Source organism: Dipteris shenzhenensis, chromosome 22, assembly GCF_047967505.1.
Source record: "Dipteris shenzhenensis isolate YYH24624 ecotype China chromosome 22, Dip_SZ_1.0, whole genome shotgun sequence".
Taxonomy (NCBI): Eukaryota; Viridiplantae; Streptophyta; class Polypodiopsida; order Gleicheniales; family Dipteridaceae; genus Dipteris; species Dipteris shenzhenensis.
In genome coordinates, this window is record NC_141617.1 from 1,578,109 (window position 1) to 1,650,197 (window position 72,089).

The 72,089-nt window shown below is 44.2% G+C and overlaps 2 protein-coding genes across 2 annotated transcripts; one reads left to right on the forward strand and one right to left on the reverse strand.

Moving 5' to 3' along the window:
- Positions 1-987: 987 nt before the first annotated feature.
- Positions 988-43,165, forward strand: LOC147887603 (protein LIKE EARLY STARVATION, chloroplastic). Its single transcript, XM_087393748.1, has 4 exons — positions 988-1,395; positions 16,929-17,620; positions 18,193-18,389; positions 42,704-43,165. The coding sequence occupies exons 1-4, from the start codon at positions 1,035-1,037 to the stop codon at positions 43,161-43,163; spliced, it is 1,710 nt and encodes a 569-aa protein (XP_087249874.1). The 5' UTR covers positions 988-1,034; the 3' UTR covers positions 43,164-43,165.
- Positions 43,166-53,764: 10,599 nt separating this feature from the next.
- LOC147887604 (uncharacterized) lies at positions 53,765-62,873 on the reverse strand. The gene is made up of 4 exons (XM_087393059.1): positions 62,745-62,873; positions 62,536-62,667; positions 62,239-62,462; positions 53,765-53,819 (listed from the first exon to the last, which is right to left on the reverse strand). Exons 1-4 carry the CDS (start codon positions 62,871-62,873, stop codon positions 53,765-53,767), a joined length of 540 nt encoding a protein of 179 aa, XP_087249185.1.
- Between the last annotated feature and the right edge of the window lie 9,216 nt (positions 62,874-72,089).

A 72,089-nucleotide genomic window follows, 5' to 3' on the forward strand; every position in this document is an offset into this window, starting at 1 on the left:
AGGCATGTTCGCCCATATATTCTGCACCTGACTCCTCTAGTATTTTCTCCACCGCCACAAAGATGACGGACATGAAATTCGCTGCCATCCGAGGAAACGACGCACGAAATCCACACAAACACCCCAAACAAAGCTATCCATGCACAAGGCAACGAAGCCAACAATAGTGATACATTAACACTACCAACCAAATACTAACACGTGAAAGGCCATTGACATGCATGCATAATACAAGGAACCCAAACCACACGAAATGAGACAAGTGTCGAAGCAATCGAACCACCAATTTGCACGTGGAAACGCCTCCAAGAAATCGCACCGAAAATTATTTTTGACTTCTTGATGCCAACCTTTACTAAGGCCTCCAATGGCAGGCCAAAAAACATGTAAGTATTAAAGAGCCCCTATTTTCAAGGCTAACATCAAGTTTTTTGCTACAGCATTTGTAGCTCAATCAAATGCACAAGTCGTTCCCATGTCTATACGATTTATGAGCCTAAAATCTCTCGATGTAGTAAGCATTTTGGCGAATGTAGGAGCTGAGTGTCTGTAACAAATAGAAATAGCATTATTTCCCTCCATCTCCAGTAAAACCTGGCAATAAGCCTGTGGAGGAGACCTTGTGTCGGCTAACCTCCATCTCCCATAAAACATGGTGATAACGGTGAGGAGGAGACCTTCCTAGGGAGAGCCTCAAGCCACCCAAAGGCTCCAAATTCACGAACAAAAAGCGATGGCAAGTGCCAAGTGCCATGTGGAAACACGAGGAGAGCGAGCCACGTGTCAAGAAGGGAACCAACTCCGACGTATTTGTAAAGCTTATTATGTGTTGTTGTGTTGGCGATGAAGCAAGCACGAGCATGGCGAAGATGGCGCAGCACCCCAGCACCAGCCTTGGCCTTCCTCCCTGCACCACCACCTCCACCTCCACCCTTCCTTGCCACTTCTCCAACCCTTTCTTGCCCTTCCCCCCCCGTTCCTTCCCCCCTCTCCTTGCCTCAGCCTCTCCCCATGGCGACTCTTCCTACCTCAGCATGTGGAAACGGGCCAAAGAGCGACACGCGCAGGAACAGCTTACGATGTCCCCCCAAGCACCGCTTCCTCCTCCCCAAAGTAACGATGCTTCAGAACCACCGCATGACGAGCCTTGGGAGGAAAAGGAGCGACGCTTTGCCAGCATTTTGCAAGTGCCTGCCGAAGAGCGTGACAGAGTGCAAAGAATGCAGATCGTGGATAGAGCGGCAGCGGCTTTGGCTGCGGCTCAGGCTTTGGTCGCAGAGCGATCAACGTTCCAGAATTCCGCAGCCACCTTGCCGGCTTCTTATGCTCGATCCGTTTCGGAGCATCTGAAGAAGACTGGTGGCCACGGCGAAGGACCTTTGGGTTCCTATCACGGTGCGCAAAAGGCAACCATAATTTCACGTCTTTTTTCCGAAAAGATTGCCTGAAAAATATAGAAATAAACCAAACTGTACGAGCGATGAGCTTTGATTTCTCATGTTTGTCCTAGGGGAGGGATGGACGCTCCTGAGACTCGTGGAACGTGATAATTTTAGATGGAATGAAAATGAAGGGATACTTTGGGCTGTGGACATTAGAGTTGGCATCGTTCGATAAGAGCATAAGGAATACATGTGGCTTTGGACAGACAGGCAAGGGAGCGGAAATGTCTTATAAGATGCTTTTTTATAATGACTGCCTTTATGAGAGTCAACATAGGCTTTTAGACTCATTTAGGGAGTTGTGAGACTTCACGGTACTAGGGGATTGCTATTTCAAGGCTGGCAGCGTGCAATTAGTTTTTTTGGGAAGGGGGACTGTCAATTTGCTTTGTCGTAGCATGGAACATTGGATTCTTTGCTATGGCAATGCAATGCTTAGGATGGTTGAATCATCTTGAAAAGAACCTCTGTCATCAAATGGCAATATTGGAAGATAGATGAGGTTTTCAACCAGTCTCCAATGGTTTGCACTGCTTCATCCTGAGCAACAGAAGAATCTCACCAGCATGTCTTTGCTATAAAATAAAGATTCCAAGACCTATAAGTTTGAACTTTATCTTCAGCAGAGACAGATTTTCTTTGATCCTTTTTTATTTTCTCTAAGTAGTTCCTTGTCAGGATTAGATCATTAATGTATACAATGAGTAAAAGGAGAGAGAAATTTGTGTCTAAAGGATTCTTCAACAGCCCCGTCCATCAGAAATACTTTCAAAAAGCTTGAATTTCATCTTCAGGAGACGCTTTGATTTTATTGAACTAGTTCCTTGTCAGGATCAGATCTCAACAAATACACGCGTAGAAATAGAGAGATGGTGGTGTCTCGAGGACTCTTCAACAGTCTGTTCCATCTGAAGTTCATGCCAAATGCGTGTACCACACTCTCGGGCCAAGTTCCAGCCTGTATATGCCTGCATGTGCCTTTTGGAGTCTGCATACTTTGCCTACTGGAGCCTGAAAGCCTTGAGATTGTGCCATATCCAACTCTTCTAGAGCTCCATTCAAGAATTTGAAAGACAAATTGATGTAATGGGATCTAGAGTCCTAAGGTCTAAGGTTGTGAGTGTGTGAACACATGGTGTGCCTAGATAGGTGTTAGTAGGTGTGATTGAGTGAATCTAGGTGTGTGGTGAATGATTGAGAGAATCATGGAACTGATTGAGAGATTTGTGGATCTAGATGCTCTACTGAGCTCACATGTGATGTCACTACTGGATGTAATTGGAGCCTATATATTGGGCCTGTCTCTCTTGAATAAACTCTCTCTTTTGCCTCATTTGCTGAATCTTTTTTGCAACTCCAACATGTGGTATCAGAGCCTTGGTTCACTCTCCTTGAGACTTCCTTGAGTGCCATGTCATCATCTTCTTCTTCACACTCTCTTCTTCTCCATTTTTTCCTCTTTTGAGCAGAATTTCCAAGCGCTTGTTCTCCCAATGTAGGCAACCATTTTCCAAACCCTTTCAGCCATAGATTCCCCTCATATAGGCGCACTTCTACTCCAGAGGGTTCTGGAAATTGTCCTTCTACAGCCCATACTGATACTCGCTTCATCCCACACCGTTTTTGTCAATTCAGCTTGCTGGACACCATTTCAAAAATGGTTTGAGGTGCACTTAGGCGAGCCTATGGGCTACCTGCTGGTGAATTTTTAGGGCAAATGGTCAAGGGAATGAGGAGAAACTAAGGAAAAACCAGTCGGGTTTTGAAGAAGACATGTTTTTGGAAGTGGAGAAGATGCTGCTGCCCCTAGTGGTGTGAAGCTTCATTTGCTCTGAGACTTGCACCGAGTCTTCTACTTCCAAGTACCTTTTATTGCGCAGCAAATGCCCTCTTCTTGATGCTTTGTGGAGTGAGGTAGCAATCCTCCAAGGTTCCTCTGCTTTCTGCAAGCATTTCTAGACTATTTTTGAAGTTTGATGCTACACTAAATGCTAAGGTGATGCTTGAGGAGTTAAAGTACAGATCAGAGATTCAGAGATTCCTTTTTAAGTTCAGTTGAATGCATTTTTCACCTTTTATGTTGAGGATTGAGGGTATGATACTTTGAGGTGGATTTCAAGTCATACTATCTTGTTGACTAGTTGACTAGTTGACTGGTGTGGATTGACCATGACAAGAGCTTACATGAAGGAATAATATATCATGACTTGCATGATGATTTCCAATGGATATGATTGGAACAAAGGTTTCAACTACAACCAATATGATTCTTATTTTGAAGATGCCTTAGTTATGGTTTCAGTATCTTTCATGATGTATGAAATGTACTTGCATTTGGTTGACTATACCTTGCCATACAATCATGACCACCTCCTGTACAAGAGTAGACACTGCCCTTGCATGATAAGTGGTAAGACCCTCTTCAGTCCATATAATTCACAAAATGGTCTTAAAGCTTGGACACTCAAAGAAGATGAAGGACTACAAGGATCTTGTATTGCAGAATATGGAAAAGATACATTAAGGAGTGTGAAGAAGGACAAAGAGCAAAGGAGTTACAAGATTGGCTACACCAAGAACCTCTTCAATGACAATGAACCTCACACTATGGTAGCTTGGAAGAGAGGGAGGAAAAGGACAAGATATGCCATCAAAGGGGGGTATTTCCCTACATCTTCCACTTAGAATGTTTTTGTGTGTGTGGTCAATAAGGGTTCTCTGCCTTTAGATGTCCCCCTTAAATGATTGTTAGTCTTATGTGTTACCTTGTTGGATCTAAGGATATCCCCATGCATAGTCATTGTCTATCTCCCAATTGTAAACCAACAAACCAAAGTCAGAGTGAGATCATGTTGGGATGAGGATGCCCAAATGAGTCTACTGCTGATGCAACTAGAGTGAGTACCAGGTTGTGGATCATGTGTGTTGCCACTAGAGGTGGACAAGCCATGATGTTTCCCATGGACTACTGCTGGTTGAGGTTATCAATTTGTGGGGGGGAATGAAGAACAAATTGATGTAATGGGATCTAGAGTCCTGAGGTCTAAGGTTGTGAGTGTGTGAACACATGGTGTGCTTAGATAGGTGTCAGTAGGTGTAATTGAGTGAATCTAGGTGTGTGGTGAATGATTGAGAGAATCATGTAACTGATTGAGAGATTTGTGGATCTAGATGCTCTACTGAGCTCACATGTGATGTCACTACTTGATGTAACTGGAGCCTATATATTGGGCATGTCTCTCTTGAATAAACTCTCTCTTTTGCCTCATTTGCTGAATCTTTTTTGCAACTCCAACAGAATTCACATCCATGTGAAGTACCATCTCTAGATATTGTTAATTTGTAGCTGAGGCAAGGATTGTCCTGATGGTTGTTATCCTTGCCATAGAAGCAATAAATTTTTGCTAAGTCGAATCATCTGCATATGCCTACCCTTTAACCACTAGTTTGGTTTTGTTATCCAAGGGGCTACTTGACTCGTACTTGACTTTGAAGACCACTTGATGACTTTGCGCCATATTGTTGTGTGACGTCTTTGATGATCTTTATCTTCTTGGTGAAGGTTGGTTTGTAGAGTCGGTATCCTTTTGTCTCTACACTGCACTCGATGATTGCACTCTTTCCATTGAGCTTTGTTTTGCACTCACTTAAAACATGCGCAATGCCATTTCCATGGCTGATTAGTCAAATCATGACTAATCAATCACATAGTTGTGTTAGAGTTTGACATCTTTTGATGTACATTACTGAGTGAGGGCCTTTGTGGATGTGCCCGCCCTATGTGAGGCTAGACTAGGAGGGGAATGGACACGTACTAGGGCCACATCTTCTGCCAGGGTGTCATGGTGGATCCAGCCAGTTCCAAGGCTGATCTCGGATGTCAATGGCTCGCACAATTTTGGGGGCAGGTACGGCAGTGTATGGGGCAGGTATGGCTCAGATGGGGACATATTTTCTATTGCCGCATGGAGTCGCCCCTGCTGGTGCCTATTTAGGCTCACCTGGTCAGGTCACCACAGCCTAGACGCTACCCTTGGGTTGGGTCAGCCGACCCTGTAGGTCATCCTGTTGTGGGCATAGGGGTTGTTAGGATAAGTGTGATCAACGGCTTGCTCTATGGTGCATGTGTGCATCTAGGGGAGTCACATGTGTGTGTGTGTGTGTTGTAGAGGCACATCTAGTGCTAAGTGATGATGTAAGTCAAAGGCCCCCACATGGGAGGTTCCTTTGATTTAGGCCAGTCCCACTGATGTAGGGGCTGATTGCCACTGATGTAGGGAAGGTGCCTTTGATCTAGGCCACCTTCTCCCCATTTCTATAAGAGAGAGTCACCTCTCTCACAATCAACTGTGAACAACATTTTTGGTTACATCTTGTGCTCTCACTCCTCTTCCAAGATGCATCTATTCTATCCCACGTGTTTCTACATTTGGTATCAGAGCCTTAGGTTCTAGATCTTCCCTAGCCTAGTTTTAGATGCTCTCTCTAGCATGAATTCCTTGGTTCTTTCAAGATTCCATCATCTTCTCCATTTTCTCCATTTCAAGCCCAATTTTGGAAGGCTCCATTCTCCCTCTTTGAGGCCTCATTCCCCGAACCGTCTGAATTGGAGGTTCCTTGTCTTGGGGCAAAACTATGATCCAAAGGAATTAAGCATTGGTAGTCTCTGCTGCGCGTGCCGACAAGAAAGCAGTCCGTCGAGATCAGTCACGAAATACCAATGAAATTCTTGACTATACTCTAATTCCTTCTAGTCACGGGTGGGCGACACCACAAGCTACCTCGTGTCCAAATCTGAGGCCCAATGGTTGTTCTAAAGAGGAGTAATCACCAAAACTATAGTTCAAGAAGGCGCAGTTCTCTTGAGTGAAATATCGCCTCATTGCGCCTCTTCTTGCTAGTAGCCCTGGTCTGGTATACTAGTGTTATTTCTGCTTTAAAAGCCCCCCTAGTTCATGTTTTATGCGTATGAATTGCACCCTCCAATCCACCTTTTTCTCTGCTGGCAGAATTCTTCATATTTTGGTCAAAGGGTGTTGAGCAATCACCATAAGTTTGGGGTTTCTATTATTTACTGGAAATTTTCATTGTTTTGATTGTACTTGAGTAGATCATGGAGCTCATGAGTGTCCTTATACTTCGCATTTAGAATGATGACTGTGATTCTCTTTGACCATGATTGATGAGTACTTGAATTGTAAACATGACTAAGCCCGAGCAAGTAGAGAAGTTTGATGGAACTAGTTTCCATGCTTGGCAAACAAAAGCTAAGTTTGTGCTTATGAAAAAGGGGATATGGAATGTTGTGAATGGAAAGGAAAAGAAGGCTACAAAAGAAGAAGCTGATTGGTTGATCAAAGACAAGAAGGCTCTTGCTATCATTGCTTTGGGATTAAGTGACTCATACATTTACCACATTGATGGCTTTGAAACTTCACATGAAGCTTGGGATCTTCACACAGTATTTGGTGCACAAGGGAAATGCTTCAAATATATCTTGCTTACTAAGTTCCTTTGGCTACAATTGGAAAAGGGAGTGTGTTATTCCATGAAGAAGAACAACTCTAAAGAGAATGAAGCATTTCTTGTGAAGAAGGGCTACATCAACAACAAGTCAAATATGGTTGAAGAGAGAACTCCATCAGCAAAAGAAGCATCCAACTTTGTAGTAGAAGACAAGGACTTTGCCTTTTGAGCAAATTGTCTTTGAATTTTCGTTTATCATCACTTGGTCAAATTTTGAGGTTCTCTTCCTGGAGTAGTACTCCAAAAAGAATGTCATATGTTTTGTCTTTTGTAAATCACCTCTAGTCACCATATGATGTAGGCCATGTGATATGTGTTTGGTCTATCCCAGTTTTGTGAACCTTGACCCTTGGGCACCTTTGCTAGCATGAGATCCTAAACATAGGTGTGGAGCTTCACGGTTCCCGATGCCCTCACCTTCCTTTTCGTCTTGTACCTTTTTGGGCATATGGGATGCGCGTATCTTTGGATGATGGAATGAAATGAATGGAATGCATAATATTTTCAGCCTATGTATCTTCTTGCAAAATGAATATATTACTCTCTCTTCATCTTGATCATTTAGGTGCTTTGTCCACTTCTTAAGACAACCAAATCACTCACTTGGTCGGGTAACCCGACCGGCTTGTTTGGGTCACCACTACTCAAACCCAAACCTTGGGTTAGGTCACGGCAACCCTGCAGGTTGGCCCAAGGCGGCTTCATAAGCAGGCCGATTATAGGGATTAGGGGATACATATAGCCCCCCCCCCCCTCCCCCAACCCCCCCCTTTCCCCCTCCTGATTGATGATGTTGACATTGGGGTGTACCCATGGTACTACCTTTCTTTTGGTGTCATGGATGCTTTGCTGGTCAAGCCCGCCATTTCTCGGTTTCTGCCCACCTACCCTTAAAGTCCTCTTTTCATCACTTGTTTTCAAGATTTACGCCCAGCATCAGTTCACGGTGTTTTCTCTTGAGTTTTGGTGTTGCATGTCTCCATATCCATCGCATTTTCCTTCATGTGAGTATCTTGTTTCTCTCTTAGACCACAAACACATTGCACTTTCACAAGTCGGCCTCAACTCCTATGTCCCACACCATGGGAGTCGACCCTCCGGTGTTCGGCCAAGATGTGAGTACCAAGGGAACTAGTGTACCTCTTCGATGGGCATGAAGCGAAGAAAATTATTAGACAGGAATGGAAAGAGGCAATTTTTGTATGTAAGTACAGTTTTGTTACTTGGGGCATCTTCATTCAAGCAAGCATGAAGACATTGGACAGAAAATGAATCCAAAATCAAGGTGTTGAAAGTGTGATAGTAGGAGGGAAGTTAATCATATCAGTGAGATCATAGCATTGATGGCAGCTTGAAGCATACTTTGTATTTTATGAGAATAGCATTGCACAACTACACTTGTTGCCCCTTTCAATTTTCTTGTTTTGTATGTGTTAAAGAGAGTACTACTCTTTTTAGTTGTAGCAAAAGGTGAATGGTTTGTCTTGTGTATCTACTATAAAGTTGCTATGTCCGTTATGAAGAGATTCACGTAATCACTAGGAACTAGGTTGACATAGGTTATGAGTTATCTTGGTCTCTTTTGTTTGTATACCATCCCATAAAGGGGGCTATATTTGATATTAGCAAGTTTTTAGTCTTTTTTGTTCTGTTGACTACTAGTAAATGAGCCATTGGTATGGTTTCTAATGTGTGGATAACTCGATAGTAATACCCGATTGACATTCACATGATATAAAGCTCTAAGCTATGGAGGACGGAAGATATCCATTTTCATGATATGTCCATAATAGGGACGGAGGTTGAATAAAAGATGCAATAACAAATGAGAGAAAGGGAGAGAAAGAAAGAAGGAAAGTTGATTAAAAATCTTTGAAAGACTGAAGGGTCTCATAGTTTGAAAGAACCTGGTACAATGAGCTGATGGGATGAAGCCTTTGAGTGGGCATCAACACCCATGACGAATACAAGAAAGCTACATAATGATACCGATACATAGAGAGAAATCCCTAGACTCATGGAGAGGATGGGGGATGGCGACATGTTGAGGGTCATATGGAAACTGGCGGAGACACCAAGCCTTAGAGGGGGGTTAGCAATGCATGAGACTAAGGTGGCATAAAGCTTGTGATGGAGCACTACTAGCTGTCGGTATGTGTGGTTTGCTAAGGTCTCCTAGCCTGGCGCTATAGCGAACAAGTGCCACTGTCACTCTCGTTGACCTTGTCCCTAACCCGGTAAGCATGGAGGGAAGGTCCCCTAGTCTGACCTATGCCTGAACCCGCTAGCGGGTTTGTTGTGTCTCTCGCTTTGGTCTTTGGATCTGCCATCTCCCTAAGCCCTACTTTCTCCTGGAGTTCTGTGGGTTAGTCTTGTCTGGCTCGAAGAACTCGGTGATTATGCTCTGAGTGGGGTCTAGATGTATGTCTTGATCTCGCCTATGTGCATTGAGCAAATGCTCCATGTGTCGGACGGCCTCATGGATGAAAGTCGCTAGGCATCTCTGAACTAGGTAGGACAAGAAACTGGACTGGGGTCTGAAACCATCCCTGAAGAGACAGTGATAGCGACCTCTAATCTCATAGCATACATGGCATCTAAAAGCGAACTGCTCCTTTGACTCAATATTCTCACATAAATTGCAAATGCGACCCTCTCTAGGTGTGCCCTTCACCCGTCCACTCTCAACGTGGGGAGAGATTGTGCACAGCTCAAAGGATTCTTGTCTATTCAAGAACCACCCAAGTAAAGGACTTCTGTGAAGAGAGAAGTTGGAAATCTGGTATTCAATAGGAAGCTTCTCCCTGCTCCCGCTGTGCGCCCCCCTCGCCATCACCTCATCGAGCTCCCCCCCCCCCCCCCCCGTCTCTCCACGCCCTCTCGCGGTGAAGTAGGCAGAAGCCATTGTTGTCCCTAGCCCTCCCTTTCAAGGACACGAGGTGGAGCAGCCAGCCCACAGGCTGGTTCTTCTTCCAGCAAGCAGCCCCCTCCTCCATGTCTACCTTGAGGAGTGGAGGCTCTTGCCTTTGAACTTGGACCTGCCCTCTCCGTTCGAGGTTTTCGTGCTTCAATTCGTGGCCCTTTGTAGAGCTTTCAGACCCCCCCCTTTTGGACCGTTTTCTGGTGGTTTGCTCAACCATCGAAAAGCAGCCCACAGCCCACCTCTTCCTTGGGGTTGGCTGTCTTGTGTTTTTCTTTTTGGAAGAGGCTCTCGAAGGACTTCACCTTTGCTCCTTTGCTGGTTTTTTCCTTCTTCCAATTTCATAGTGCAGCGGTTGTGTCTCTCTTCTGAAGATCGAATCTTGGTGGCGACCGTTGGTCTGGCTAGAGGGGCTCACATGGCAGCACCCTCGACTCTCCAAGCTGTCAAGGTTCTTCTTTCTCCAGAGGATAAACACCAGGTGAAGAAAGCCGTACAATCAATTCCGGACAACATGACAGACTCTAGTAGAGCGCAGCCCGCTTCTTTTTGGCCTGCACCTTGTTTCCCTTATCCCATGGTACCATGGTTTTATGGTTGATGATAGGGAGTCGACCCATCATATACCTCACTTTCTAGTGACGCTCAGGTTCCTAGGGCTCCCCAAGGAGTACAGGTCCCATTCCATTGCTGGAGCCTTTGGTGGAGTGCAAGAGCCACCACCGCAGAGGCCGCGTTAGTGGTTGCAGATGATGGAGTCCCCAAACTCAGATTGATTGTGGAGAGCTCCGAGACACTGCCAAATTCAGAGACGCTAGATGGTGGACAGTTCGGACAGCATGTTGAGATTTCAGGTTTGGTAGGGCAGTAGGCGGTGCGCCAAGCAGCGGGAGCAGAGGAGGACAGAGTGAGAGGCCACTACTCAGCCTTAGAGGATATAGGCTTCCCCTCAGCCTTAGGGGAAGCAGGCAAAGGAGGCTTCAGCAAACCGCCCCCGGTTATAGGAGCGTGGGAATTCTGATGCTGCTTAGGCAGCTCCCTCGTCGTCAGTAGGGCAAGTTTCTCATGAGCTGACCCAACACTAGGATTAGAGGGTTCCAATAGTGCCAGCGCCCTCGCATTCAGAAGCTTCTCCCCCTACCCCTCAGGCAACCTCAATAGCTCCCACTCTTGTCCCCCCCCCCCCCTTCCGCTCGCTGCGAGAAGGGCTCGAAATAACTCATCGTGTGAGGATGGGAGTAGGGTGGTGGTCAATGGAGAGGGAGGAGGGTCTTGCGTAGGGCTCGGAATGGGGAAGAGGATGGAGGCTAGAAGAAGAATGAGGGGATGGAGTGGGCTTTTATAGGAACGAGTAGCATGACCCATCTATGATGGGTTAGGGACCCACATTTGTCAAGTCTCAAGGTCAAGATAGCACTGCTTTTAGTTGGAAAAAATACGTTCTATAGGATTGCATGCATATCTGCGGCATATAAACTATGTGTGTGTATATCTTTAAAGAACATAATATTTTTAAAAAATCTTTATGTTTAAGGTCTATGCGTGTTTTGTGTGTGTGTGTTAAAATAGTGATTCTCGCGCTTGTGCTCTGATTGATGACTTTGACTTTTTATTGGAGTTGTATGGCATTTGCTGCATGATGGCTAACTACAAATTTAGAGGAGATTCAAGACTGGAGGATGGCCCTGGGTTTCAGATGGATCCTGAGGGGTTAGACAACGCAGTATGTTGGGTGCCAGGTGGGCGTAGATATTTCAGAGCCCCTGTCTTGGAGAGTGCGTGGCACAAGCTTCTTTATTAGAGTTAAGCCAAACTCTCTCTAGTAGGCAGGGCTTTAGTGGGGAACCAAATACTGCTTGGTACATAGCTTCCTGCTGGTGCTTTCACAGGGGCTGCATGGGGCATTTACGGTGGCTGGTACACAATTTTGTTTGGGTAGGCTCGGATAGCACCCAGAATACCCGAGCCAGAGTGGCGCCGTAGATGGTGATTCTTCCACAATCCCAAGGGGGCCTTGGCATCATAGACCCTGAGATGCAGAGCCGAGCCCTCTTGGGCAAGCTGAAAGTGTCAGGTCTCATCCCAGGCCATGGACCCTGGAAGCTCTTCATACAACGCGGGCTTCTCAGAAACATATCCTGCACAAGTGGATAGTGGCATTCGTCGTTCAGATGGATTTTCTCACCTGCACCTCTCACAGGAAAGGGCTTCCCCCTCATGAGAAGTCTTTTTTGAGTCTGAATTGATTATCGCTTGGCCTTATTCGAGTCGACCCCACTTGTAGGGAGGAGTTTGACAAGTAGCCTTTGTTGTGGCACTCAGAGGTTTGAGATCTAGAGGGGCACATGCTTGGTCAGCGGATGCATATCAGTTGGGCGCAGTGGGATAGCGGCCCTGCATGCTCCTTTGGGACTTGGAGACAACTTCCTATGGAGGAGGACAGAGCTTAGACACTCTCGCACATAAGAGGCATGGGTGCCAGAGTGGTAGAGATAGATGCAACGATCGTGGACCCGTGGTGGGAGGGGCTGAGCACCACCTGGACTCGGCATTGTTGGTTTGGGTAGTTCTTCCAGATGGGGGTGTCCCTCAGGGTGCAGTTCCTCAAGCAAATGCTTTGCCGCTTTTAGCACAGATTTGGCCTTCTGTTGGTAGAGACAGAATGTGATCAATGGGACAAGACGACTCTGGATGGGCTTACCCGATAGAGGATGAGGAGTGTGGGCCAGTTGGGCAAGAGCTGGACGAGTGACCTGGACATGGTCCTCTTGGACAAGGAGGGATCTCAGTGTAGACGCTAGCTTTGGGAGGGACGTCCCCTCAGGGAGATTTAGTGGGATTCAAGAGAGTGTTTTTGGCCTCCTGCTCGAGTAGGGTACTCAGACAGGGTAGAGGAGATGTCCTTCTTCTCTTACACGACCCGGATAGGACGCCGCTTGCAGTTGGACGCAGCATAATGGACCCCCTCGAGGGGCATTGGATCGAGCAGGAGGTCCCCAAGGAGATCAATTCCCGATTCTGGTCGCCCCTGTAGTCCAACCTGCTACCATGGAAGATCTCCTACTTGTTCTAGATGAAAGCTCATGGAGGATTGCCCGTTGGCCTCTAGATGGAGCAGACGATGGTGGACGGTAGATGCCACTATTGCACAGATGGAGTGACTAAGACGCTTCCTCAATATTTATGGGGATGCCCAGCAGCACAAAGAGTTTGGTTAGCAGCTCTGAGAATAGTAGCGAGTACCCAACGCATGGAGAGAGCCTTCACTGGGGGACGACCGCCGAAAGGTGGGAGCTCTTCTGCATGGCAGACTCCCTAGGCAGTATGCTGGGAGATTAGGAAACAGGTTGGCTCTATTCAGGCAGCGATCAGTTTTTCCCTTTTCTTTTTCCCATGATCAGCACCTTCTTGGTTTTGCTGATTTGTATGGTGGTTATTTCAAGCACTAACGGAAGTTCTGTTTTTCTGTTTAAAAAAGAGGAACCACCCAAGTCATACTTTTATAGATAGCAAACCTTATCTTTTTGTTATCACCCGCACCCTAAATGACATCATTTATGATGTTGTGTTCAACGCCTACCATGAGCTTATCCACTCTCAAAGGTCACTTAGCCTTCAAACACTTAACACCAAACAATATCTCTCATAAGACCACTCTCAAACACGCATGGTCACACCCTCTTAAATAGACACATACCATGAGACTCTGAATTCCCAACCAACCCCCCTTTTGGAGCGAAGGTGGTGAGATCCAACATGAAAAGAGATAACCGATCTCCAACTCAACCACAATACTGCAAAGGGGCGGCCTTACTGTGCACACCACAGTTATCCCCTCAATCAGCTTGTGACTGGCAGTTGAGACTCTCACTCAGTCACCCCCCCCGTGGATCCTAATAGGGATAAAAGATCACTTAAAGTCTTTTACAAAACAAGGCACAAAGGACACATAGATTATTGCATTGTTTTTGGGGGACATCCCTGGCAGAGAACCCTTAACATTCACACATGAAAACTAAAAATACAGGACATTTTTGGAAGTTTAATAACTTCTTGGGCATTTGTCGATGAAGCGTGGTCTCTTCTAAGTCTGGACGACGCTTCCGTATGTCTTGAGGCCCGTACAGAAAGGATCAAGATGATGAATAAATCAATGTAGTGGTGTATCCAAGGCCTAGAGGTGATTTTCAGTTTACACATGTTAACTGCCTCTAAGGTTAAAGGCCTTTTACACTCATCCTTGAAAGATTAAGGGTTTTGAAAGCATTTGTTTTCTCAAATAAAAATGCTACGTAACTAGCACAATCGATGTCAAACAGGCTGTGATGAGTTGATAAGCAGGCAAACTTTTGATGTTGTAGGTATAGGAGACACAGAACTGAATGGAGCGCGAAGAAGTCGTATCCAAGAGCAAACAGGCTAAACCTTGTGAAGCTTTGGTTGTTCTTGGTCTAGTGGTCTATGTGTGTGCCATAAACCAAGGAAAATCACATCCTGTCTATGAATTTCCTTAGTGGAGATGTATAAAACTATTGCCCACCCACCGCTTTCAGTGTAAGAATTGGATCAAACCAAAAAAGTACTATGGGTGTGCATTGGATGTTGGCACCCCAAATGTGGCGAGCTTAGGAAGACAGGGCGTCAACAATGTCTGCAGCACAGCTCTACCCTCAGCTTGAATCTACATATTTCAGTATAGAGGAGCACTTGGAGGTGTCACTGATGAATTTTTCTGCTGTATTTGATGATGCAGCAAGAAACAGATCCTCCAAAACAGGTCAGCCTGTCATGTAGAGATGTTGGCCAGGAGCTTTGTTGAAGGGTAGTAAATGATCCAGGACTGCTTTTCACAACACTGTGGCGTTAAAAACATGTCAGGAAAGGGCACTTGGCAGAAACGGTCGAATATCAGGAGCATCTGTATCTTCTCAGTGACAGGCAACATTCAGGACATGTAGGCCAGGAAAAAATGGAGGATAAGGAGCGGATGGTGAGGAATAAGTTGACAAAAAGGGCTTGAATGAAATGCATACCCTTGCACTAGTGGGCTAATGATGGGCCATAGTAGTAGGTTGACTAGGCAAAGAAAACAACGGGCAGTAGCTGTAAAAAGAAGGGTGAACTGCAGGTCGATGGGGGCAGCAATGAATGGAGATAACAGGCTGAGGAAGAGAAATGAGCTGTCGCATTAATGCCCCAGGAATTGACTTGCTGAAAAATGGCTGCTACACAGGAAATGACTCGCTGAAAAACAGGCTTACAGAAAGTAACAAGCTGACTCTGACGTGAAGATGAGGGTCAACAATCTCAGCTCTGATACCATATTGATGAGAGCACCAAGCTATGGAGGGTGCAAGATATCCATCGTCATGATGTGTCCATATAGGGATGGAGGTTGAAGAAAACATGCAGTAACAAATGAAAGAGAGAGATTGTGCGCAGCTCAAAGGATTCTTGTCTGTGTAAGAACCACCCAAGTACATTAGGTAGCAGACCTTATCTTTTTTACCACTTCAATGACATCACTTATGATGTCATGTCCAATACCTGCCATGATCTAACCCACTCCCAAAGGTCACTTGACCCTTCAAATACTCGCACCACACAATATCTCTCATTAGACGAAACACATGGTCACACAAGACGCATACATGGGACTCAGAATTTCCAACATACCCCACCTATTAGGTTCATGAGTATGGGGTTCAGGGTTGTCCCAAAAGGTTGTACTGACGTTTTGGATTTCTCTTCATTTTCTGTGTACAGTCCCCTGTCATTTTGCATCATTCTCTTACATGCATGCTATACTGCAGACTAAGTCAAGAAGGAAATACACATGTGAACTGCCACGTTGCACAGGGATGTGCCTATTGATGTGATGATAAAATTTTCGCTTGCCACTCACAAAGGGAGAGATGATCTAGTGCAGTAAAAAACTGCTTCCAAGGTTGAATGCTTGGAGAGTTAACTCACTCTAGGACGGACAACTAGATTATTGGAGTAGTTCAAGTAGAGAAGCACCAAATAACGAGTATTTTCCTCTTTGGTGTGATCTATGGTGGAGCCTTGATAATGTTTGGGACGTTCATTCATCACATGTATTCTTTGATTACCAGGATCAGAAATGTTTACCTCTCTGCATGGATGGCATGCTAGATTTTTTGACCTCTCGTTCATGAATAGTGCTGCAAATAAGCTTTGACATTCAAGCCCCCATGCCTTTGTCAACACCATTGTGAGAACTGTGTACTAGGATGGTAGATATAATACACGTTGTGCCAGAACCATATGCTAAGATAACCTTATCACTTCTCTGCCATCTTTTTGTGTGCTGACATGATCCATGAATTCTCTTTTTTCTTTTGTTTCATAAGCACAGTGTCTACTTGATGGATTGAAAAGTCCCTTGAGACCTAAATAGTGTTGAAGTTGACCCTTTTGACTTTTTTCTGTCAAGAGTCTTTGATTCTTATTGTTTCCTAGCAAGACAGATAAATGTGCATCCAAGGGCCAGGCGTATGTATCTGAGCGTATAAGTTTGATTCAATGTTAAAGTTCAGTGGATGCTTATAGACTTTGTAGTTGATTTCCAATAATTTGGAGGGATTATTAAAGTGTGCCACTTTTCTCTTGAGGATGAATATGAAACGAGCCTTATGCTAATGTTTTTTTCTGGAAATCCCCTAAGAGGATGAATATGAAACAAGCATTATGTCTTCAAAGGTATGTAATTTGTAGTGTGTTCTTGTCAATGGATACATAAGGCTTCTGTCATCTCATTAGCATTTTAAATCTCATGCTTGAAAGTCCTGGATGTTTCTATTTTTATTTGTAAGAGGATAACTTTATGCCAGAAACCCATAGGACTTAAGGGTTGAGTTGGAAGGGACAAAAATCATGGGGTATTTTAAGCTTTCCAAGTAGACATAGTGTATAGCTTTTATTTATAGTCACCCTCACCCCCTTGGCCCTGTTTTTTAAACGACCAGGGGCAGGGGTACTGTCTGCTCTTGTAATCTTCATCCTTTGCATTTGAACAGGGGATAGGCCAGAAGAGCAGGTTGATTCCTTGACCCAAAATACCTTAGGAGCTAATGCAACTCCCGGTCCAGATTTCTGGACATGGTCTCCCCCACAAGCTGAGCAGCAAGCAGATAAATCATCCGTGGAAAATTTGCAGAGTCTGAAAGCCGATCCTTCATCTAACAGACCATTCCCGGCTCTTTTGGAGAAAGAAGCTGCCACTGATTTTCTGGCCATTCCTTTTGAAGGCGAGGAAGCTGGAAATGTGAGTAAGAGTGGGGAACTGTCTTTAATGTTTCAAACTAGAGCAAAGCCTTCTCTTCCCCCACTCCAATCTCTCCTGGAGGTGCAGAAAAACGTTGGAGTTTCTGAAGAGATTACTGCTACAGTGAGTTCTTCCATTCCAGACATTGAGGCAGAGGTTGCATCCTTTGTTCAATCGGTTAAAAATAGTGATGCAAAGGTGACGCAAGGGGTCAATTCAGATGGGTCTCCCTGGTGGAGGGAGACAGGCAAAGAGCTACGCCAGAATGGGGTTTTGTGTACATGGACTGTGGTCAGGGGTGTTAATGCAGATGGAGTAGAATGGGAAGAGAAATTTTGGGAGGCATCTGATGACCTTGATTACAAGGAGCTTGGAGCTGAGAAGTCTGGCCGTGATGCTGCTGGGAATGTCTGGCGTGAATTCTGGAAAGAGGCCTTGTGGCAGGTCTATATCTATGTACCTCTTTGCTGTTCTTGCAATTATTCCAATCTGTCCAGTCATTTTTTGTAGGTATATCTTGTTGTTAAAATGCTTGAATTGGTTAATGGTTTGTAAGAAGATTAGTGGGTAGGGCAGGTATATTGACTCTATTAATGTTCATACAGGTTTAGTGTGTAGTAAAATAGTGTAGCATAGAAGGATTAAGGCATGATAAGTAAGCAGTGGATGCACCAGCTGTACAAGCAATTTCCAGCAGACCATTTATTTCATCTGGATCTGACCATGTGAGTAGAAATTACTGTAAGATAGAACCCACTGCTAGTGTTGTGGTCAGGTAGTCTGCAATTGTGACCAAGGTCCAAGAATAGCAGACAGGTGAATGTACAACCCTGTTTCCATCACAACTGTAGCATATGTATGACTTTGTTTCCAATGCTAACTGTAATTTATAGCTTTTGTTTTTATGATTTTTCGACCAGTCACTTGTCATAAGGGTCTTTTCTGGACTGGTGTTCTGCATCCTGGACGTTACCTAAGAATAGATTTCTGAAAAAAGAACTATTGTACCGTGCCAGGATTTAACAACAGGGCTCTTGCACATAGAGAAAACTGCTGATAAATGGGCGAAGAATGGACAAGGTGGTGCGTGGCATGAAAAATGGTGGGAGCATTATGATGCATCTGGGCATGCAGAAAAATGGGCAGATAAATGGAGCAAGATTGATTCAGCTACCCCCTTAGAACCAGGGCATGCTCACATTTGGCATGAGAGGTAAGGGGTTTACTGCAAACCCTGAACTTTTTTGTTTTGTTAACTACTTTCTCAATAAGAACATAGAATTCCCACACTTTGGTTTAAATGCATCCGTGCATTTTGATACTGAGTTTCAAACACTTCAGCTAATTTGATTTCTGTAGTTCAGTTCTTAACACTAATAAGTGACAGGTTCCAAGTAGCAAAAGTGTCTCTCTATATAATTTATAATGTTGCTGACACGTGGCTTCCATCGTGCATAGCATCTATATGGTTGGCACTTTCAATTCAATGAATCGGAGGAAGACTCCAAATGGTAGACCATTTGAAAGAAAACTTGAATCTTAACTCCCATGCCAAATGCCTACCCCAGTGGCTGATGAATGCTAATCGTGAATTGGCGAAAGCACAGGAAATACCCTTGACTCAGCATTTCTCGGAAGAAGGGTCAACATGTAAACATGATCTTGAAGGAGACCCATAGTGTCATCCTGCTTCAACATGTATCCACTTGCTTGGTACTATTTCTTTTTGTTTTTCAATAGTATGCTTATTAAGAAATGAAATGTTTTCCTTCTGTTCAGTTACGGACAATGGGGACTAGGTCTAGCATTTGAGGGTGGACCCCCTTGCTTGGGGTTATGGGCATTAGTGACCCACAAGAGTGATGGCCTCTCTTTGAGAGGGACATCTAGAAACCACACCCCACCTGAGTACCCAAACATGGGACCAATCAAATGCACAGATTGCATACCGACCTAGGAACCATTCAAGAGAATGTTCCCTGAGCTTTGGGTGTGGGCCTGGCAGCATGCCAAGAGTAATGGAGATACAAGATAAGACGACAAACAAATGAGCTCAGTATGGCTCAGTTATGACCTTAGAGTACGTCAATAGATAGTCTAAGCTGTTAGGAACCCGTGGGTGCGATCAGAATTAAATTCTGACAACTTTGAAATTTTAGGGTTTTTGGGAGTGACGTGGCAGCTGACACGTGGCAGACTGCCACTTGGAATCTGAGCTGGCAGGTCAGTCCACCTGTCCCACACATGTGGCAGCATGCATGGCAAGTGGCAGGGCATGCAGGCCAAGTGTTTGGCCCCAAATCTGGTAGATTTAGGGCAAGCGGTGGGCTGTCCTCTTTGGGACTGCAGCCCACCAAAAATCTGGGACAAGTGTCCACCTTCCACTCTAGGCCTAGGAGGGGTGCTGAGCCTATAAAAGAAGACCTCTCCCCTTCATTCCACACATGAAAATTTCGTCACTTTTCTTCTCCCTCCTTTTGGATGATGCAGCAGAACCTCTCCAGCTCCTTGGGTGCAGCCAGCTTCTCCACAGGCCATTCTCTCACCTCAGCAGCACTTTCTCTCTCTACAACAGCACATTCTCTCTCTACAGTTCCAGCCCCTCCTCTCCAGAAATCTTCCTCCTCTCAGCTCTTCTGGAACAGCAGCAGCATCCTCTCTCCTTCACCTAGCCTGGAGCAGCCACAGCCCCTTTCTCTCTCCTGCTGCAGTCTTTCTCTCTCTACTGCAGAATTTCTCTCTCTACTGTTCCAGCCCATTTCCCTTGCAGAAATCTGCCTTTCTGTGCACCTCTGGAACAGCAGCAGCTCCTCTCTTACATCTCCTCCCTTGGGATCAGCATAGGCACTCTCTCTCTACAGCTATCACTCCATAAAAGCTTTCTCTCTCTAGCCTACAGGCTGTTTTTCTAAGCTGTTCTCATTCCAGCCCCATTTCCACACTCCCCTCACCCAAGGTAGCTTCAGAGGCATCAAGGACTTCATCTACAAAAGGGTCAAGTCACGAAGGGAGCCTGTATTGTCAAGTTTATCTCATTTACAGCACTATTTCATGTTGTTTCTACTATCTTTCTAGAAACTAGTGTTTGTCTCTAATGTTGGATGTAAGTGGTGATTGTTGCAGGCTTCTTCCTTGTGGATTGGGCAAGCCAAGAGCTGAAACCTGAGCTTGGAGTCCTCTTTTTTGTTGTCTACCTTGTACATATGCTCTTGAGTCTTGTATCTAGGTCCTAGGTTTTCACTGAGTTCATCAGTTTGGAAGGTGCATTGCACCTTGGTCTTGTATCTCCATTTTCAAGAATAAAGTGAGCCTGGATAAGGGGGGGGGCCCGTCTTGGCCCCTCAATCATATTGCATTCTCCAATGATGTCACTTTGTGTTTAAACTGTATAAGTCTTAATTCCAGCTTAATTGCAAACTCTTAAGTTCAAGTATATGTGTTTGGCAACTCGCAATCATCTCATTCAAATGCCTCTGCAAAATCCGTTGTTTGAATTGATAGAAAGCACCGAGTAGTTTACATTGGTATCAGAGTTTAGGCAGTGGTCCTGTACTCTGTGCTTTCTCTTGTTGAGTCTCTCCTTCATTGAGTTATCTTGTCATCATGGCAGCCAATGGACCTGACCCTCCTCCTAACCTACATGAGTTGAGTGCTCTCTTGGCAAACATTGCTCAACAGGTTCAAGTGCTGGAAAGCAGCCAAGCAGGAACTCATGACATAGGGCCCCAATCCCAAGGAAGAGGCCGTGCGGACAACACCAACTCCAACAAGGAGGGAAGATCATCCTCTTCTTCCCCTCCTCGAGGTAGACGGCGTCATCGGAGTCCATCTCCTTCGAGACGTCCACGGAGACGAAGGTATGCAAAGCATAAGGTACCTCTTGGAGATAAGCTCTTCAAGTTTACCAAGTACAAGGGAGAGGACAAGCCCGAGGTCTTGCTGGCCTGGATCTGAGACCTCGAGTATTTCTTTGAGGGGGACGAGTACGAAGACAAGGCGAAGATCCGGTTTGCCGTCCTGCACATGCAAGACCGTGCTTCACTCTGGTGGGCAGCTATGGTCAACACTGGACAGCAAGCCCACACCTGGAAGCACTTCAAGAAGAACTTGATGAGGCACTTCCTGCCTAAGGAGTTTAAGAGAGATACAATGGTGCAGTGGGACATCCTCCGCCAACGCCAAGAAGAGAAAGTCAGTGAGTATGTTGATCGTTTTTGGGATACTTTGTTAAAAGTTCAAGCATTCAGTAGGAAGGATAAAAAAGAGCAGCAAAGGAAGTTCTTTGCTGGCCTACGGTATATCGTTCAGCATGAGGTGGACATTGCCACTCCTACTTCTCTCGAAGAGACCATCAACATCGCCTTGAAGGTGGAGAAGAAACAATCTTTCTCCAACAAGCGGAATGGCAGCAACAACAAGCGGAATGGCAGCAACAACAAGCGGAAGTCCCAGGGAACCTCTTCCAAGGAACAAAAGGGTAAGGAGACAGCAAAGGACGCACCAAAAGAGCAAAAGTCAGCCAGCCAGCCTCCTTCGAAGAAAGCAGCCCGCACTTTCAGCTCATTGTCTCCACAACAGAAGCAAAAGTATTACTCCGAAGGGCGGTGTTTCAAGTGTGGCGATCGAGGCCACAACTTCTACGAATGCCCTCAAGCTGCCAAAAACAGCAGCAACAAAGAAGCTGCCCTCAAAAAGCCAGTTTTGGTAGTTAACAAGGTGGAAGCACCTCCAGAAAAGGGAGGATTATGACTCTGCTTATGCCACAGTTTGAGCAGCCATTCAAAAGGCACAGGAGAAACAAAGAGCAGCTGTAAATAAAAAATGGAGGGCGTTTGCAGTGAAAGAAGGCCAATGGGTCTTATTGAAATTTGAGAAAGCCCGGTTAAAAACCAAAGTGGGCAAGAAGCGCATCTACTTCAAGCTATCCTTTCGATATTATGGTCCTTTTCAGGTGTTGCAGGTAATAAATGATGTCTCGGTCCGATTGAGACTTCCAGAGCATTGGAAGATCCACAATGTCTTCCACGTAAGCTTGGTGAAACCCTTCATTGGGGAACCACCTCAAGAGCCCACACTGGACGATGCACCTGAAGTAGAGGACACTGAGATCTTGTTGATCCCAGAGCAAATTATTTTGCATAACTTCACTACGGGACGTCGAGGCACGACTCGCAAAATGTACCTTTTGAAGTTCAGAGGGCTCCCATCCACCGATGCCCAATGGGTGGACAGAGCTACATTTCAGGAGTGTCCTGAAATCCTGGATGCTTATGAGGAAGCATTTCAGTTGCGGACAACCGAATGAAAGACGGAGGGAATGTCATCCTGCTTCAACATGTATCCACTTGCTTGGTACTATTTCTTTTTGTTTTTCAATAGTATGCTTATTAAGAAATGAAATGTTTTCCTTCTGTTCAGTTACGGACAATGGGGACTAGGTCTAGCATTTGAGGGTGGACCCCCTTGCTTGGGGTTATGGGCATTAGTGACCCACAAGAGTGATGGCCTCTCTTTGAGAGGGACATCTAGAAACCACACCCCACCTGAGTACCCAAACATGGGACCAATCAAATGCACAGATTGCATACCGACCTAGGAACCATTCAAGAGAATGTTCCCTGAGCTTTGGGTGTGGGCCTGGCAGCATGCCAAGAGTAATGGAGATACAAGATAAGACGACAAACAAATGAGCTCAGTATGGCTCAGTTATGACCTTAGAGTACGTCAATAGATAGTCTAAGCTGTTAGGAACCCGTGGGTGCGATCAGAATTAAATTCTGACAACTTTGAAATTTTAGGGTTTTTGGGAGTGACGTGGCAGCTGACACGTGGCAGACTGCCACTTGGAATCTGAGCTGGCAGGTCAGTCCACCTGTCCCACACATGTGGCAGCATGCATGGCAAGTGGCAGGGCATGCAGGCCAAGTGTTTGGCCCCAAATCTGGTAGATTTAGGGCAAGCGGTGGGCTGTCCTCTTTGGGACTGCAGCCCACCAAAAATCTGGGACAAGTGTCCACCTTCCACTCTAGGCCTAGGAGGGGGGCTGAGCCTATAAAAGAAGACCTCTCCCCTTCATTCCACACATGAAAATTTCGTCACTTTTCTTCTCCCTCCTTTTGGATGATGCAGCAGAACCTCTCCAGCTCCTTGGGTGCAGCCAGCTTCTCCACAGGCCATTCTCTCACCTCAGCAGCACTTTCTCTCTCTACAACAGCACATTCTCTCTCTACAGTTCCAGCCCCTCCTCTCCAGAAATCTTCCCCCTCTCAGCTCTTCTGGAACAGCAGCAGCATCCTCTCTCCTTCACCTAGCCTGGAGCAGCCACAGCCCCTTTCTCTCTCCTGCTGCAGTCTTTCTCTCTCTACTGTAGAATTTCTCTCTCTACTGTTCCAGCCCATTTCCCTTGCAGAAATCTGCCTTTCTGTGCACCTCTGGAACAGCAGCAGCTCCTCTCTTACATCTCCTCCCTTGGGATCAGCATAGGCACTCTCTCTCTACAGCTATCACTCCATAAAAGCTTTCTCTCTCTAGCCTACAGGCTGTTTTTCTAAGCTGTTCTCATTCCAGCCCCATTTCCACACTCCCCTCACCCAAGGTAGCTTCAGAGGCATCAAGGACTTCATCTACAAAAGGGTCAAGTCACGAAGGGAGCCTGTATTGTCAAGTTTATCTCATTTACAGCACTATTTCATGTTGTTTCTACTATCTTTCTAGAAACTAGTGTTTGTCTCTAATGTTGGATGTAAGTGGTGATTGTTGCAGGCTTCTTCCTTGTGGATTGGGCAAGCCAAGAGCTGAAACCTGAGCTTGGAGTCCTCTTTTTTGTTGTCTACCTTGTACATATGCTCTTGAGTCTTGTATCTAGGTCCTAGGTTTTCACTGAGTTCATCAGTTTGGAAGGTGCATTGCACCTTGGTCTTGTATCTCCATTTTCAAGAATAAAGTGAGCCTGGATAAGGGGGGGGGCCCGTCTTGGCCCCTCAATCATATTGCATTCTCCAATGATGTCACTTTGTGTTTAAACTGTATAAGTCTTAATTCCAGCTTAATTGCAAACTCTTAAGTTCAAGTATATGTGTTTGGCAACTCGCAATCATCTCATTCAAATGCCTCTGCAAAATCCGTTGTTTGAATTGATAGAAAGCACCGAGTAGTTTACACATAGATTGATAGACCCTTGTCTATTGAGATAGTACATGCATTGAAAATCTTTTTCAGACTTTCTGCATGTAAATTTGTAATTTGCGTGGCAATGTTTTGGGCTCAGATATTGTTTTTTTTTTCAGTAGAGACTTTCAAATATGACACGTTGTCCTGGTCAGAAACGAATTATTCATACAACAATTCTTGTCAGTTTGTGTGAGGCCCCTGCCATACGGTCCCTTCCACCCTTCCCCCATACCTGATGTCTGCCTCTAAATCCTTGTCCCCATAGTCCTTCTGTGTTGCCCTTCAGTTGCACTGCAGCTACAGCCTCTCCCCACATTTATTTCCTTCACTCATGTCCCATTTATCCTCTTCAGCTGTAGTTTTTCTTGCTGCAACCCAGTCTTCACTTACGGCTGCCTTATGCTTTGGTTTACAATTCCTGCACCAGCCCCGTCTCCCTCTTCTTGCCTAGCCTGTGATCATCTTCCCTCCTGCTCACCACTTCTCTTCATTGCCTGCTCCTTTTATCTCCCCTCCCACCCCTGGCCACCTTTTCTGTCATCCCTCCTGCCCTACATTCTCCCCAACTTGCCTCTTCTGCAATTCTCCTCGTCTTTCTTCCCTCTTTTGCAACCGTTTTTCCCTGCAGGTTCATAGGTCTGACCCAGCCTTTTGAACTTCAAAGTTTGTTTAAATTTCATTCAGTTGTTTAATGATCTTATCTCATTATTTTCTGTTGAAAACCAGATACTTTTCCTCCATTTTAGCATCAAGCTGAGACACCTCATTCCAGATATCCTTAATCTCAGTCTAAACACAGCAATGCCTTCAATCTCTCCCCGCCAAGTGTTAACTTGTTTTTAAAAAGCAAGGATGAATGGCATATTCGTTGCCACGTATAAGCCTTCAAGGACTTCCAAGCAGCAAGGTGAGATTGATATATATATTACAAGGGCCTTTTCCTGTCGTCTGAGAAACTTTGCAATTTCTTTGCACCTGCCTTTGCTGTACTAGCCTGCAAGATTGACACGTGAATTTTCTTTCTCATTTTGCATGCAATTTGTTTGTAAAATTCAGCAATCTCTGCGCAATCTATAGCCACATACTGATTATGCAGTTGAGACACTTGCTATTCTTAATTTTCTGTTCAACATTGTACAAATTAAGAAAACATTTAGAAAATGCCAGATTTGACCCAAAATGTGCATATTTGTTACTTGCTTCAGGCTGGTGCAACACACTTTTGTTGCTTGCAGATTCACGTATGCCAGATTATTTCTGTTTTTGGAGTGAAAAGTACAAAAAAGAGCTTGATTTTTGCTGCTTGTTTGACCTTACAGATGTCTAGATTTTGCATGTTCCAGGCTGTTATCCTCTGCTCCTTTCATGTGCAAATTACCTTATCTCTGTACATGTGCAAGAAAATCCTAAGGGATTGCAAAAATAGGAGAGAAGTTGCAATAAACTTAGTGGTTTCTGGTATTGAAAGCCTGTATGTTGGTTATAATTGTTGCAGAAGGATCCCTCCTCAGACTGCTTCCATTCCAGGGCAAGAAAAGATATTGTTTTTTAGCAGATCTCCTTAGCTACAGCTCCAAATCCATCTTGGATGCTCTCAAACCATGACATCATAGTTTTAAAGAAACATGTTGAAATGTTTCCAAACTATTTCAAATGTTTGGCTTTTCGAAACGCGCCTTTTTTTGCTGCATGCATTTCGAACAATAGGGGCAAAGTGTACCCTAGGATTATATCATGTAGGATAATATTTACATTGCTCTCCAGTTTTTCATTCATGCAAAGTTCAATGCTGTAACCGTTAGATATCAGGAGCCAGCTAGAGATGGGTCTGCACCCCTTGACCATATCCCCTGGTCCTATAGGCATCTGATGAGGCAGGCCCATGGTACTATGTCAAAAGCCTTGGGGAAATCCACAAAGCAGCAATAAACTCTTTGTCTCTATGCCATGGCCTCCTCAATGACACCTCATGGTGTGTGGTCCAAGGTCACGTGACCAGTGTGAAAGCCTGCTTGTCCAGCAGCTCTGAGTTCCTTTCCCTCTGTAAACTAGCTAACCTGTGTGTTGAGTACTGAGGTAAAAATCTTGGACATGCATGCCCAATCATTATGTCCTAAAACATTCCAAGCTCATGGGAACCCCTACCTTGTGTACTTATTCCATCTGCAATGTATTTAGTACTACATAGCCTCTCATGATCTTTAGCTCAGCCATTATTAGCTTTAGGGCTATGTGTTCGATGCCAGCAGTGGTGAACAATGCATAGGGGGTGGGGTGAAGTAGCCATGAGAGGTCAAGGGACGTAGGTGAGGAGGAATGCATATAACATACGTGCATAGGAGCGCCAGAGGGTGGTGTTGGTTAGAGGAGTCCATCACTCAAGAAACTTCTGTTAGATGTCTTTGGAGTTGCTACTAAACAGGATGTTTAGTAACTCAGATGAATGCCTGCTTCATTTGGCTGCTTCTTTTGGTGGACCTGACGGTGATACTCAGGTATGGTCTTCGTCACGCTTGAAAGATGGTGCTTGTTTTTGAATTTATTGCAGGGGACTGAGCCGTATCTCTACTACTCTGCTTCTTGTGCGTGGAGATGGTGAACTCTACGAGAATCTTCTCTAGGAGCTCTATGGGGGCTGAAGCTTGCTGTACTCTCCTTCAGCCTGATTTGAGCAGCATCCCATATAAGATCTCCTTCTTGTTCTTCTTCATTCTCTTCATCTTTTTGTACTTATCTTGAGTTTGTTGCTTCTAGTTATGTGCCAATGATTCTCTCACGTGGTAGCAACTTGCTCACTTGAGAGGGCTTGATGAGGCATCTACATGAAGCTAGATAGTTACCCGTGTCTCCACGTTCTACTCCTAGGCTGGGCCACATGTTTCAAGAAGTTCTCCTTGAAGGTTATGTCGTCAGTAGGTCGTCATCGGGCTAACCCTAGCTGTCGCCACTAGGTTGTTGTCGGCAGACCCAAGCAGTCCAGGTGATGGTCATCGTTGAGCTAACCCTAGCCATTGCCACCAGGTCGTCATCGCACAGGCCCGAGCCACTAGCTCCACGTCCTTACACAGATCAGCTCGAGGGGGGCGCAACAGCAACCCATCCTAGCCCCAAGATGAACTGAGCTCGTGGCCCAGTCTGGGGTGTCTGCATAAGGGCCCCTGATTTACTCACTGGCCCACGATTTACCCCCGATTTAATCATGTGACGAAGGATCTCTTTGGTTTTAACCAACCTATGAAAATTGATAACACCTAATTTGGAATAGTTAAACTCTATTTAAAAGTCCATTAGATTAAATGAAAAACACTTAATAATTTCATGAATCATAGATTAAAATTCATGTATCATACCTGTCAAAAGCACCAAGAAGATGTACCAAATTGTGTCTTTGTGGGTCTCAGAAGCTCCCACTTGTGGGTCTCAGAAGCTTCCACTTGCGATCCCCTCTAAATAGGGACAATGCATGTGAGTTATGGTAATATAAGTCACTAATTGCATTGCTTGCTTAGCCACTCAAGACATCTATAGTAGCTTTTCAAGATCCTCCATAATCAAATCGAGAGAATGTGAAGCACATTGGGTCCACACAATCTTCACATTATCTTCACGAACCTCTTTAATAGCTCCCTCAATATGATCTCATATCCACTTGAAGGCCATCATGTGAAACATCAACCACCTTGAACAAGATACGTTGCACACAAGTCACGAAGATATTGATCATGTACCTCCTCTTTGTGTCACTCCATTTGTCAAAGACTATGGTGCATCCATACTAACCCCAAGCCTCCTTGAGTCCTTCAAAATCTTCCTTGATTAACCTTTAGACGTGTGGTGCAGAGAGCCTAAAAACTGGCAGATGCAAGAATTGACGTACCTGCTTTAGCGGTAGCTACAAATGCATAGTAAAATTTCTATGGGTAGGAGTTCTTGCAACATGAAAGGGAATATTGCATGAAAAGAAAAATCGATCCTTTGCAAGAGTCCTCTAACTTGGGCAGGAGTACTTGCAACACGAACCGTTCCTCAGGTCCTTGTCCGCTCACTTGGACTTCATCTGGATTGAACTACCTGTAGCTCCTTATTTCTCCATTTGAGAAACTTACCAATCTCTACTGAAGTCTAAGAGAGACTCCAATCCTAGAGAACGGACAAAACTAGCATGAAAGATTTGTGGCATATGGGGTCTTACCAAGCCCCTCCCGCCATGCCTCTGGGATGGCCTCATCGATCTCGTGTATCTTGCTGTTGGGAAATGGAGCCAATTTGAGTGACTTTTAGTGTGTTCTAGAGTAGTACTATACTACTTTATATCGTAGAGTGCCACGTGTCACTATGGGACTTATCCCATATACATTTGACACTTAGAGTGTGTGTGCCTATCCTATAAAGGCATTGTACTTTCATTGTTATAATTATCAAGCCTCATGCCTTTCTTGATCATGTAAGTACTTTGCTTGGTTGTATATTTCTTTCTCGCATTATTTCATTTCCTTTACGCTTTTCTAGTCTTGCTTTTCCTTTCCATTCCATTCCACGCCTTGCATCTTCATATGGTATCAGAGCTAGACTATCTTCCAAGAGGTTGAGGTAAGAGATTGAGGACATTGAAGCCTCTCTTCCTCATTCCTCTTGGAGGAATGGCTTCTCCAATTCCATCTTGAGCTCTACTCCCTCCACCCTGAGCCTCACCAACAATGGCAATTCAACTCATGGCTCGTGGTAACTCCAATGGTGTGAGGCAGCTCAGCTCCATTCATGGCAGCCCCATGCTTCACTCCTAGGCGCCATTCTCTTGGCCTAGTGCCTAGCTCGCAGCAAGCAGCAAGTCCGTCATTCTGCCCGCTTCTTTGTCTGTACCAGCCGTACAACAGTACGGACTGATGTGCTGTACAGTCTGCCCGTACAGCTTGCCCGCTCCTCTTTTCTACCCGCTGTTGTTCTGCCCACGATTCCTTCCTCTCCTACATCTCCATTGTGCCCGCCATTTTTCCCATTTCTTCCTTTGCCCGCCATTTTTTCCCATTTCTTCCTCAGCCTGCTAGGCCCTCCATTTCTCCCTTAGCTCGCCTGTGCCCTTCATTCTATCCATCACTCTTCTCTCTCCTAGCTGCCAGCTTTATGGATTCGCTTTCCACAAACTCTCTTTTTGTGGACAAATTGAAGGGGGACGGATTCCCTACATGGCAAACAAAAGTACAATTCCTTCTCATGAAAGAGAATGTCTGGGATGCCATTGAAGATGATGAAGCATTTGAGGCATCAACGGAGCCTCAAACACGAAAGATTTGGAAGCAACACAATTCGAGGGCCATCGCAATCATCGGGATTTGCCTAGATGATTCATTGATTCATCACATCGACTTCAAATCCAAGGCAAAGGAGATTTGGGCATGCCTCGAGAATATATTTGGTAACAAGATCACCAACTCCAAGGTATTTCTGAAAATGCAATTTTATAAGCTGAAAATGGAAGAGTCTGATACTTTGAGTGCGCATATAGCAAAAATTCAATCTTTAGTTCAACAACTCTCCAATTTGAAGTGTTGCCCGGATGACGAGGACAAAATGGCTGTCCTGATGACAAGTATGGAAGGGATTTCTCGCTTTGAGAATGCTCTTGAATTACTTCGCATTGCATCGACTACATTCAAAGATATGGTGTCTCTTTTGCTTGAAAAGGATCGCCGCAACAAAGAATCTCCATCCTATTCAGCGTATATACTACACAGGCTCTTGCCTCCACCAGCAAATGGAGACCTAGGCCATCGACTCCACACCAGCACGAGGAAAGACATTCAAGCCATTCAAGTGCACTGACTGCAACAAGCTCGGTCATATGGAGGACAGGTGTTACCAGAAGCTTGCTCAACAACAATCGAAGGATCATGCCGGTTGGATGGCATCTGTCACTAGTGACGATGCAGACAAAGATGACCCGCCGACATAGAATCATGCTCTTATAGTCTGTCTCCCGCATCAAGAGGATGATGGAGATCATGATTTTGCTTTCTAAGCATAATATATTTGGGTACTCTGCCCTAGGGGGGTTTTCCAAAAATGAATGCAATAAATCATGTGTGTTGAGTCAATAAAGGTCCTCTGCCTTGGATAGTCCTCCTAAAACGATGTATTTCTTTTATATTTTTTGGTGTGTGGCTCCATGTTCCTCATTAGTCTTTGGAGCCACGTGGGGATGTACTGTGGGAGCCATGTGTTTTTGGCTTTGATAGGTCTATTTGTTGGTGCATTGGTCTCCTAGACCTCTGAGTTGATCATGCATCCATGCATGATGAGCCTCTGAGCCATGCTAGATGAGATTTCTATGTTATGCTCACTAGTCTCTGAGCCATGCTCACTTGCCTCTGAGATTGTGTGGGAGCCATGTCTAGTTCTAGACCGGCATGCACAGTTTTGATGACCATCATCGTCATGTTCTGTTCTTGGTTCCATTCCAATAGTCCCTCACCCTTCCTCCATGGGGGGGTGTTAGGAAATGGAGTCAATTTGAGTGACTTTTAGTGTGTTCTCTAGAGTAGTACTATACTACTTTATATCCTAGAGTGCCACGTGTCACTATGGGACTTATCCCATATACATTTGACACTTAGAGTGTGTGTGCCTATCCTATAAAGGCATTGTACTTTCATTGTTATAATTATCAAGCTTTATGCCTTTCTTGATCATGTAAGTACTTTGCTTGGTTGTATATTTCTTTCTCACATTATTTCATTTCCTTTATGCTTTTCTAGTGTTGCTTTTCCTTTCCATTTCATTCCATACCTTGCATCTTCACTTGCTACCAGCCCCCCTCAGGTGGGTGAGCACTCCTAGCCTCTCCTTGGGGTTGATTCTAAGCCCCAAGGATCTTGCCAAAACAATGCTCCACTCTGCCTAGCCAATATGCGTGCATTGCCACAGCATATGCCCCTCGCGTTTGGGTGCCAGTTTAGGGGCTGCTGCTTGAACTCATCTTTGCCTTGGGGCTGGTCCAATGAGGCTGCCTAAGAGATGCCACCGCACTCGCATCAAGCTCCTCATCATTGAGGACCCTTTTCTTGTGAGTTGGGCCTTTGTGAGGATCTACCGGTGAGACTATTGCAACTGTCCCCTTGTGCAAGGCGTGTTCCTTACAAGCCGCTTTCATAGCAAAAGCTTTTAAAGCTCGGAGCGAGGGGCCAGGCCTTGACTATGAGCTTGCCCAACATGATTTGCTCTGCATCTTTGAATCGATGATTCCCAAGCCCCCCTTTGGGTAGGATAGAATCACTGTCTTCTAGGCGGCCTAGCTTGAGTATTCCATGTGTTATCCAAGTCTATTCACAGAAAATTGAAAACCAACCATCTAAGCTACCCCATGCATCCCCTATGAAGAACCAACAAGATAAAGGAGCTTGCATTGCATGCCTTCTCTGCCACCCCGTCCTCACATTGCCTTCCCAAACCTGGTGTACTCCCCACTCAAGCCATGCCGGCATGTTCTTTGGTTGGTCTAGGAAGAACAAGCTTTGATGAGGGGAGTAACTGAATGAGGATATGAGGCCGTTTGGGAGGGGATAATGTCATAGTAGCTAGTCCCTACTATGCTTGATGGAGTTTATGGTTTCAACCTTGTGAGCGACTATCATTAGACTAAACTGAACTATGTGTTGTGTTTTCAGAGGACGAGTTTGGGGATTCACCTTGCTATATGTTCCTGCCATATTAGAAGACATGCAGATTTCACCTTGTGAAGTTCTCATCATGTTGTAGTTTGCTAATACTATGATAAATTCTTTCTATTTTAAATGGTGCATTGCCCTATCAGCCAGATTGAGTAACTTTTTTTGCTATATCCCAAGAGAGGAAAGCATCATGGGAAGACATGATAGATTTCGTCAAAGGCCTCTATGAGAGAGAGGGAGAAGAGAGGGTCAATAATAACTTTTCCATCAAAGCTGTAAATGCTGTCATAGGGAGAAGAGAGGGTCAATAATAACTTTTCCATCAAAGCTGTAAATGCTGTCATAACAGAGGTATGTGTTATAGCATATGTTTATACTATGCTCTACACCCACTGTTGGCACTGATGACGTCGGTGGGGATGCCATAGTAGCTAGTCCTTGCTATGCGTGATGGAGCTTATGGTTTTCAACCTTATGAATGTCGTGTTGTTTGGCCATATTTCAGTTGCAGAGTTTCAGTTGCAGAGTAGCAAAAAGTGTTGCATTGAGTTTGGCCATATTTCAGGAATGCAGAGTAGCAAAAAAAAGCATGGACAGCAACAGACACAACCGAGAAGGAGGACAAAGCCCGAGCCTACAGAAAGTTGGTAAGAAACAAAAAAAGAGAGTTTCTCAAGAGCAAACAAATTGAAAGCTTTGATGAGCTTAAGCAAAATCCCAGAAAGTTTTTCCAAAAGCTACAAGAGGGAGAAGAGAGGGTCAATAATAACTTTTCCATCAAAGCTGTAAATGCTGTCATAACAAAGGAAGATGTGGGAAAGGGTCTGAAAAAGCTTGCAAATGGAAAGGCTCCAGGCACACAAGGGCTAGTGGCTGAAATGCTGAAATGGGGGGGTGAGAAGACAAAGAAAATGCTCACTACACTCATGAATCGAGCCTTAGAAGAAGGCTTTCCCAAGGAATGGCAGCTTAGCAAGATCGTACCAATCCATAAGAGTGGGGATAGCAAGGTGGCCAAAAACTACCGCACCATCATGGTGAGTAGCCTAATGGCCAAGTTATATGGCACAATAATTGAGCAAAAACTCAGCAAATGGGCGGAAGAGCAAGGAGCCAGGGCACCATCCCAGGCAGGGTTTCGTCCTAAACATTTGACAATAGACCACTTGGTTGCCATACAGGCTGCAACGGAGGGGGTCAAGAATAAGAAAGAAGTAGTCTACTATTGCTTTGTAGACTTTAAGAAAGCATTTGACACAGTTCCACGCAAAAAGCTATGGGAAAGATTGGAAAAGCTTGAAGTCCCTCAGGAGATCAGAGAAGCCACATATAGGTTGCATGAGAGAGTACTAGCTGAATTAGCCCAACCACTTGTAGACGGCTCATACTCTGAAGGAAAAGTCATCATAAGCAGTGACATAGGAGTCAAGCAAGGCTGCCCCCTCTCACCAACTCTCTTTGGTCTATTCATCAATGAATTGGAAGAGTGGATGAGAACACACAGCGGAGAAGGTGTCCAGATTGCAGGCTATACCCTCTTATTACTTATTTACGCAAATGATGCAGTCTTCTTCGCAAAAAGCAAGAAAGAGATGCAAACACATTTGGATACACTAGGAAAATTCTGCAAACAATCAGGAATGCAAGTCAACATATCCAAGACAAAAGTGATGGTGATTGGGACTCGGAATAAACAGGTTGATTTCACTTTTGAGGGGGAGCCTCTGGAAAGTGTCACTACATACAAATATTTGGGGCTAGAATTTGCAGACACTTACAAGTGGAATGCATGTGTGGAAAGAAGAACCTTGGAGGTTTGAAAGCTTTATATAGCTTGCAAAACAAGTGCAGAAAGGCACACTTATGGAACTGGGAAATGAGAAAGTTTTTGTATACCATGCTTGTACAAATAGTGGTCCTTTACGGGTGTCCATCCTGGGCACCTGGGCTCTCTAGGGCCTAGTGGAACCGAATAGAGACTTTGCATAAACGATTTCTCATAGGGGAGTTAGGGGTGAAGGCACAAACACCGTACCCCATCTTGTTGGCTGAGACAGGTATATACCTCTTGAAGGAGAGGCATTGTGCCAATTCATGGCATACCTCAACAAAGTCGAAAATAGGATACCACATAAAGCAATGGAAGCTACACGAATTGCTGGATGGCACAAAGAGGGGCTGAAATGGATGGAATTATGGGGTATAACCGCTGCTGATATCTACGAAGATGCATGTGAAATCAGGGAGTTAGTGACGTAGAGAATGCTACAGAAGCTATGGCAAGAACCGGGGGCAAAAATGCAGTTTTATAAGCAGGAAATCAATCCGATGGACACCTATGGAATGCAGAAATACCTCGGGGAAGACATATCAATATTTAAAAGACATTTAATCTGCAAAAATCAGAACCAGCTCACATGATCTCGAGGTGGAGAGAGTGGAAGATGGGCAAGACCCAGGGTACCAAGAGAGGAAAGAGTATGTAAAATCTGCCCCAGAGGAGAAGTAGAAAATGAGCAGCATGTACTCCTAACATGTCGAGCATATGCGCAAATCAGAGAATGTTATAGGGGCAATAGAAGCAACCTGAAATCCCTACTAGAGTGGCCAGCCAAAGAGCTAGGAAACTGCATAAATGAAATTTTAGAATATCGCAACAAAGTACTTGGTCTAGCACACAAGCTAGCACAACAACTACTCACTGTATAGCACATTTATGCTATATTCTTTCAATGGATGTAAACAATCACTACTTGTTGATAGTGATCACTGTCCCATAGATCCTGAAGGGTCTCACGAGGACGTTGATACAATCATATCATATCTCTGTGTGTGTGCGTGTGTGTCCTTGCTGGCCTATGAGACAAAATACAATCACAAAAAGTAACCCATACAAGCCACTGTGGGCTGAAGCAAAGGGCTTGCTAAGGCACTTTGCAGAGTACTACACGCTAAGCTCAAACAAAAGCAATAAAAATCTAGTCTCAGACTCAAGATCGAAATAACCCGATGCTAGGGTGGCTCTCTAGAGAGAAAGAAAGAAAGAAAGAAATTTCATTAGAGTCTTTGGAAGACCAATGGGTCTATGAAATCACAGTAAGGGTGGAGCTACTAAAATGAGCATCATCACCCGTGCTGAATCCTAAGTCTGATCATGCATAATCAAATACATCTGGGTATGACAATGAAAAGAAAAAAGACTGGAGTGGGACGGAATCCTCCGTATGTCATGTTGCCTTGGCTGGTGCATAGCCGGTGATGGGACACTGGCGTCCGTCAAGGGGTCCCGTGCATCTCGGTCTCTTGGAGGAGGCTCGACGCAAGACCAGAGCCACTGTGACTCCCGTGGGACGTATCCCGGGTCTAAACATGACGGGAGGTCCCTCAGAGTGATTTGTGTCCCCTCGATGTCTCATGTGTCGTGCTGCGGTCGTCGGGTCGGGGTCTCTGTCACATTTACGGCTGGAGACTGGACGATCAATGTCACTCGATGGGAAGAACTCTGTGATTCTGCTCTGAGAGGTGTCTGATGGTGTGGCCAGGCCCGGTGCCTAAGTAAGTACTCTCTGTGTCGGACCCCCTCGTGAATGAAGGCCGCGAGGCATCTCTGATCTGGGTAGGGGAGGAATCTGAAAAGGAGCCCGGAGCCGTCTTTGAGGAGACAATGGTAGCAACCTCGGATCTCGTAGTACATTGGGCACCTGAAAATAAAATGCTCCTCTGACTCAACCTCCTGATAGTCGCACAATATGCATATGCGATGCTCCCTAGGGATCCCCTCTGTTCTGCCGCTCTCTATGCAGAGGCGGTGTGATGATACCCGAAACTGTCCGATGGAGATCCGTAGTGAGTGAGGCATATGAAGCTCAGTGTACCACGTTGGTGTGGTGAATCCCTCCTCCGAAATATGAAGATAGTAATCTCTGAAGAAACTCAGCTTCACTAGAAGCTCCCTCGGCTCCAACAAGGTCCTAAAGGTGTGTAGCTGCAGGAGATCCTCTCGAATGACCTGGTTGGTGTGTGGCCCGATCGGGATGGTGGGTGGGAGTACCAGAGGGGCATCTAAACTATACTGAAAAGGAGGTATCCTATCGATATGAAACCCTAGTCTCACAAACCATCTGTGAGTCCGTGCATACTAGCATCGCTCGTCTCCCTCTGCTGCCAACCTCATGGAGGAATCGAGAGCCAACCATGGCAACCTCTGTCTCCTTGATGGGCAATCCCCATATGATCTAACCCGGTCTAGATATGTGATGGTTTGAAAGGCTGCATCTAGTTGGAGTGGAGAAGCACCAAACTCAGCCTGAATGATGTGATGTGGTACAGATGGTTTCCCCCTGATCATCCGTGAGAGCATGAGGATCTGCAGGTGCTCCACCCGTGTCCACTATCTCTGACATGTCAGGTCCCCAACAAGGGCTGCCATACATACCGAATGGTCGGACCAAGGAGTCAAAGAGAAGAGCCTTGGTCCGAGGGTCCTGAAAGTGGGAGTGAAAGCACTGTCTCTCTAGTCGAGCCAGTGAGGCGTATCCCCTGCTCAGCCTGGCCTGCATCACTGGTCTCATCGTGAAGATCGGGCCGGAGAAGATGACCCCCAAGTAAGTGTATGAGGATACGATCTCAACTGGTGACCCACCGAAAGTAAACTGCTTCCGTTGCATGTTTGCTCGAGAGGTGTTAAAGATCATGACCTTGGTCTTGCCAAGGTTGACCTCCAAATCATGGGATAAACAAAAAGCCTGCAGTGCATCCAGGTGTCGCTGGAGCTCCTCGAGAGTGCATGACAAGAGTGCCACATCATTTGCATAAAGAAGAATCTTGATGATGGTCCCAACAAGTGAGCAACCGGTCCCTCTGGAAGCCCCCATGAAAGTCTCAAGCTCATCGATGCTGTCCGAACTTGGCCTGAGACTCTCTCATAAAGTGCCATGACTGCCCAGATGATCTCCTGATCAAATCCCAGTGTCTATAGGCGCGAGCTCGAGGTACTGTGTCAAAGGCTTTGTGGAAATCCACAAAGCAGCAATATACCCTCTCCTTCCGTGATCTAGCCTCCTCAATGACACTCCTGAGTGTGAGTATGTGATCCATAGTTCCATGGTCTCGCGTGAAACCGGCCTGACCCTGTGCTCTGAGCCCTCTCATCTCTGCGAACAGGCTGACCGACGCATCCAATACTGCTGCATAGATCTTGGACATCACATGCCCAATCATGATAGTCCTGTAGCTACTCGGGTCCATGGGATCTCCTGCCTTGTGGATGGGGGTGATGGTATTGAGTGTCCAAGTGCAGGGGAAGCCAAGGCAAACAGCGTCATTGAATATATTTGCTAGGATCCGGGCTAACGTGTCGATCCCATATGCGATAAACTCAGTGCATAGCCCCTTGTGATTCTTAGCTCGGCCATTGTGCAGTTTCAATGTCGCGTCCTTGACTCCCCCTCTGGTGAACAACGTGCAAGTGGTGGGGGCGGGGTGTGTGTATGAGATCTGGAGTAGGCTGGTGTGGGACATCATAAAGATGGCGTGCATACGTGTGCCAAACTCTCATGTCGGTGAGGGGTGATGGAGACCTACGCTCAAGGAATCTCTGCCAAAAATCCTTAGAGTTGTTGCTGTACAAGATGTTCAGCAGCTTCTCCTCATTTCGACGAAGAAATGCGTGCTTCTTTCGACGTACGAGACGTCGGTACTTTTGTACCGTGTTTGGTGTGTTCGGGAGGTGACATCTAGTTTCAAGTCAGAGTTGTCGGCGATAAGCCTTGCACTCCGCATCATACTAGTTGTTGCAGGGTACATAACCAAGAGGTGGTGGTCTAGTGGACCGTGTGGTGTGGCAAAAGATTTGAAGGGCAGCCTCGTGGAGTGTGCGACTAATCATGGCAGCACGGTCCTCTATGAGTGGTATGTGATCGATGTAGGTTAGGAGTCTGTTTAGGCGTCCAGAGTAGGCAGGGGAGAGGCTGTGATCAAAGTGTATGTTGTGGTAGGTGTCGTGCTTCTTATGTGGTGTGTGTGGTGTGGCTAAGCGTGGGGTGGTGATAGTGAAGAATAGGTATGTGTGATCAGCTCCTGGAGGGAGTGGTGCTACGGTGAAGTCAGTAATACATGAGGTGAAGGCAGGGGATCCCATGATGTTATCTACTACACTAGTGCCCCCCCCATGTGGGAAGCAAGTAAAACCACCCGAGGAGGGCCATAGGTCAAGCCCGTTGTAGATGATGAGATCATGCATCCTACCCAGATCAAGGAGTGCGTGTCCATATGGTGTAACAGGTCCTTGTCGATCCGATGAGATCCTGGTCATACTTGCTCCGTCTAGGTCCATGTCTAGTAGCATGATAGAGTCGTCTCGGAAGTCCAGGAGTGGTGCCTGGCGTGTGCTTGTCTTGGCGTTGAAGTCCCCAACAAGGAGAACTTTCCTACGGGCTGAAAGGTTTGGGATATACTGATGTAAGGATGCATATGGCGATGTCTCACCCTCCTCTCGTGCCACTCTGGCGAAGTGGGATGTGTCTGGCGGGAAGTAGCATATTGCTATGAAAAGGTCACGAGTGGCTGTACATCGGATCCGGATCCAATATTGCGACCCCGCCTGATCCTCGAACTCCTCGTGTATCCCTCGTCTCATCCCTGAAGGCTGACTCCCATGTGTAGCCACTGACTATCGGTAGTGGATGCTCTGGGCTCTGGTGTGTCTCCATGTAAAAGACAATGTCTCGTCCTGTGTAAGATTCCGAGAAGTTTCCTGGAACTGACCATAAGGTACCATTACAGTTCCAAATGGTGCAAGCTAGGGTCTCGGAAACCTGAGTCTCATAGCCCCGTCCCCCTAGGGGGTACGGGTGGGAGCCCGACGGGTGCCGGTCAACAACCTACCATCTCGTACCACGGCCCATTTTCCCTCCTTGCGGGCAACATCCCGCTGTTGGAGAAGAACTTGTCGCTCCTCAATATGTAGTGGTGTCGAATCCTCATCCATGGACAGGGTGGGATGCTCTATTAGAGCGGCTCGACGTCGGAGTGTTGCTAGTCGAGCATGTGAATCTCTGAAGTGAATGACTAGGGGCTGCCCTCGGTTGGGGTCTCTCCCAACACGCCATGCTCCTTCTATGCCATGGCCGGAGACCCCCATGGTGGTGGTCACAAAGGTGATCGCCTCCTCCATGGGTGTCGTAGTGGTGCTGGTGCTGTCTCACATGATCCCTTGTATCCGGATGTTAAGGGCCTTCGAAGCCCTCTGCTGCTGCTCTTGTATGGTGGCTTAAACAGTTGCCTTTGCGGGCTCCCGTTTCGCCATGTCCACCCACCTAGTCGTCTCTGCTATAGCCGACTGTATCGTGGCTATCTGTGCCTCCATCTCTGTGACTGGGGTCCCTCCAGGTGTTGCTCTCAGCATTGCGAGCTCCTCTCGAAGTTGTGTGATGTCGTGTCTGGGCCCCTGGATAAGGGTGCCTTGCTCATGTATAATGCGGGCCTGCTCCTGGGTGTATCGGGCCTACTCCTGAGTGTAATGTGTCAGCTCTGCCTGACGGGCCCAGATGCTGTGTATCTCAGCCAATAGGGAGTCCCAAGCATCTGGTGGGGGCCTAAGATATCCTGGTCCAGGTGGGAACTGGGTCTCGAGAGGGGTTGGAATGAAGGTGGGCTGCTGAGGTTGTACTGAGGGTGGGGACAGCGTGATCTGGGCGGGGGAGTGGTATGTAGGAGTAGCGAGGCCGGATGAGGTGATGAAGGGTGGCTGACTGAGAGGTAGAGGGGATACGAGGGAAAAGTACTATGGAGCTGTGGCCGGTTGGGTTAGTGGTGGGGCTACTAGGGAGGAGACCTGTGATGATGATGCAGGAGAGAGGGAGGAGAGAGGTAGCGTAGATGCTGAGGCGGATGATGGTGGTGAAATAGTGGTGGTAACCATAGAGGTCGAGGATGTGGTGATCGGCATGGGCTTTGGGTGGGCCCCTTTCTTCTAGGTCGCGGTGCTGTCCACTGTCAAACCGCTCCGGTTGCTGCGTTTGTTGAAGTCCTCCAAGCTGAGTTGCTTTTGTGTTTTTCCCTTGTCACCGTTCCCCTTCCCTATCTTCTCACATATGTAGATTTGGACTGAAGGGTCTCTCGTCTAGTCCCCGGTCCTCATCCCCCTTTGCCATTCATTATGGGGGAAGCAATAGCGAGCAAAGGAGGGGTTGCAAGAGGGCGGAGCTGTAGGTGGATGGGGCAAAATAGGAGCAGCTTGGGAGGGGCAGCGAGAGAGGGGAGCGGGTGCAGGGCGGAGAGGCAGAGCGAGAGGGCGGAGAGGTTAGCGAGAGGAAGTGGAGAGGCTAGCGGGCAGGGTGGAGAGGCTGGCAAAGGGGCGGAGAGGGATCGGAGGGGCTAGTGGGAGAGGGCGGAGGGGTAGGGCAGAGAGGCTGGCTAGAGGGTTGGAGAGGGGGCGGGTAGGGTGGAGAGGCCTAGTGAGAGGGGACGGAGGGGAGTGGGTGCAGGGCGGAGAGCAGGCAGGGGGGAGTTGAGCAGGCGGGGAGGAGCTGCGCGGGGTGGAGCAGTTGCGCAGGGCGAGGAGCTAGGAGGGCGGAGCAGCAGGCTGGGAACGGGAGCTGCCTACGGGGCAGCAGAGCGGGGAGCTGCAGGCGGGGCAGCAACGAGAAAGAGCGGAGGGACGGGCGGAGCAGCGAACAGGAGTGGAGGGGTGGGCGAAGGAGCAAAGGAGCGGAGGGGCGGGCAGGAGCGGAGGAGCGGGCTGCGAGCGGAACAGGAGCAGGCGGACAGGCTGGGAACAGGAGTGGGCGGACGGGCTGGGAGCAAGAGAAAGAGAGAGAGAGAGAGAGAGACCTTGTTTCAGTGAATGGGGCTTGAGGATTTCTGGCGAGCTAGTGGGAGGACAAGCACATGCAAGATGAACAACTCGTTTATTGCTGCCACCAATAACTCTCGGGTCTCACAAAAGATTTAGAGGCTAGGTTTAGAAGCTAGGAGGGGAACAAATTTTGTTTTTGCACAGAATCCTTGAAAGTATGCTAGCTGTATCTTAGACATGATAACCTTGGTCACTATTTCTCTTAGAGAAGGTTTGCAGGCGTAGCAGGATACCATGGCTAGCATTGTCCTCTTCTATGGCACTTGCAGCAGGGGGAGATTAGAGGTGTTGGTATGCATGAACAGAGAGATGGTTTGCAGGATTAGGACTCCACATGGACAGACTACCCCCTTTCCAGTACATCATGGATGCTCCTCTCTCTCCCCTCCTATCACACGAGGTCAACCAAGTTATCCATGAGGATCTACTACAGCTACACACATTCCGGACTTGGTTGGGCTCAAGTGATCTTCCAGTGAAGCTGGGCTTCTACAGAGATCACTTCTTACATATCACAGCGGAGGGTTTCATTGATCCACCAGGATACACACAGATTCACCTACCACTCGTTGAGGATCTCCCTTGGGCAGTTCCGGGTCTCTTCACACAGACTTCGTATCGAGAGCGGCCGAGCATAGCGGTCACCCAGGGAGAGGCGCATATGCACACTGTGTGACATGCAGGAGGTTGATACAGAGGGGCATTTCATCTTCAGATGTCCTGTTTACTATGAGATCCGAGGGTGTTTCTACTGCCTCTTCAGAGATAGTTCTGGGATGTTGGCTCGTATCCTCTCCTACCCAGACCAGCGATGTTTGGCTAGTTTCATTCATGAGATGCTCAGACATCGAGATAGGATACTCTGAGCACGGAGACAAGAGTAGACTTCTCCCTTGGCTGACAACTCTGAGAGCTCTATCACGGAGTTCTTTCGGCCAAATCACATAGACCCCCATGAGGCGAGACCTCGACATGACAGCTCAGACAGAGGGTTGACTCACAAATCACACTTGGGGACATCCCCTCCTTGTTTAGGGTCGGAGCCCGACCTACGGGGGTCATAGTGGCCTTGGTTAGACGCAGAGCTACGACCAAGAGACGTACAAGGACTGCACCCTTGAGGGGGTGACATCGCTCTATTGCTGACCTCATGCCTCCGCTTCCACAGCCTCATCCATCCTGATGTTCTGTTGCTGACGATGATGATGATGATGGTTATGATGGTGATGCTGACGATGATGATGTGATTGATATATATATATATAGTCGGGATATGACTATGCTGTACTTAGGACTTAGTACTGCCATTTTGCATTTTATTGCATTTTGCATTGGTGTGGGCGCTCGTTTAGTAGCTCCACTACCACAGCTCATTGTATTCAGGTTTTTTCGCAGTCTCATAGACCCATCGGTCTTCCGAAGACTTTAATAAACTTTCTTTCTTTCTTTCTTTCTCATCTTCACTGTACTAAGCCATGATCTCATTGAAATAGCTGATTCACATTGCAAACAAGGTGGTCAATACTTCTATATTTTGTACTAAACGATCTTTTTTTGGGGGATATTTGAGCAGATTTTGACTTGCAAGAAGTATTTTTTGCCATTTAAAGAAAATTAAACATCCAGCATTTGGTCAGCTTTAGACTTGCAGGAATTTTACAACATGAAAGGAATTGAGTAGTTTTCTTGAATAGAATGAGGAAACCTTGCCTCATTGGTCTATTTAGTGTTCTCACAGCTTTCAATTTTTTGTAGATACAGGAATCAATTACTTTAATAGAAAGTCAGACCAAATTTTGAAATGCATATAACCAAGGTTTTGTTTTGTCACTGCAGATGGGGAGAAAATTTTGATGGTCAAGGTGAAGCAATGAAGTATACTGACAAGTGGGCAGAGAGAGCAGAGTCTGATGGGACATGGTCGAAATGGGGTGACAAATGGGATGAAAATTTCAACAAGTATGGCCATGGGATAAAACAAGGGGAAACTTGGTGGGAAGGAGCATTTGGAGAAAGGTGGAACCGCACATGGGGAGAGAAACACAATGGAACAGGATGGATACATAAATATGGGAAAAGTAGCAGTGGTGAACATTGGGATACCCATGAAAAACAGGACACATGGTATGAAAGGCAACCGCATTTTGGGTTTCGTAATTGTTTAGAAAATTCTCAAGAATTGCAACGTGTTGGGAGAAAAAGAACTCCAAATTTTGACAATTCTAAAGTTCATTATGCACGTAAAGTTCATTATGTCCATAATGGGCCATTGACAAGAGCCTTGTACAAAATTTAACTTTCTGTTACCTTTCTTCACTTCTGTTTGTGAACACGTGTAAGATTCTTTCAAATGATAAGCTTGATGAGAGGAATATGGGCGAGTTTATCTTGTCAGTAACACATTTGAAGGAATTTGTACTCAAAAGTAGACATGGGAAAGCTTGAGCCTTGACTGTGCAGACTCGGAAGAAAATATGGAATGATTCCTCTCAAAATCCATTATTACTGTTTGTGCGTTCCACATCTCAAAAACCTGTTTCTCTTTCCCCGCTTTTCCTTGCTCATGTGCAGTTTTCATACCATTTTATTCGCCTGTTATTCCCTTTTAGTATCTGCTTCTTTAACCTTGTCCTGCTAACACAAGTGCCATTTTTATCTCACTGCTGACCGCTACTTCTTCAGGGTCTCTAGTTTTTGGGTTTGTTGGAAGAGGATACAATTGGGCAGTTATGATCTTGCTTTGCAATCAACTACAAAGCATTCTGTGTTGTGCATGTATGAAGTCTGTGAAAGGTGAGTTTTGGAGCAGCAATGCATGTATCTTGACATTTCTATACAAAAGAGGATTTTAATTGTGGAATTTGGGATTGTCTGTTACAGAATTCAGTGAATCAGAGTTAAATTTGGCGATTTTAGTAGCTTGTTTTCGAAAGGGTGAGGTTTAGCATGCTGTAGGATCATATAACTCTTTATGATGTTGTTGGTGCTGTTCGTGAGCAAGTAAGTTTTAAGGATTGTTTGCTATCAAAACAAAGTACAACAGTTGTGTCTACAGGGCATAATGCAAGAGCTTAAGAGCATGATAGGAACTGTCATTTTATTTTGAACTACCTGCTGATTTGTTTTCTGTAATTATGGAAATTTTAAATTGAAATGTACTAGCTGGAGTTTAGACCATCTCTAGTGACTGTGATAGGAATGAACCATGGTCGCCGCTCTCCTAGCCACTGTTGTACGTGAGGAACCATGGACTTTGCTCCAAGTGATATGGTGAGACTGGCAACTACCTTCCAAGTCGAATCAATGGGGGGCGTAATTTCTGTGTAAGGAGGGCGGCACTACATCTAGACTGATAAGCTAGGGGTTTCCCCTGACAATGACAAAAGTCTTGCATGAGTCTGCTCCATCATAGAAAATCTATGGACTGGACTGTGTGAACCAAGCCACAGATCCCCAAGTGATGTAAAGGGTGTCTCTCGGCCTCTTACTGAGCAGGTTTGCAATGCCTTGCATATTTTTTGGGCCTTTACAGATAGAGTGTTTTTTCCCCCAAAGAAAAGAACCTTCTACTAACTCTCGTAAATACAGTACTAAACTGACTCATGGCATGTTAAGTAAATTCTTTGTTGTATTCAGAATTTGTGGAAAATGCAATAGCATTTCCTTCATTTTTCTAAAAATTTAGTTTTGTGTGTGTAAATTGCGGGTTTATATCATATTGTCAACAAAAATTCAGAGATGACAAAATATGCCTTCACACCCCTTAGAACAAGTTCGGGTGGAAGCATTGCAGTCTGAAGACAAGTACATTGTTTGAGTTGAAAGTCGATATTCAAGTAGCAATAAAAACCAGTGTCCAAGCGATGATATCAATAGCTATACAAGTGGATCAGCCTGCAGAAGGTAAGTTGGCAGCATTGAGCACATCAGCAATAAGGTTCCAAATGTTCTTGGACACTTCCAGATGCTTTGTAACAAGTCGCACATCCTCCTGAGATTGTCATTGTCACGAGGACGTGAAATTATGGGACCTCTGATTTGCGACTCCCGTAATTTGCGCGTGACTATAGTGAATGTGCGCCCAGTTACTAGGCAATTAATTCCTAGGGCCAAAGTGTGCAACACGGGGCCCAAAAGAGTTGTGCAATTAAAAAACATTGTGTTTTGGAGCCTAGGGCTTTAAAAGGGGGGGGAAGCCCTTCTTTTGGAGGCAGTTGGCCAAATCAGTTCCAGAGGAGCGAGATCATCAGTTTGGAGCTGCTAGAGCTTGCTAGGTGCTGCTAAAGTCAAATCTCTTTTTACCAGGAGGTTCCAGGGCCTACCAGGGAAATTCGTTTTTACCCAGGGTCCAGTTTCAGGTGATCCAAAGCTTGCCAGGGAAATTCGTTTTTACCCAGGGGCCAGTTTCAGGTGATCCAAAGCCTGCCAGGGAAATTCGTTTTTACGAAGGGCCAGTTACAGGTGATCCACAGCTTGCCAGGGAAATTCGTTTTTACCCAGGGGCCAGTTCCAGTTCATCCAGGGCCTGCTAGAGCAAATCGCAATTGATCTAGGAGTCTATTGCAGGTGGTGATTTCTGCCAGAGTGTCTGTTCCAGTTTGCGATTCTGCTTTTGGGCTCTTCCAGGTTGTTCCAGGTGCTTGGTTCTAGGGCTGTTCCAGGAGTTCTGGACTTGACCAGGCTGCTCCGGGTGAATTGCGATTTACTTTTTTAGGCTTTCAGGCTCTGCAGGAGAATTCGACTTGATTTTCTGGAGCTTTCTGGGTGTTGCTAGTTTTGGTATCTTTCCAGATGTGGGTGTTCTATTCTAGACTGTGCCAGGGCGGAATCATCTTTTCTCTACAGGATCTTGGGTTTTCTAGCCCCGGGTGACCTACCTGTGTGGATACTGGGTAGAAGGAGGCTTGCTTTTGCCATTCCCTGATTGGTTGCTGGCTAGTTATTGCGTTTGGGTTTCTTTCCTTGCGAAGAAGGGTTGATTTATGCTGTTGGGCAGTGGCCAGGGAGGCTATAGATTGAGGTAGCCCGCTGGGAAGTGTTTTGGTTGTTTGATTGCACTAGAGTTCAGCTGTTGAGGAGTGTGTCTTGCAGTTGTTCAACCGTGTTTGGCTGGTTGGGCACTTGGTTGTGCGACTGCAGGAGTGGTTCAGACAGTGAATGTTATTGGGGTCTCTATTGCATGCTTTGGTTGGTTGAGGATACAAGATAGTCTAGTGATTGGATGCCATTCACTATTTGAAGTTGAGCAGGGAATTATAGGGTGGGCTGGACGGGGAGTCTGCGGGCGTTGGTTTGCTTGTGGTGCAGCTTCTCAGAGACCTTTGTAATCAGCCACTTGGCTTCAAATGAATGTTAAATAAGTACCACAAGGGGCACCAACGTTTGGGGCCAATCGGTCTCCTTGTTTCTGAGTAGGAGCACTCTAGCCCCCTTGTGATTTGTTTTGTGGTGCATATTTACTTGTGAATTTACTGTGTATGCTGTAGTTAAGTGGATCCTACCACCCTTTACGTTGTTGAGGCTGGTTTCAGTCATGGAGTTGTCGGACACTGCGTTCCTGTATTGCTCCTGAGTAACACCCAATCTTCTTGCATCCTACGTGGTATATCCCCCAATAGCAACTGGGTTGATTATTTCTTTGACTAGCTCCTACACTTTCGACGATTGTTCACAATTCAAAAAAAGGTGAGGAATATCTTCTTGATGTCTGAGGCATTTGTAGCATCTATCTGTATGTCCTATCACCTAGGCATTGCTTCTACTCTACATAGAAAAAAATGAGAGAAGATAGAGTGTTTCTCTGGTGTTACCTTCTGGTCCCAAAATCCTTCCAAATCCTTCAAAACATGAATATCTTCTTGATGTCTGAGGCATTTGTAGCATCTATATGTATGTCCTATCACCCAGGCATTGCTTCTACTCTACATAGAAAAAAATGAGAGAAGACAGAGTGTTTCTCTGGTGTTACCTTCTGGTCCCAAAATCCTTCCAAATCCTTCAAAACGTGAATTCCATAACTTGGCTGAGTCTTGCCTATGCTATTTTTTATGTAAGAGTTGAACAAGCTCTAAGGGGCTTGATTAAAAAATTGGAACGGGGGAAAGGTTTCTCTGTGATGACCGTCTGAACTCTTTCAGGTAAGAATATTGCTTTACCCTCATCCATGCGAGCGTTTCCCTATCCTATAATCCCATTCTGTCCTGCAGCAACTGAAGGTCATGATGTACCTCGCTACTCCTCCCCGACTCCCTAACTGCCCCCTCTCCTCCCCTCTCTGCCTCACCTCTCTCTCCTCCCTCAGCCTCTCCTTGCCTCCCTCCCTTAGCCCCCTTCCCTGCCCTCTACACCCGCCTTTCCCCGCCCCCTTCTCCTGCACCTTGTCCCCCTCCGTTGCCCTCTACATCCTTAAACTCCTTCCCAAATGAAAAGTTTACTTTATGAAAATGTTGTTCGAGAATCAAAAGTATACTTTTTGGCGGCGTCATTTTCACATAGTAAATTTTAAAATATCTCTCTATAATGTTGTACTTAATGACAATTTAAATTAATAATTTAATAAAAAATAATAGTTTAATTACATTTAAATCAATAAAAGCAATTTAAATGTATGAAAAAAGTATCTGCATTCATGCATCTATGTATGCATGCATGCATGTATGTATGTATGTATGTATGACCCATGCATGACATTGATTTACCATAAGAGTCCTCTAAAATCTTCAAGATATCATAATGGTATTAACAAATCTTTTGATAGTTTTAAAACTCTAAAATCTGGTAGATATGGAGTCACACATGATGCTGCACATGCATGCATGGAACGTACATATCCTTGGTTCATCGATGAAAGGCCATTGATACATAGGGACCAGTGCACTACACTGTCCACGTGGCATGGGCATGCTCTTAAGGCTTTTATATTTATATTTATATAGTTAAGGTCTATGTATGGGATTAATCTACCATTTGAGTCTTCTTAAATCTCCAAGACTTAATAACGGTATTAATAAACACCTTTTAGAGTTTTGGAACTCCAAAATCGCCAAGACTTAATAATGGTGTTAATAAACACCTTTCAAAGTTTCAAAAAGCAACATCGGTATAATCTCAAAGTTGAAAGAACTTTATAAACACCTTGCAATAGTTACAAAGGTTTTTAGGGATGTGTTTGCGCTGAGTAAAGCATACATCTTCAAATGATGCATCTTGATCGAGGGCAAAAGAGAGGGAAAGAAGGAAAAGGGAAGGAAAGTGGGAGAGACATGGAATGGAGAGGGAAAGAGAAGAAAGGAGAGGGGGAAGCCTTGGGGAAGGAAAGAAGGTAAGGGAAGAGCGAGGGAAGGAGAGAGAGAGAGAGAGAGAGAGAGAGAGAGAGAGAGAGGGGAGGAGGAGAGGGAAGGGGAAGGGAGGGGAGAGGGAGAGGGAAGGGAGGGTAGGGTGGCTCTCTCTCTGTCGCAACATTATTTTATTTTATTTTATTTTTGCGCAACCCCTTGCATTGCTGCGGGAAGGAAAAAAGGGAAGGGGAAAAGCGAGGGGAGGGGGGGAGAGAGAGAGAGAGAGAGAGAGAGAGAGAGAGAGGGGGGGAGGGGAAGGGGAAGAGAGAGAAGAGGAAAGGGAAAGGGGAGGAGAGGTCTCTTGCGCTGCTGCGGTAGCAAGAGGAAAGGAGAGAGGAGAAATGATTTTTTAAAAATAAATTTAATTAGATACTAGGAGAGGGAAGGGAGGGAGTCTCGATGCCACAACAGTCAAAAGTTTTTTTCTTTTGGTCACTATGGCCCCTTGCGCTGCCGCGGTGGCAGTGAAATGAGGGTGGGGAGGCATGAGAGAAGAGTAGAAAAGGGTGGGGAAGTAAGGGAGGAAGGAGAGGAGAAGGAAAGAGAGAGGGAGAGAAGGGAGGAGAAAGGAGAGGAAGAGGGAGAGGGGGAACTGAGTGCAACGTGAGGGAGGGCAACGTGAGGGAGAGGGAGAGGGAGGAAGGGAGGGAGGGAACCACAATAGGGGCGAAAGTAGAAGGAAGGATGTGATTGAAAATGAATTACGGGAGAGGCGAGAGTCAATATAATACCCTCAAGGAATTCAAACTTCTCGCTTTTGAATTCAAACTTCCCGCTCGTCCCTCTCCCCCCCCCCCCTCTCTCTCTCTCTCTCTCTCTCTCTCCTCCTCTCCCTTTTCCCCATCCTTTTTCCCTTCCCCCCACCTCCCCTTCTCCCCCCCCCCTTCCCCCCCCCCTGCTCCTCCTTGTTGAGATATCGAGCTCCACTTGTGATATGCCAGGGTGACCGTTGTGCATTTATGTCACCGACTTATTAGCTGCGGATGTGGTTGGTACACCGCCCATGAATAATAGTTGGATGACAGCTATCCTTATGTACTCTAGTTCGTGGCTCAATTAGTATGCCACCTTAGTTAGCTGAGTTTGGTTTGAGACCCACATATAGGGTATTTCTATTTCTTTGTACTAGAGTTCTTTTGGCTTTCACAACTAAGAAGAGGAAAACTGTTTTCAGCCTCCACCTTTGTGTGTATTCCCCCATTGTGTATGTGAGAAAGCTGCAAGTGAGACTCCTTCCTTCTCTCCCACTATCTTCACATAGTAGTAGAGCCTGGTTCGTGGTAAGGAGCTCAAGAAAGCAAACCAAGTTCGCGGTGACCTGGTAAGAGGACCAGTGTTGCTTTCCTTTTTTGAGTTTGGGAGCAAATCTCTACAGGTAGCACAGCCGGAAAGTGCAAGAGTGCATTGTCTCAGATTGAGACGCCCTTTGCGGTGTGGCGAGAGGTTAGTATATGCTGTGGGAGAGGGCTAAGCCCATGATGACTTTATTTTTCCGATTCGAGGCCATTTCGAGGCCCGTTTTGGAGGCGGAAGTTCTCCACAAGCACTGAGAAAAAGACCTTGTTTTTGCTGTGTGACCACTGTTCTGCAGGTCGGTGAAAAGTTGCCACAGAAATTGCATCGTATGCCTGTGCGCAGAGATATTGGGAGTTATAGAATCATCCTTATTGCCTGTTGATGCAAAATTGTCACTAGGAAGTGACTGTGTGGTCAAATATACCACTTTCGTCAGTTTTGCAGAGTTGCCCTTGTGAGGCAGAAGCTCTGTTTTTTATAGTGACAGAATATTTTGCAGTGTTCTGTAATGGTGTCTAATTCTCTTTCACAGATTGTCACTGAAAAGCTTGACAAGAGTAACTTCCAAGCATGGAAGTTTAGAATGACGAATTTCCTTATGAGAAAAGGCTATTGGGAGTTCATTACGGGAAATGAAGAAGAACCAGTTCTTCCTAATGTTCCCAATCAACAGGAAATGCAGGCATTTAAAGGATGGCATGAGAGAGCCATAAAAGTTATGTACTGGCTGTCTATCAGTATTTCAGATTCTATGATTGTGCATATTCAAGATGAAAGTACGCCAAAGGAGGCATGGGATACTTTGGCAAAAATGTACAGCACAAATACGCAAGCCAGGAAAATGCACCTCAAGCAGGAGTTGCACAATGTGCAGAGAGAAAATATGAGCATCAATGACTACCACATGAAGGTGAAGAAGATTGCAGATGCACTTGCTTCTATTGGGTCGCTAGTGGAAGATGATGATTTAGTTTCTGTGACCTTGAATGGTCTAGGAAAGGATTATGCACAGTTCCGGACATCCATTGCCGTCCGTGAAAAATTTCTTGATTTTGACGAGTTGATTGCTCTCCTAAATTCTGAGGAGCAGAGAAATGGTGGTGCATCTTCTTCAGGAGGAACTTCAAAAGAAACTGTCTTCTACTCAAATGCTGGAAGAGGTAGAGGCAGAGGTAGAGGAGGCTGATCTGGAGGCCATCGTAGAAATCAGAATATGCAGCAAATTCAAGAAAAACAGTCCTATGGAGGAGGACGTGGTAACTCTAGAGGCAGGGGAGCCAAAGAGGTCGTGGTGGATGGCAAAGAGGCCAAAATGCAAACAATAATGTTGAATGCTACTACTATGGTAAAATGGGTTATATGGCTAAAGACTGCTATAAAAAGCAGAATGACATCATGAATGGAGAATTGCAGCAAGGGAATTATGCATCTTCTAGTAGACAGGGCGATGAGAGAAATGAGCATCTGTTTATGGTGCAGCACATGACCAATTCTGTTACAAGTGCAGAAGAAAGCAATGATGTGTGGTATGTTCACTCAGGTGCATCAAACCACATGATAGGTCATGCAAAATGGATGTGGGATGTAAGGAAAATGGAAAGACCACGATTTGTGGAGACTGGTGATGATATTGCACATCCTGTGCAGATTGGTAAAATTCCTTTGTCTATGCAGGATGGGAAAAAGAAATACATGTCTGATGTATTTCATGTCCCAAATATCACTAAGAACCTGGTTTTTGTTGGTCAAATGGTTGAGCAAGGCTTGCAGGTCAGATTTAATCCTCATGGATGCTTTGTTGAGGATATGAAAAATAACGGTTACTTGATAGCAAAAGGAAAGAAGAAGGGCAAGATGTTTACGTTGGATGCGGACATGCATGAATTGAGTGCAGCAATTCTTGCACATGGGACCGGTGTAGTTGCTATTGATATTTGGCATAAATGCATTGGTCATGTTAATGTACAGTGACTTAAATCAATGTAGGCCCAAAATATTGTTGCAGGATTGCCTAAATTCAAGGTTGCAGAAATGCATAAGGTATGTGAAGCCTGTCAATTTGGAAAACAGGCAAGGAAACCATTTCCTAGATATGGGATCAAATTATAGAGGTGGGGAGGAGGGCATTCCTTTTTCTAAGGTGTATTAATTAATTTGATTATTTTTAGAGGAATGGGTTAAAGCCGACGGCGCTGCCACTTAGGTGGTCATAATGTAGGCCGTTTGAGATATTAGGTTGTGCCAGACTACAATATGCTTGGCCTTTGCTCTCGTAGATGAGAGAAGTGTGTGCCTTCCTCTCGTCTCCCATGCTTGACACCTTGTTCTTGGATCCTTGTGCAAAGATTTATCTTGGGCTGCTGTTGGGACAAGCATTTCATACTGTCACTTCAGCTATCGTGACGCTTCGCCATTTTGTGTAAGTTGGAGGTGGTTTTATGAGTCTTGTAGTGTTCTGTGTTGTTGTGATTCATGAATACTTGTGATTCTATTAAAATATGGCCGTGATCACGATTCACGTTACATTGTGTGCCGGAAGTTCGCTTATCTGCTCAGTGCTCATCTCTTTGTTGCTATTTCTCTTGAGTCAACTGATGACTGCTCTATATATTTCTTCAGTGGGCTGTGATTTACAGCATCTTGGAGCCCGCACCAGTTTTTGAACAGAGCTATATCTAGCTGCAGTGCATATATACCCAGATTCATCATTTTTGGTATGAGAGCATAGTAGTTCGGTGCTTGATTCTAGACAAAGGAAACTATTCGTTCCTCAGAATTCAGGTAAGAGTTTTCTGTCACGCAAATTTCTTCACAATCCATGGAGCTTCACGGTGGAATGGGAACCGCAGTACTAGCACCTCTTGAGGCAAGTCTTGACTCTTTGTCGTGAAGATGAATGGATGTCCCTTAGACGTGGTATCCTGGTGCTTCATGGACTCGTGGCCTCTGCAATGGATTTCTCTGGGTCTTGGCCTGAGTTCAAGCCCATCTTGACGATTGTAGCTCGTATCGCTTTTTATACAGTCTGGTGTCTCATTTTTGCATGCATTTCTTTGGGCCTCTGAGGTTGCCCCGACTTCTGCCTTTGATTAATCACCTGTCTCTCATGAGTCACGATCTGGTCTATCTCTTTGGTCTATCTCTTTTGCAATGCATGATCTGAGGCTGCGTTGATGAAACAAGCTCGGGATAACCGCATTGGCAACTACTTGTGTTAGGAGTATTAGATGCACAGATCGCGCACCACCTTTCATTGACACCACCTTTCATTGAGAGCACAATCTGCACTGCGAAGACATGTGAGTCGTGAGTCATGACCAGGATTTTGATAGTGACTGCACCAGAGCTCTTGCTTTTCTTTTTGATATAATAATATATCCACACAATCGACTCCCTCCATCGACCATCCACTACTGATCACCGCCCCGTTGATTGATGCAGCCTGAATCTTGCTCTCAGTAGAAGGGCCGATACCCTTCTTCTCTCTCTCTCATGATCTAGCAGTGATGATCTTTTCTGCATCTTTCGATTGGCAGCGTCACAATTTCTCGTATGCGAGTGTCCCACTCAGGCATCTCTCCCTCTAATTTTAGACATGTAGTTTTCTCGTCCGATTCGTGTTTTTTTTTGAGCTAGTTCTTTGATTCTTTGAGTCGTTAATTCACTGTATAATCCAAGTGTTGGGGCTACTATGTTTCTATGTGGTAGTGTATGTAAAGTTGCTTGGTAGTCTTCAAAGTACTGATTAGTGCATTGAAGATGTATTCAGATACATAAATCTGAATTTGTGGCTACATTAGGTCGAGCTTTGAGGGAGATTAGGAGCTGTTGACATGTTGAAATCAGCTAATGTTGGTTGTTGGTTGTGCCAGGCAAAATCTGGTGAGAACTCAGATCATTGCCTCTTTCTTGGTTCGTTCTACAAGCTCACGGATGCCCTTAGCGATTGAAGTTTTTTCTCTACCCTCCAATGATGATGTTCTCTATTAATTTGCATATTTGTAGAGACACGTTGACAAAATTCTCTCTTAATCTACGTTGTAGCTTGGTGACGTTCTCTCTTCATCTGCATAGTTGTAGGCTGCTTGTAGAAATACAAACTCATTATGCATAAAGGAAATACAAACTCTTTCGTACATACTACGGAACATTGTCAGACATATGAAGGGGGTAATACACAATAACATTCATGTCATTCCTTGGAAAGAATGGGCATTATCCTTCCTTAAGAAATAGGTGTGTGAGCCATGGCAAAGCTTAACGATCAAGCAGGAAGCTTACCAGATGTGATTCTTAAAATCTGGAGTAGAAGGAAGCACCTTCATTGCTCAACATGCTCAGAAGTCTAGAAAAAAGAAACGAGAAAAACTACTTGCAGAATGTAGCCACTCTTAAAGTACATAGGAATAAAAGCATACATCCGCATAAGCTAGCATCATGCAGCATCCTCCAAAGACATAAAATGGAATTCAATCTGCAGTCTTTGATGAAGAGGAATCTTTCCCAATAGACCCTTATCTATGTCTATTTGAATTTTGGTCTTTCATACACCATAGCCAGTAGCTGTAGAGGATTGACTACAGTAGGGAAAGAATTAAGGCTGACATGTAGGCAGCAGATCTGCTGCCACATGGGTAGCAAGTCTTTTTAAATGTATTTATTGGTGCATTGTATAGAGTAAGTTAAAATTGGTTTGGCATGCTTTATGTAGTGTAGTATTATGATTTCAAACATGAAATAAGGGCTTGGTTCAGGAAGTGGTGTCTATTTCCTACGCTCACAAGGCAGGGGGCTAAGAGGCACCACGACCTAGGACCAAGTTTCTTAGATCTAGTTGACAAGCTGAAGAAATGTATGCTTATATATTTTTTAAAAGTTTCTGTTGTGAATATGCATATGCATCATTGTCTGTGATGTGCTCTTTCCTTTTTAATGTATTTATTGGTGCATTGTATAGAGTAAGTTGAAATTGGTTTGGCATGCTTTATGTAGTGTAGTATTATGATTTCAAACATGAAATAAGGGCTTGGTTCAGGAAGTGGTGTCTGTTTCCTGCGCTCACAAGGTAGGGGGCTAAGAGGCACCACGACCTAGGACCAAGTTTCTTAGATCTAGTTGACAAGCTGAAGAAATGTATGCTTATATATTTTTTAAAAGTTTCTATTGTGAATATGCATATGCATCATTGTCTGTGATGTGCTCTTTCTTTTTTAATGTATTTATTGGTGCATTGTATAGAGTAAGTTGAAATTGGTTTGGCATGCTTTATGTAGTGTAGTATTATGATTTCAAACATGAAATAAGGGCTTGGTTCAGGAAGTTGTGTCTGGTTCCTGCGCTCACAAGGCAGGGGGCTAAGAGGCACCACGACCTAGGACCAAGTTTCTTAGATCTAGTTGACAAGCTGAAGAAATGTATGCTTATATATTTTTTAAAAGTTTCTGTTGTGAATATGCATATGCATCATTGTCTGTGATGTGCTCTTTCTTTTTTAATGTATTTATTAGTGCATTGTATAGAGTAAGTTGAAATTGGTTTGGCATGCTTTATGTAGTGCAGTATTATGATTTCAAACGTGAAATAAGGGCTTGGTTCAGGAAGTGGTGTCTGGTTCCTGCGCTCACAAGGCAGGGGGCTAAGAGGCACCATGACCTAGGACCAAGTTTCTTAGATCTAGTTGACAAGCTGAAGAAATGTATGCTTATATATTTTTTACAAGTTTCTGTTGTGAATATGCATATGCATCATTGTCTGTGATGTGCTCTTTCTTTTTTAATGTATTTATTGGTGCATTGTATAGAGTAAGTTGAAATTGGTTTGGCATGCTTTATGTAGTGTAGTATTATGATTTCAAACATGAAATAAGGGCTTGGTTCAGGAAGTGGTGTTTGGTTCCTGCACTCACAAGGTAGGGGGCTAAGAGGCACCATGACCTAGGACCAAGTTTCTTAGATCTAGTTGACAAGCTGAAGAAATGTATGCTTGTATATTTTTTAAAAGTTTTTGTTATGAATATGCATATGCATCATTGCCTGTGATGTGCTCTTTCTTTTTTAACGTATTTATTGGTGCATTGTATAGAGTAAGTTGAAATTGGTTTGGCATGCTTTATGTAGTGTAGTATTATGATTTCAAACATGAAATAAGGGCTTGATTCAGGAAGTGGTGTTTGGTTCCTACGCTCTTAAGGCAGGGGGCTAAGAGGCACCACGACCTAGGACCAGGTTCCTTAGTTGTAGCTGACAACCTGCAAAAATATATGCTTATTTATTTTTTTAAAGTTTATGTTGTGAATATGCAGCTAGCATTATTGTTTGGTATGCATGATGTGATGTGATTATTCTTTTTTTAATAGGTTGATATCAATTTCATGTATGTTGGGCTATGATAAAGTTGTTCCATTTCTTAGATTTAGAACTATTTTTGAATGCTCTTTTGTTTTAATCCTACAGATGGTTTAGGGATGGAAGGATCTAAGCATAAGGCGATTGATTTTGAGTTATCTAAAGGACGGCGGAAGTATGTCAATCAGGTCCTTCGGGATGAGCTTCTTGCAGAGATAAATAACATGAGTGCAAAGGAGATGGAGATGACCATAGAAAGCACTTCTAGATTGCATACTCTAAAGAGCAAAGTTGTTTTGAATACAAGGCGTCAAGTAGAACTAGATACTAACAGGAAACACCTTGTAGGGATCACAAAATGGGACACTGATGTTATGCTATGGGTAGAGAGCAACATTGGGAATGTCTTGGCCTGGTTTAATGAAGCATGCGCAAGGAACCCAACATTTGCAAATGATATTAATGAGGAAAAGATGCATTTATGGAATTCCTTTTGGGCTAAAAATAAGACAAAGGTTATAAAGTCGGATGTGAAAACCATACTAGTTGTAAGTTGGGAGAAAAAGTCAGCAATTGCTTTCGGAAGGGTGGAGGAAGTAGCAAAAGGAGAAATAAGTGCAAGGATTTTGAATGGAAAAACACGAGAAGTACAAGGTAGTGATTCTCAAAAGCTACAGATTAGGGCAAGTCATATAAGCAATGTGTCCTTCATGATGTACATAACTGAAAATGAGATCCAAGTTGGTGAAAAGATGGGTTCTGGCACATATGGATTTGTCTACAAAGTACAACTCATAGGTGCTCCAGGATTATTACAGCATATATGCTGTGCTGGAAAGCAATATAAGGGTGACATAGGGGATCATACACGAGAGGCAAGGAAGGAGGCACAAATGCAAATTCGGCATCTTGTGCTTGTTCGTGTTATTGCAACAACTCCAGAAGAGCCCTTGTGGACTATCACACCATATTTTAATGGTGGTAGCTTGATGGACTTCATGAGAACTTTACCATATGAGCAAGGCAGGTTTAGGCGCTATGTTGACATAGTCCTAAAAAGAGCAAAGAAATGAAGGCAAGGGCACAAGGAACATTGGAAGATGTATGCACAAGGGAGCAAATAGAGGAAATTAACTACTTTAGTTCAAATGTGCACCACATTATACATGCACTCATTGCTGGACTAGCAAGGTTACATAAGGGTCAATGGATTCATACAGACTTACATCCTAGTAACATTCTATTAGATTTCATAGCAAATGGTGCATGTAGAGTTGGCATAATTGATTGGGGGATGGCACTAGTTTCTTCAGAGACTAGAAAAGCTTTTAAGGATATGAAGAAGACACCTCTAGAGACTGACCAACAATTTACATAAAGGAAGCATAAGAAAGAGCAAGAGCATGCACGAAAGAAGTGGTTTGCACCTGAGCTTCAATGTTTTTCTAGGAGAGGTGTGTATAGCCCTCAGTCAGACATATATGCATTAGGATGGATAATTACAGAGATTATACAGTTTTGGGAAGATGCAGTTGGGTATTTTGAACAATCTCGCCATATGCCTGATAGTGCACTATTAAAGTGTATTAAAAGACATGCCTTTGAAAAGATGATGACTGAGAATACTTTAGAGAGAATAGCACTTATGGATACCTATAGAATCCTATCAACATTTGGATGTAATGCAAGTCTAGCAATGTGACCCCTTGATGAGATGAATGTTGCTTTGAAGCTAGCAACATAGAAAATATACTCAGTCTACCTTTGAATGCTGCTTTGGATGTAATGCAAGTCTAGCAATGGGGCCCCTTAATGAGATGAATTTTGCTTTGAAGCTAGCAATATCTTGTTGTTGTATTCATGTGGTGGACTTATATTCATTTTGTATTCATATAGTAGATTTGTATGAAAATAAATTAAAGTATTTCTTCTCTTGGAAGATGTGTTATACTTGATTTGCAACACACTTGAAGTGCACATAATTTTATAAGGATAAGAATTATTATGCTATTTTTTCAGCATGTGTTTAGAGAAAAGAAATTATGTTCTATTTTATGCTCAACTAATAAAGACATAATTTTTCAAATAGGTACTTATCATGGGAAGAAAGAAGAAAGTTCAAGCTCTAGAGAAAAATACAAAAATGACATCTTTCTTATTACCTTCTACATCATTGGGCACTAATATAAACATGTTTACAACATCAAGTACACCAGAGAATTTACTCTCAAGTTCATCATCCATGAATCATGAAGCAATTTATGGGACTCCTAAACATGCTCCGAGCACAATGCATCATGCTAGAAATCAATGTTCTAGATCACTACTTAACAATGATAGTTTTAACAGGGATTTGGGTTTTCAAGTATTGGAAGCAGGGAAGATAGGATCACAAAATTGTAATCAAGGGAATGCAATTGGGATTGAAAATTCATCAGCTAGCACATCATTGACAAATAATGAGGTAGTGGATTTAACTGGATTGGAAAGTGGAAAAATGTCAAAAACAATATCATCAATGTCAACACCAATTGAAGAAGCCATTGAGAATGCATCACAAAGTTGCAAGTCTTCAAGTAAGCAGAAGAGAAAGAGAGCTTGGGATATTTGTAGGAATTTTCAAGAAGATTGGGCAGCCAAATATCCTTGGTTAGACGTAGGACAAGTGGGCAAGGAAAAAGGAGGCACGGTTACAATTGAAGATTGATACAATTGAGAAGCATTGTGGGAAGGTTTACAAGATTGTAGAAGGTACAAGTAATGAAAAGAAAGTGATCAAAGAATGGGACAAGGAAAATAACCGCCACTTAAAAAATGAGATTGAGTACAATAAGTTCTTGCTTGCACAAGAGTCTAGCATAAATAAAAGTGAAGGATCATTGAAAAAGCTTTGGGAATGTATCGATGATCAGTTTGATAGAGAAAATATAGTGTAATTCTCAACTATCATGCAAATATTTAAGCAAGGCCACTCACTGATAGACTTCTCGGGTTACCAATCATATCTTCAATTTTTGGATGTTCCTAATTTGGCAAGCATGCATTGGTCAAGGAGTAGCGCAACAGATATGGCTAACCACATGAACCAAGTCATAATTGATGACTTAAAGGAGACTTTAAAACTTGCAGTTTTTTTTTCTGTGTCATTGGATGAGTACACAGCTATGGATACTACATCGTGGTTGGGAATGCATTTGTATGTGGTGGAAAACAATAAGAGAAAACCATATTTTTTACATGTACACAAACTTGATTCAGAATCCAATGCTAATAACTTAGTGCAAGTTTTGGAGGTAGTCAATAGAGCGAGCGAGAAAAAGCGAGCGGGCCCAATGAAGCGAGCGAGTTTTTTTACAATTCGTCCGATGAGAACAAATTTGAAACCGAACTTACTATAGCAAGATGTTGTCATAATAAGCATACCAATAATCAGACTTACAATTCACCCTATCTTTCACTTGAAGAACATAAACTAATTACCAAACTCATAACATAGATGACTATTGATATACCACTTCACCCGCAAAATGCACTAGACCAAAACTTTCCAAATGTATCCATGGTTCACCACAACAATTATCAGTCTATGAACAAAATGGTGTTTTAAACCATGTTCTAATCCCCTTGACATTCATCATCAAGAAAGTAGTTGCGCGCATGTGGTTTATCTAATTGCCACTCATCATATCTCTTGTCGGCTGTCATGAATCTTGCCATTTTTTCTGCATAGCATGGCAACAAACTACAACAAAACATACATTTCAAAGGAAAGTAAGTCAAAGTGGAACAATGAAAATAATTTCTAATAAGAAGAACTTGCCATCCTTATGTGTTATACAAAAGACAATTCGCTACCAACAAAAAGCAAAAAAAATCAATTGCTAGATCAAGGCCTTACAAACACTATCCAAAGCATCAAAATTTGTACTTTCTTGATTCAAAGGCACCCGTAAATGTTCACTATCTACCATATTATAAAGATGCTAAATAACACTTTCAAAGTCCTCAATTTTAGCATTCAAAATATATAACAAAAAAACTCAGGGCCAGTAGCATACTACTCATCAAAGGGGTTTGTGACAGGTTCCACTCTCTCTTCTTCCCCCTCTCCATCATGCTCTGACCTGATCCGTTTTCCAGAATGATCTGCCACAAGTGGCTCAACAATGCTAGCCATAATACCGTTGTCTGAATCAAATGAAAAACAAGGCCTGCCAATGGCCTGACAAGCACGCATAAGAGGGGCTGTACCACAACCCATCTCTAGAACCAGCCCTCCAGGAACACAGAGAAGAGACATAATGCAACCTACAAAAAAACTACTCCTCTCTAGTCCACCTCGTGCTAGCTGAGAAGACATTGGCACGATTGTCCTTGCAGAGGGAGGTATGTAATGAGTCCAGACATCTTCACGTGGATCAATCAAAAGCTGTTGGAAAAGTGGAAAGCTCTCCTCCCAAGAAACTATTGGATTCTTCTTTGCTCTACGTATTAGAGCTAATACTGAAGATTGCATCTGGAAACCACATAGAGAAAAACATGTATAGTATATTGACTTCAACTAGCAAGCATTATAGCATGAAAGATGGCAAAGATAGCATGCATAGGACTTATCCTTCCAAACATAGCATGCATAGGACTAACGAGGAGACATTTGTCAAAGATACTTTTATCATGGAATGCAAACATAGAATGCATGGGATGGTAGCTTACCTTAACACTTTTATCATGTTCTCTACAAAATCCATATGGAAACTTGTCATGAATGATCACACGTCTGACAACCTCCAAGCCCTGGACATATGCAAACCGTTCCATCCAACCAATACATTGTCCTACAAGCAATTAATTTTATTTAAAACTAGTAGAATGGAAACAAAAAATGTGAAATGTCAATTGTGGTATTGTGCCTTACCTGCCAAAGGACATATGCATGCCAACCAACCACTATCAGACAAAGAAGCTGATGCAACTGCAAGCCCATGCCGCACATGGTCCTCGAGCAAAACATTCCAAGTAGGAGTGGATCCTCTCTCATCAAGTGGATAGCCAGATGGAAAATCGAGCAATATAAAATCTGAAGCCCACTTCACCTTCTTACCCATCCTCTTGTAGTCCTGATCTCGACTAGCCACTGTAATAAAAAACTCATGCAAAATAGCATACTTATCATTTCTTTTAGAGTCAGCAAAGTCTTTGCCCATTGCAATGTAATCTTCAACTGTACAAGCAAACAAAGGTGTGATGCCACGGGCCAAGGAAATGTCAGGTGACTGTGATCGATGGAACACGTATTGCTTCACAAGTCCCGAGATTGATTCTCCACCTATATGCAAAAGCAAATTAATTACAGGTAAAACTAGTGTTAAAGGAACAACTACATATGCAGAACACAATAACACCCTTACCTGCACTCTCTATGTGATCCATTTCATGCCGCATAGGACTAGATGGTCCCTCATCTAGAAAGAGAACAATCATAAACTTATTAATGCAATGTCAAAACAAATTGAAGACAACATCAACAAACAATCATATTGTATCTTCCTTACCTTTTTCTGTAGGATGTTCTTGTTTCTCTTTCTCTTTCTTATCTCTCCTTGAGCTTCCCTCCACTTTGTCCTTACTTGCTTCATTGGCTTTTTGTGAAGCATAAGTATTGTACAAGTCTCTTTCTCGCACCAGTACTTGTCCTTTAGGAAAATCTATCCACCAGGGACAATGTGCTAATTCCCATTGAGAGAGACGATGCATGCCAGGTGGATACATGCATGCAGCATGACCAATCTCCACCCAACTCTTGCACAAATTTGGAATGTCAGAGATCCTTTTCTCTATTGCCAAGTGGGAGAGATATCTATCAACCAAGAAACACAAAAAAATTGGATGTCCCAAACCATCAAAGGGTCAAGAAATCAAGTGGAACAACCATCAATGATTGTGTAATTACATGAATCAATAGCACAAAAATAGACAAATGAAAAATGAACCTTCGAATGAATTGACAACATACCTATAAACCACCCTATGGGCAGCCATGTCTAACTCAGATAGTCCATCTCCTTTTTTTCCACCCTTGCTCTCCATCTTTGTTTCCTTTGATCTTAGCACCACAAACATATGTTTTCTCCCCTCCAGTTTTATATCCTCCATGTATTGCTGCAATGTGTAATCCTTAGGGGTATCCAAAGGCATGCCCATTGTTGTGATCACCCTCAAATCTTCAAGCACTTTCAATGACTGTCTCTCCACCTTCTCCAAAAATATCTCTCTACTAATCCACCTAAACAGTAAAAGTTGATGCAATTTTATAATAAAAAAATAAGAGTCATGTTATTGGCAAGAAACAAACAAACACCATGAAAGATGATTTGTATTGGTAGAAGAAACACACCCTCTGTACTCAAGGTCGCCCACAGGCATGAAGTACATATCTCGCATAGGTTTAGTGGCTTCTAACAAAGAAAGGAAAATATTTTTTTTTTCTAATCTCAAATCAGACTTTGCAATGAGTTGGAGCTTCTCCAATGTCACGCAAGAGTCCGCACCATCAAAGCGCAAGGCAAACAACTTTTCCAACCAAGCCTCTCCAAGACCAGGATCTATACAATTCAACACCTATCCAAAGATGACATGTCAGTCACTTAACTTCAAAATAAATGCAACAAAATATAGAAAATTCAATTCACACCTTTCCCATCCTATCAGCAATTCTCTTTTGAATTATGGTACGCTGCTTTCCTTCTGCCTCTCCCCTTTGATCTAAAGGTAGCTTTGTAGATATTTTGTCCATTGCTTTTTTAAGCTCTGTATTGTACTCAACCTACATACAAAAGTTCCAATTAGAGAAAGCAAAGGAGTGATAAAGAAGTAAGCATCAATACAAATGCAACATTCTACCTGGAAGACAAGCCTTGCCAGATAACCTCTTGTCAATGGAAACCATGGCTTCTTCCCTTTACTCTCTTGAGCCCTCCAATTCTCTATTGATTTGATCTCACTCGAAGACAATGTTTTCATAAACACCATAGAGTCACACTCACAAATGTTGTGTGCATTTATGAGTATGTCCCTTAGACTGGGTTTGATAATGGCATGTTCATTCATGCTAGAAAACAAACAGTAAAGTACACAACCCAATCAATAAATGCAAAGTAGCATAAAACACAAATGTGGAGAAGATTCAAAGAGTCCATGTACTTACGAATTCATTCGTTGTAGCCCTGCCAAGAGAGCAATCTCACTAATTTTCCTTGGGTCAATTATTGTGCATACCACTCGTACATGTCTTTTCTTGTTTGTAGGAAAGATTTCCTTGATAACACTCATCCATGCAGTGGTCCTATGATTGCCCTCCCAAACAAATAACATCTTTTGCGACATAAAATGAAAGTCAGTGTTAGACATCACATCTTTCTCAAACTCCTCATCCACCTCTCTCCAGGTGGGAGACCAACTCTTCCTCATATCATCTGTCACAACTGTCTCCCCTCCATCACTCTTGCAGACAGATACATGCAGACAGATACAATGAAAGACCCTTTCTCTGGGAGATAGCCCTCCACTTGAAATGTACTTTTGAGTGAAGATACATCATCACGAAGTCCTCTCACTCTTGCATAAGGTATCAACCTACACAAGGGAATGCGAGGACACTGGTTTGAATCAAGCATCCTACATTTGCCAATCACATCACCTCCTCCTTCCACCTGAACTTCACTATCATCCAACTCATCCTCCTCCACTCTTGGACCTTCATCTCTTTGAGTTGATGATACTTCAACCTCTAGACCCACCACACTTTCTTGCTCTTCGGTTCCACCTACTGATGATTCAACATTGTGATCTACTTTTGTTCCTCTTGTCACCTTTGTAGAATGTGCCACTTGAACTTTTCTGCCTTTTTTTCCTGTCATCCTGAAAAGACAAAAAACAAGGCATTTTTCCAATCATAGTTCTCAAAACCTTTTCAATAAAAACCAAAACTAAAAACAAGAAACAACATGTAACAATAGATAGAGTATAACCTACGGCAGGTTCAAAGGTCTTCTCAAATCTTTCCATATGCTCAAAAAAACATGAGAGCTTTTTCACATATATATATGATAAAGGTTTTGTTTATGAAAACATATGCAATACATATCACAAGGGCAAAGCCCCAAACAGATTATGAAGTGTGTACACCTCATAAGGAAAAAGCTTCAAACAAATATCTCAAACTGCTGACATATATGAATGCAAAGGTGTGTAAACTCGCACTTATGAATAAATATCATTTTACATATCTAGACAAAAATACATGTATCTACCAATGCAATTGATTTCCAGTTTAGGGAACATTCACCCACTTGTGTCCTACAAGAAAAAGTTTCATCTCCAATGCACATAGTATATGAACTTGCAGTGGTATCTATACACTTGGATATATGGAATTGCAGTGGCAAATATGCACTTCTATGCCTACCCCTTACCCTCATGAAAAGACACCTTGAGAAGTGAAAAAGAACAGCGCGTTAACGAGCTATTCTTTTTGGCATCTCAAGTTGTCTTTCATGAAGGCTTTTCAGCAAGGCTTTTCTACTCGATCCTCCATGTATCAATACTCACAAGAGGTTGCTTCGACCATTTCATCTTTTGTCTCCAAGTATGCTTTGGTATACAGGTCTTATGGTCTTTGGAATGCTATTGGACTCTTGGAGGGATCGGTCACATGGTCTTTTGATCGCTATGCAAGGAGGGGACTATTGGACTGCCCGAGGGACCAAAATAGGCAACGCGTTAACGCGCTGTCTCTTTTGGTCTCTCATGCAATTCTAGAGCATAAATAGGACTGTCTTCGAAATGCTACCTAGATGCCGATGGTCTACAAGGTTTTCTAAAAATTTTCCTCTTATCTCTACACTTGAATATTGGACTTGCACTCGCTCATTTGTTTTGTAAACTTCTTTCATCCGTTCAAGAGTTGAATATCACTTGAATGCCTCACATGGGAGAGGGTCTTGGACTGCCTGGGGCAACAAAAGAGGCAGCGCGTTAACGCGCTGCCTCTTTTACTGCCCTCCACAATCCAAGTTCCCCTCCCTTACATGACTCTGGGTAACTCTAGCAACCACATACATGCCTCGTATATATGGTTTGTAGAATATGGGCACAAATTTTTGACGGCAAGTCCTATGAAATGAAATGATACCTCGGGCTGCTACACAACCAAGTCAACAAAAAACCTGTGAACACCATGGAGTCCTAAGCAACAACCACCGAGCAACGCAAGCAAAATGGAGTAACGAAACAAAATGGAGCAAGCAAAAGTCGTGAAGAGCCCGAGGAGATAAAATCCGACGCCAAAATATAGACTAATTAGACTATACAGAAAGGCGTACATCCCATAGCCTAGGGCAGCAAAAGAGGCAGCGCGTTAACGCGCTGCCTCTTTTGCTGCCCCAGGCTATGGTGTGTATGCCTTCCCACACTTCCCACAGTTCAAATGCTGTGGTGGCAGTTGGACTGCCTGGGGCAGCAAAAAGGGCAGCGAGTTAACGCGCTGCCCTTTTTGCTGCCCCAGGCAGTCCAACTGCCACTACATCCAAGAGAGGGCAGGAATGGAATCTCTAGCACGATAAGGATCAAGCGAGTGAGAGAGAGTGTTTTGCACAACTAATAATTGTGGGGGCAGAGCGAGGGGAAGAGGTGGAATGGATGCTGCGAGATCTACGTCTGTGGCAAAGTTGTCCCCTGCCTATCAATGAAACAGAGAAGCCATCCTGCAATGAGAAATTGATTAAACGGCCGATCTTCGAAAGATCATCATAGAGCGAAACGCTGGCCATGAAAAAAGGTGAGACAAAGGCAGGAACAAAGGAGTGCTCAACGCTGATCTCCTAATTGTGGGCGGAAATTTGAGAAACAGACACAATCGATTTGCATTTGAGGGGATGTCGCAACTGACCTGGATGCTGGGCAGGAATTGGGGATAAGCGGGAAGAAGCGAGGAAAGTTGCGACAATATGTTGTTGGGACGAGGCGACTGTTGGAGCTTTACCAGTGTCTTCTGTGAAGTTATGAAGAAAACAGAAACTCTTTCGCTTTGCCCTGCGCTGACGAAGAAAACTCACTCACTCTCTCTCTCTCTCTCTCTCTCTCTCTCTCGCTCTCTTCGGTGGGCTTTGCTGTATGCTCTCGCCGACGATGGTTGTATGCTCTCGACGATGGTTGCAAGGTCGTAGTAGCTCTTACCATGGCTGAATTGCGAGGGAGGTGGTAGGCTGTAGCTCCCACGAGAGAAGTGAGGGGGTTACTTTAAAGCTACCAAAAGAGAGAGAGAGTGCCGAAAGCAAGAGGAGGGGTGGTAGGATCGATGGGAAGGGGGCGGAAGAGTCAAAGAGAGAGAGGGAAAGGCCTGACGTTTATTCCAGGAGAAATGTCTGTCACTCCTTCTGGCTCTTTAACTGCATGATTGTTCGCCACCCTGACGTTTATTGCCTTTGCTTCCTCCGCGGCCAATCTAATCTCCGGGTACAACGTTGCAGAGAATCATAAGGGATCCGAGACCAACAATTTTCACAAGGATCGAATGCAAACAAGCCATCCGAAGAAGGCGAAGGCGAGTCGTGGTGCACGATGAGCCAAAGGCGTTCGGAGATGGGGAGAGTCTTGAAGACGTGCAGGAAGGAAGGATCCGAGAGTAGTTTCGCCCTGCAGGCCTTGTTCAGGGTGCGAGCGCGGACAAGAGAACGAAGGGGCAATCGACAGAGCACAAGACCGAGCAAGTCCTCAGGAAATCGACGCCATAACGGCTCACAGAGCAACCACTGAGCAACACTTGTTTTTCGTTGGCCGTGAGGGAGGGCTACTGCTGCACTTATTACAGTCGGGGATGGCGACATCCAAGAACAGCAGGCTCTCAAGGTCTTGGCTCCACGATGCGATGCCAAAACTTCGCAATGCTTGGCTCCACGATGCGATGCTATCATAACTTCGCAATGCTTATAAGTAACACAAGTAAACGAATATTTAAGTAACACAAGTAAACGAATATTTAAGCAAAGCCATGGGTTCTCCGAGTTGCGATGCCGTTGTCTCTCGCGCTTGAATGCCACCGCTCACGCTTGAATGCAATTATTAGATTCTTCTACCTCTAGAGTGAGACTTAGATCAAGCAAGCGAGAGAGAGAGACTTAGATCAAGAGAGCGAGAGAGAGAAGTGAGGATCTAGCAAAGAACAAGAAGTGAGGTCAGTTAACGTCAGACAAGGAATGGCTCTCCTCGAAAAGCAATTGAGTGGAGTGGCCTTATGGGTTTATGTTTCCATTATCAACCGGTTAGCTACCAACTAGACTCTAGAATGTGGATGCTAGAGCGTGCTTCTTGAGATCTTCCTCTTCTTTTATCAGCATTTACTCCTCTCGAATTCCAATGGACCTGTCACCCCGCCCAATGCTCAATCGATGGCAGGCCTAGCCTTTAGAGAAACGATTTTATCAGATTTTGCAGGCCTGGTCATTATTAGACGGTCGGAGAAGACGTGGGTATGGGTATGTGAGGAGAACACCTTGTAATGACTCATGATGGAAATAGTAATATTGCTCGTTCATGCAAATGTGAAGTAAACTAACACGTTTTGATAGTTTTCATTTTAGATATGAATTTGAAGATACTACTCATTCTAACTATTACTATTAAAATATAGTAATTATAAATCTTTAATTTTTTTCTTGATATTTTAGTCTTTCAATTATATAAATTTGAAAGTTACTTGTCTTTTTATTCATTTATATTAAATGTACACCCTTACTGAATGAAATGCATGGAGGCGTCGTTCAAGTTACTATATGCATGAAGGCATCTTGTTCAAAGATTACCATTATTCTAAACAAATAAGCACATCTTGTTCAATAAAGACTTGCAGTTAAACGACCACCTTGGATGCTAATAGTGACATCCATTTGCATTTGACACTTACAGAGACGAACTTGCTTCTTCTCTTCTCTCCCATAATCCCTCTCAGTGGCTCTTTCAACACTTCTCTTTGCTCCATTCTCTTCGGTCTCCAACACATCTATGCCATTTCTTCTTTTGCCTCCCTGCTTTCGGACCCTTTGTGTAGATAGCTTTTCTCTTGTTCTTTGGTTGGTGTCGTCTGGTGCTACATCTTGGCTCTAGCATTTGAATCATGCCTTTCTCAGTTTTCATTCGCTTTGGAGAACACGAATCATTGACCATTCGTTTTGACACTCCTTTCCTGGAGGTTTCATTGGTGGAGCTTAAGGAACACTTTCACATTGAGAACGAGGACATTGAGCTGCATCAAGAAATCGGAATAGATGAGCTTGCCATTGTACTTCCAGTGGTAAACTTAGAGGATGGTCAGAAAGGGTTCAAGATTAGTGGTAGCCAACAATCAACCTTAAGAGTTCACATGCCCTATAAAAGAGGTTCTCATGGTGACTTTATGAATCATGAACTAAATAGTGTGGTTTCACTGATAGAGAGGATGCCTTTGAATAGTTCTCTTCATGTTGCGCTCAAATCTGCAGTTCGAGTGGAGAAGGTTGCTGAGCTTCCTCTAACTTATGATGGATATATTGTCTTTGAACTTCCACCTATGCCTAAGGGTTCACCAATGTCTGGAATGGAACAGAATGCTGATGGTCATGTTTGGACAAAATATTCCACATGTTCGCAAGACTGCTTCAATGGTGTTGTGAGAATGAGTAGATGTTCAGGTTATTTGAGATGTTGTAATTTGGATTGTCCTTTCCTTGAACGAATGGGAGTTTTAAATGATACACAATGGAAAGGAAAGCTTAGGAGACCTCCTCTACCTAGTCCCATTGATCCAGCCTTGGGGTCACTTGTGTGCAAGCATTGTGATGCAATACCAGAGTGTGTTTACCTATGCAGTGCTATTATATATTATTGCTTTCCCCATGAACGAGTGAAGACAACGAGATGCGCAGTGCATGTGGGTTTCCATGACCATCCAGTTGAAAAAGGTAGAAGTCGAGCAAAGGAAATGCAAGTAGATGATCTCATTTCAATGTGTGCAAGGTTGAATGGAAATTCCTCTTGCAAAAATATCGAGGTGTCTGTGGCACAAGACCTTGTGATGGAGATGATGCTAGCAAAGGATGGGGTTGTTGTGGAGCCGCTAGATGATCAAAAGTTCGAAGAAGTGCTTGAAACCATTACACCAATGACCCAGAGAAGGAGGCTTCAGAGAGTGGTGCAGAGCGCAAGAAGTGAGGCTAGAGGAGGGGATGGTGGAATGGATTCAATACTTGATTTAAAGAGGAGATGCAAATATCCATACCTACAAAGTATCCTATTTCCTGAACAATTGCAAGATGAACAACAACCACATATCTTCAAAATGTCGACCATTGGTCCAGGATCAGGAGTTGATCTAGTGAATCGCATGCGGCCTGGTGGTAGCTTGGGATCACAATGGGTTCATTTTGACCATGTGCATCGAGTGAGGGGATGGTCAACAATGGGTGCTCATGTGTATGACCCATTCATAAGGGAACTATTAACTATAGCAATATGTGAATTCAAGGTGGAGGATAACCATGCTCAAGTTCGATTTTGGGAGCTATTGAACAATACAATGGAGAAGAATGGTTTTAAAAAACCTGAATTCCGTGGATTCATGGCAGATGGAGCAGGAGCAAATTGGCTGGCTGTCCGCACTGTTTACAATGGGGGACCGGAAAATGTGATGGATGGTAGAGAAAGAACTTGTGTTTTCCATTGGGAGATGAGTATGGTTGAGCACACCAGACGACGCATTAAGCCACAATTTCAGGAGGAGCATAAACTTCTATGTCGGAAGTGGAGAGAGGCAACAACTTCAACTTCTGCAGACCAATGCAAACAAACATTGAATTTGTATTGGTCCCCAATTCATGTGAAGGAGGGTGAGCTACTAACATTGCATACGTGGCTTGCTTGGTGGGATATTAGAGTCAACCAGTGGGGGGGAATGTTCTTGCAGCAAGAAGAGCACTCTGGATTTGTTCCTACAGTGAACCTTTCAGAGACAAAACATTCTAGCATGAGAGCAGCACATGGATATGCAAAACACATAACATTGTATGATGCTTGTGCAGCAGATCTTGCAATGAGTGTCCTTTAGAGTGCCCACTACAATGCCTTTATGAATGGAAGACACTTGGGTACAGGACCAAATTTGGATGCTCTCCGGCGAAGAATACTTGATGGTAGTGGGTCTGGTAAAGGGGACAGAAATAGGCTTGTGGATTTATCACACATAGTGATTGAAGAGGGTGGGATACAATCTCCTGAGATGAATAGGCCAATAACAGAATCGGTGAGCATAAGAAGAAAGAGGGGTTCAAAATGTTCAACATCGGTCCATGCAAATGATAGTCATCGACCAGAATACATGACAGTGACAACAAGGAGAGTGATAGGAAAAAGAAGACAAATTGATTTTAAAAGTCCATCACAGGACGTGGTTTGTAGAGAGATAGATATTCATGAAGCCAATTGGGCGATCAGGAGAACTGAACCACATAGCGTTGTCACATGCTTTGGCTACTTGGCAGAGAGTCGGAGACGATGTGGGGCACTAATCAATGCACTTGGTAGAAGTGCAAGTTATGGTGTGCCAACCCCTTGTTTTAAGGGAAGAAGGCAACATTCTCATGGAGTGACAGAGCAGTTTGTATGGTTTTGTAATACTTCTGTCACCCATACATGGAATGTGGATAAATCCATTCAAGGTGTTCCTGGGGTCTCTCCAGGTGTATGGAAGGTTGCAAGTGGGACATCAATGACTCTAGATGAGAGGGGTGCCCTTGTAAGGGCAGGGTTCGTATTTAATAGTGATGATTCTATTGGTGTGATGGGACCTCCTTATGCACAGCAGATCCATACACCTAGCCATGTGCGCCCTTCTCATCGTGATGGAAAGCTTGTTTCATGGAGAAGTAAGTTGAATAAAGATTTCAACGAAAGGATACACAAGGCAGTTACAGAAAATGGGGAGGTGGTGAGAGAGAACATCATTATTCCACATGAGGTGCATGTATTCCATGTTCGTACAATAGGATCAATGTCTAAGGGGCTAACATATAGTGTCTTGATTTCAGAGTTTCCACGTTGCACATGCCTTGATTTCACAGAAAGGGAAGCAAGAAAAAGTCCCTACATGCCTTGCAAGCACATATACTTCGTGTTTATTGTTGTCTTGGGCTTAACTGAAATGGTGCATCAGTTTATGCATCAGGCTGCATTGACAAAAGTTGAATTGTTTCAAGCTCTGGGTGGTAGAAGAAACCCATCAAGTATGTAGTGTATGGCTTGGATGCCCTTTTTTTGCAATTCCTTCAGAATCGGATAATATATGTAGGTGTGCTTCCTTGCATGATGCTGCACTAAGTTGTATTTTTTGAAGGTGGAAGAAACCCATGAAGCATTTAGTAGGCAGCCTAGATGTCCCTTTTTTATATTTCCTTTGGAAGCGGATGATATACATAGGTGTGCTTCCATGTTTTGGCAATGCACAAAAAAACATTTTGTACAATCATTCCAAGGGTTGGAAGATATTTTGAAGCATCAAATTTTTCTATCAATTTTTTTTTGTATGACATATGCTTTTTGTGCTATGGAGTTAATAACTTTTAGAAAAAAGGTGACTTTTGACAACATGAAGAGCAGTTAATGTAATATGTTACTATTCTCATTATTGAAAGCATTCAATGTTTTATTTTATCATTACTTTTTCACAGCAAAGGAAACATGATTTGAACATGTACTTCTGGAAACATGCTAGCCAAGATGCAGGCGAGTGGTTAAGCTTTCTTGGAGCATAAATTGTGGTAATTGGCTGTCGTGGATGAATATGATGTGGTTGTTATTAAACAGATAACACCTTGCATTGTTGTTTGTCCACGCTCGCTTATTTGGCCTCGCTCGCTTTTCTTCGCTCGCTTTCTGGTAATCCTCCAAGTTTTGATCCAAGCTTTAAAAGAGTATGGAGGTGTGACAGAGTCTGAGATTGGTCAAGAAACTTGTTTGTTTTGCATGTGATGGTGATTCAGTCTTGCAAGGTTGTCGGAATGGTGTCTCTGTACAAATAGAAACAAAATATGCTCCTTACTATGTTGGGATACATTGTATGGCTCATCGCACAAATCTAGCTTACAAGTTGTGTCCACTTTTCCATCTGTGCAACAAATCGAGACGTTCGTTAAAAAAAGCTACTCTTACTTTTGCAAGAGT

Excerpts from the sequence above, each read along its gene's own strand:
- LOC147887603 (XM_087393748.1), top strand. The coding sequence starts at position 1,035 with ATGTGGAAACGGGCCAAAGAGCGACACGCGCAGGAACAGCTTACGATG. Across the intron at positions 1,396-16,928 it reads ACCTTTGGGTTCCTATCACG|GGGATAGGCCAGAAGAGCAG; the intron begins GTGCGCAAAAGG and ends GCATTTGAACAG. Across the intron at positions 17,621-18,192 it reads GGAAAGAGGCCTTGTGGCAG|GATTTAACAACAGGGCTCTT; the intron begins GTCTATATCTAT and ends GTACCGTGCCAG.
- LOC147887604 (XM_087393059.1), bottom strand. The coding sequence starts at position 62,873 with ATGGTGTTTATGAAAACATTGTCTTCGAGTGAGATCAAATCAATAGAG. Across the intron at positions 62,463-62,535 it reads TTGCTGATAGGATGGGAAAG|GTGTTGAATTGTATAGATCC; the intron begins GTGTGAATTGAA and ends ATCTTTGGATAG. Across the intron at positions 53,820-62,238 it reads GGCGACCTTGAGTACAGAGG|GTGCTTCCTTCTACTCCAGA; the intron begins GTGTGTTTCTTC and ends TGAGCAATGAAG.